General features: G+C 41.2%; 1 protein-coding gene across 8 annotated transcripts; it reads left to right on the top strand.

The window, feature by feature from the left end:
* The first annotated feature begins 22,365 nt into the window (after positions 1 to 22,365).
* BCLAF1 (BCL2 associated transcription factor 1) lies at positions 22,366 to 71,701 on the top strand. 8 transcript variants are annotated; one of them, XM_089676210.1, is made up of 13 exons: positions 22,368 to 22,518; positions 29,554 to 29,598; positions 32,320 to 32,443; positions 34,027 to 34,950; positions 35,918 to 36,547; positions 36,639 to 36,808; positions 51,372 to 51,477; positions 52,830 to 52,920; positions 54,288 to 54,460; positions 59,083 to 59,233; positions 66,058 to 66,204; positions 67,216 to 67,410; positions 71,295 to 71,701. In XM_089676210.1, the coding sequence occupies exons 3-13, from the start codon at positions 32,346 to 32,348 to the stop codon at positions 71,298 to 71,300; spliced, it is 2,691 nt and encodes an 896-aa protein (XP_089532336.1). In that variant the 5' UTR covers positions 22,368 to 22,518; positions 29,554 to 29,598; positions 32,320 to 32,345; the 3' UTR covers positions 71,301 to 71,701. The 8 variants fall into 8 exon arrangements, 6 of the variants coding, with proteins under 6 accessions (XP_089532337.1, XP_089532339.1, XP_089532336.1 ...); XM_089676208.1 differs by having other exon boundaries at positions 66,055 to 66,204; XM_089676211.1 differs by lacking the exon at positions 66,058 to 66,204 and having other exon boundaries at positions 22,367 to 22,518.
* Positions 71,702 to 72,089: the final 388 nt, after the last annotated feature.

Here is a 72,089-nt window from a genome sequence, read left to right as displayed (position 1 = left end):
TTTCTCTTAACTCAGGGAAATAAACTAAAAAACTTTCTCTCTTTTATCTTGGGGGAAAGTGACAGCTGAATTTCTGAGCTATAGTGGAGAAAAAAAAAAGCGGTAATTACATTTAAAAACCGGCAACATAATAAATAAAAAAACGGCGTGGGGTCCCCCTCCCATCCATACCAAGTCCTTCGGGTCTGGTATAGATTTTGAGGGGAACTCCCATGCCAAAATTTAAAAAAAAACGAGCGAGCACCCCCCCCTCCTGGACCATACCAGGCCACATGCCCTCAACATGGGGGGGTGCTTTGGGGCAGGGGGATCCCCCCCAAAGCACCTTGTCCCCATGTTGATGGGGACAAGGGCCTCTTCCCCACAACCCTGGCCGGTGGTTGTGGGGGGGTCTGCGGGCAGGGGGCTTATCGGAATCTGGAAGCCCCCCTTAACAATGGGGCCCCCAGACCCCGGCCCCACCCTACGTGAATGGGTACAGGGTACATGGTGTGACGATCGCGGCGTCAGACCCCAGCCCTTCTCAGCAAACTCGTGACTGAAGGACTAGCCAATCTATAACCGCCCTGTCACGTGCGTAACATTGCCACGCCCAGCTACACCCTGCACAAAGATTTTCCAGCTAATGGACCACAACCTGTGTGCCGGCAGCCTGGGATCCATTGTTATTGGGTCAGGTTATTTACGCAATTAACCCTTCACACTGCCACCACCTCTTTTTTGTACAGAGAGAAGAAACTCGGCAATATCAGCAAAAACACTATGATGTTTGAATAATCACCTGTATACCACTGTTGAGCAAGCACCCCCCCCTCCTGGACCATACCAGGCCACATGCCCTCAACATGGGGGGGTGCTTTGGGGCAGGGGGATCCCCCCAAAGCACCTTGTCCCCATGTTGATGGGGACAAGGGCCTCTTCCCCACAACCCTGGCCGGTGATTGTGGGGGTCTGCGGGCTTTGGAAGCCGCCTTTAACAAGGGGGCCCCCCATGTGAATGAATATGGGGTATGGTACCCCTATTCATTCACAAAAAACAAAAAGTGTAGTGTGAAGAAAGAGAGGACATGATTTTTGACAAGTCCTTTATTAAAAGAAAAAACTAAAAGAATGACCCCGTAGTAGATCCAACATCAATCATAATGCCCGCCGCCACCGACCCAAAAAAAGAATTAAAAAAAAAGGCTCCACTCCCGATGATGGCATCCAGCCGTCTGCCTGATTCGGTGGTTTGACAGTTCTTAAATATGTAAGGGGTGGGGCCACCCAGGGACATCACACATGTGACCCCACCCCATGTGGGTCGGCAGCGGTGACGGCAGGCATTGTGATTGACGTTGTATCTACTGCAGGGGACATTCTTTTCGTTTTTTCATTTAATAAAGGACTTGTCAAAGACCGTGTCCTGTCTTTTTTCAAACTACACTTTTTGTTTTTTGTGAATGTGTAGAGGTACCGTGTAGCAATCATGCACACAGAGATGGACGCGGTCATCCATTTTGCTCCAAACCCCACCATATTGTATCTCTCTCTTACAAATCAGATTCCTCCGACATCCTCCCTCTCTGTTGAGTGATAAGTGGTCTGTTTGTTGCAGAGATCACAGGCAGCAAACTCATTGGGAGGGCGTCATGGCTATAAAACCCCCAGCCGAGCTGGTGCCTAGATGCCTGTTAGCTCGCAATCTGGGATATCGTAAAACCGTAAACCAAGCCCTCACAGAGCTTCAAAAGACATTCCAGGGAGTCGTAAAACAGACTTACATTTTAAAACCCAGCTTTCCATATAATTTTATATCTCCAAATAGGAAATAATTACACAAACATGGAGCACATATTCGGATGGCTCACTTTAAGACAAGTCACCTGGTATATTACTCCCCCTAGCTGGCATATACAGGAGAGCAGAAAATTATATCTCTTTAGCCATCCAAGTTGGTATCTCATATTTCATATGTAGACGTTCCGCAGAAGATTCTGGGTATTAATCTACTCGTGGATAGAATGTTATATGTACCTAGGAAAAGTTATTGGCCATAGTATAATTTGTGAAGGCTTTGGTCATAGCCTGAGCTCCCTGCCTACACAACCCCCTCCCCAAATGAGGCGATTGATTCTCTGCTTCAGGGAGACACCCTGCGGAGTTCCTAGATAAAGGCTGTGGTGCTTGAAGTAAAGCTGAGCTGAGTTGAGAAAAGTTGAAGAATCTCCCTTTTTAACATCAGAACTAACTTTGGGAGATAAGATCCTATTGGCTCTGAAACCTGATCTGCTTAACCCAAGGCTGAGGCAAGTACTTTATCCCTCTAAACTTCTTTCTGTTATCTCTTTGCTGTACTATTGTTTTCTGTGTGTATATATATATATATATATATATATATATATATTTATTGGCTACATCTTTTTCTGTAAATATTTTTATTGCACCCTTTTGACCTTTTAGTAATAAATCTTACTTCCTGAAAGTGTTGAACTGTTTCTAAAGCTCTTTAATGCAAACTAAGCACCCCTGCCTCTGAAGAGCGCTACTGTGTGTGTGTTTTAAACCTCTGTATAACCTGTCTGCGGTGACAGTGGTATACAGGTGATTATTCAAACATCATAGTGTTATTGCAGATATTGCCGAGTTTCTTCTTTCTCTGTACAAAAAAGAGGTGGTGGCAGTGTGAAGGGTTAATTGCGTAAATAACCTGACCCAATAACAATGGATCCCAGGCTGCCGGCACACAGGTTGTGGTCCATTAGCTGGAAAATCTTTGTGCAGGGTGTAGCTGGGCGTGGCAATGTTACGCACGTGACAGGGCGGTTATAGATTGGCTAGTCCTTCAGTCACGAGTTTGCTGAGAAGGGCTGGGGTCTGACGCCACGATCGTCACACCATGTACCCTGTACCCATTCACGTAGGGTGGGGCCGGGATCTGGGGACCCCATTGTTAAGGAGGGTTTCCAGATTCCGATAAGCCCCCTGCCCGCAGACCCCCCCACAACCACCGGCCAGGGTTGTGGGGAAGAGGCCCTTGTCCCCATCAACATGGGAACAAGGTGCTGTGGGGGGGGGGAGCCCCCCTGCCCCAAAGCACCCCCCCCATGTTGAGGGCATGTGGCCTGGTATGGTTCAGGAGAGGGGGGGCGCTCGCTCATTTCCCCTCCCTATCCTGACCTGCATGCTCAGATAAGGGTCTGGTATGGATTTTGGGGGAGACCCCCACGCCATTTTTTTGCACTTTGGTGTGGGAGTTTCTCTCAAAATCCATACCAGACCGCACTGTTTTTTAATTTTTTTTTTCTATTGCCAGCAATTCTTTTACATTCAGCTGTCAGCGGGCAACACTACTGACAGCTGAAACATTAACCCATGGTTATCGCTACTAAAATACTGCATTGCTTGATAAAATAACTCATGCAGTATTTTAGTAGCGTTTACTTTTTTCTGACCTCAGGAAAGCATTAATTGGTTTTCAATGCATTCCTATGGGAAACAGCGTTTCGGTTTACAAATTTTTTGCTATATGAAAAGTCCTGCAGAACGAATTAAATTTGTAAACCAAGGTATTACTGTACTTGGAACTAAGGGCAGATAAGTGATGTATTGTGGAAATGGTGTCATCATGAATTGTTGGCTAGATAGAAAGTATGTTTGGGGAACATTTGTAATGAGTAATAAACTGTAAGTGATATCATATGGAACCTGCATATCGTTATGTGTACTGTACCACCAAGGAACTGTAAAGACCAGGGCAGGCATAATTAACACTCTCAGCAAGTGCCTATGACTACACTGGTCTAGCCGTAATCTTCCAGTGCTGCAGAGGGTAACAGGACTTTGGATTTCAACAGACAGAAACCAGCAGCACAGAGGACATTTCACACTGAATGTAAGTACCGTTCCGTGTGCTGATTTTGAAAAAAAAAAAAATCAAAATAAGCTTAGACTTTAATTACAGCAAACAACTTCCCTGCCCCTCATAAACAAGAGTAAAATTACCAGATTTTTAAAATTAAATCCGGAAACACCCTACTGACAATGCCTACTTTGAACCACACTCATAAAATCAAATCCTCATTTGACACCACACCCACAACATTACGCCTCCATTTTTAACATGCCCAGAAACAACTAGTCATAGACTTTTGTAACAAGATAAAATACCTTGGGTACCACGAGAAGAGAAATGATGTGGCACGTGTAGCACACTGCAGCAAATTGTTGGTATGACAAAATTGCAGTAACAGTGGACAAGGCGTATGGTTAAATAAAACCTGAGCCTATGCTGCTAGGGATCCAGGTCGTGAAAGGCTTAGAGTGCAAGAATCAGGAAAAAGTAACACATAGAGTGTAGGGGTCAGGAGCAAGTAACACCCAAAGTGCAGGAGTCAGGATTAAGTAAGGCACAGGATACAGGAGTCAGGAATATAAAACAGAGTGTTCATTGGTCAGGATTAGGGAACTCACAAAGTTCAGGGATCAGAATTAAGTGATGCTCAGAGTGCAGGGGTCAGGATTCAATAATGCAAAGAGGTCAGGGGCCAAGGTTAAAAAGCACAGGGAAGTCAGTGTCAGGATTAAGTAGTGGACAGAGCTCTGGATTAAGTAATGCACAGAGTTCAGGGGTCAGGATTAAGTAGTGCCCAGAGTCCAGGAGTCAGGTCAGGAGCAAATAATTCACAGATAGCAGAGTTGAAGTATATGTAAAATAGATTATAACTGGTCCTTTGGCTTGGTTGTTGTGCCTGATTTATCCCACATCCAGCTAAAATGCCCACCTAGTTCTCTTTCCAAATCATCCCTAGCCCAGCAGTGTCCCTGGAGCCGGCCAGAAGAAGTTTTTTTCCCCTTTTGGATATATTGGGACTTTTCGGGCAACATACACAAAACTGTATAAACACATTAATTTTATTATATTTTATTATAAAATATTAAAACATCATTAAATTAGCATGTTGTACAAACAGCTAAAACATATAAGGGTGGTGACATGAGAACATGCTGACTTGCTGTGAAGTTATGCTCTTCCTCTTAAAATTGACCAAGGGAGAAGGGAAAGGCGAGTAGACTTCAGCTGGAAAACCCAACATCTTTCAGAACTCAGTCTTTCCTCAGGTGTAATCTGAAGAAAAGGGATGGTCAAAAAGCATTCTATAGAACAGGGCTTAAAATTTCAAGTCCTGAGCTACTAGCCAGGCCTTAAGAGTTACTCACCACCAACAAACACATACAAACAGAGACACCTGTACACACACAGACATGTACATACACACACACACACACACAGAAACATGTACACACATGCACAGAGACACATGTACACACACACATACAGACACATGTATACACACATAGGCACGCACAGACACGCATACATACAGATACATGTACATACACAGAAATACAGATGCACAGACACATGTACATATACACAGACACACACATGTACATACACGCAGACACATGTACAGATACACACATGTGCATACACACAGACACATGTACATGCATACACAGACACACACAAACACACACACATGCACACACACACACATACTCACACGCACACACCCCCTATAAAAAATTACAGCACTTCGTTGTTCACGCACAGAGCCGGGTACTGCACTCTAGGGGGAGGCAAAGAGCACAGCACACACTCCTTCCTTGCTTTCTCTGCACTCAGCTATTGAGCAGTCTGACGGCTCCCAGTGCCAATGACAGATCCAGCCTGAGCTCTGAGCCTGCTCAGCAAGATGGCCCTGGGGGACACACTTGCCCTCACCATAATTTCCACTCGCCATTGGCGAGCAGGCGAGTGGAAATTTCAAGGCCTGCAAGAATATAATGAACAGTAATAAGATTTTGCAATTGTATACTTGGAAACAATAAAGACATATGTCCATATTACATACCATCCATATCCTTTTAATTAATTTACTTGCCACAATTACAAAAGACAGAGAGATCTCCTGTTAATGTGTCCACCACCAGCATCTCAAGGCATCCCAAGCTGGATGTAAGCATAGCGTGGGGAGAGCAGGGAACTCCCCCAAAAAATTCTCACACTGGGGTTACCCAAGAAGACAATGGAACCAAGTCAGGGGCTATGATGCCAAGGGAACATCTATAGGGAGAAAGAATATTTACTAAACCATATACATTTCTCGTTAGAGAAAGGTATATATTAAAATAGCATAGTCTAGTACCGGTTCATGAGAGTCCATATACAGAAAAAAAAGAAAGAAATGGGTGTGATACAAGAAGTGCTATCATCCCTAGAAGATACAAAGGAGAAGCCCTCTTGTTAGTGGGATTTTTAAGGCACACGTTAGACCAGGGGTGGGCAAACTTTTTGACTTGAGGGCCGCAATGGGTTCATATATTGGACCCGGGGGCCGGACCAAGAGTAGATGAATGATGTGTATGTGTCATCCATAGTAAGTATAGTAATATTCCCCCATAGTAAGCATAGTAATTAATCCCCCATATAGTAATTCATCCCCCATAGTAATTCATCCCCCCTATAGTAATTCATCCCTCATAAAGTAATTCATCCCCCATATAGTAATTCATCCCCCATAGTAATTCATCCCCCATAGTAATTCATCCCCCATATAGTAATTCATCCCCCATAGTAATTAATCCCCATATAGTAATTCATCCCCCATAGTAATTAATCCCTCATATAGTAATTCATCCCCCATAGTAATTCATCCCCCATATAGTAATTCATCCCCCATATAGTAATTCATCCCCCATAGTAATTCATCCCCCATATAGTAATTCATCCCCCATATAGTAATTCATCCCCCATATAGTAATTCATCCCCCATAGTAATTCATCCCCCATATAGTAATTCATCCCCCATATTAATTCATCCCCCATAGTAATTCATCCCCCATATTAATTCATCCCCCATATTAAGCCCCCAAGTCCCCCCTGTGTCAATTCACTTACCTTTGCTCCGCGTGTTCCTCTCGCCGTCTTCCCGCGCCGTTCCGGTGTAGCATGAAAATCTGTCTCCTATGAGGATCTGTCCCCCTCGACGTATCTGCGCATGTGCCAGTTTCAGGCATTAGCAGCCGATCGGCGATCTCCGGCACATGCGCAGATACGTCGAGGGGGACAGATCCTCATAGGAGACAGATTTTCATGCTACACCAGTCTTCAGGGCGGACTGTGAGAGGAGCCTAGCGGGAGCCTAGCTCCGCGGGCCGGATTAAAAGGTCCGCCGGGCCGTATACGGCCCGCGGGCCGTAGTTTGCCCATTGCTGCGTTAGACCAAAGAGTATTCTAACAAATAATGATTTAAAAGAGAACCATTTTTTATTTGTACAATCTTGTAAAAGACATATAATTACAATTACAAAATATGGTGGTATCACCAGACGTGATTTTACAATAAATATGTGAAGATGAGTCATGCGTGTATTTGCACTTGATGCGTTTCGAGACCAATCACAATCTCCTCTTCAGAAGTGCTCAAAGGACATGTTGGCTACAGTAAACATATCAATATATATTGCAGGTCTTACATAAATACAAACAATACAATTACATTCTAATAGGACACAATTATGCACTTACATGGCCCCATGCAGGGGCAGAGAGCATAGGAAGGACCGACAATGGGTTCAAATCATTAATTGCGTGAATGCAGTCAATAATTCCATAATCCTTATCCATAATGACAAAAGTGGAAAAGGGGGGAGAAACAGGAAAAAACAACTGCCGCTCCGTCGTCTCCTGGAGGGGCCCCGCCACAACCACCCAGGAGCGGATGAAAAGTCTGTCTGGTCACCAATATTATTACAGATGGTACTGTATAAACAAAGTATGCATAAATTGTAATAGTACGTATGCACCACAAAATCAATAAAGAGCCAAAGGGATTGGAACTAGGAGCACTTACAGGGGTGCAAAATTGATACATAGTGTGGTGGTGGGACAGGAGTGTGAAGCAGGAAATGTGAGGCTGGAGGAGGAAGGCTGCCAGGAGGCCTAGGGGGATGGGGCCTGCCTGCAAGCCTGGAGATGGAAAGGAGGAACACTCAGGACTCACTGGGCCCCTGATGGAGGACTACCTTATGGCAGGAAAGGAGCAGCCCATCTGATAGGCCTGGTAGCAGCAGCCATTCAGGAGAGGATCTAAGTGAGTACACCCGCACCCACTGTGCGAATAAGGGAAGGAGCACTCCGGTGGGAAACCAGATTAGCCCTCTGCTGGTGACTGTGCACCTTATTTAAGGGAACAGGAGCCAGATCCCCTGCTCAGTCTTCAGATTGCTGGGTGAAAAAGAGTCTAGAGTGTGGGGTAATACAACTGGAGCTTCTGGCTAGCACTCCAACAGAGGCTGTGCGTCAGGGAGAAGAAGCTGTGAACAGTTCAGGAAGTTGTCCTCAGACTTTGGGCATCCTATACACCCCTATACTCTATCCAAGTTTAATCCCCTCAAGTAACAAAACGAACACTCAAGGCCTGATTTCTCTCTGTGGATAAAAGCGATGTGGAAAATGCTAACTGACTGGCTGTGCAGGGCTTTGGGGGGACTCAAATCTCTTAACAACCCCCAAGGGGGTAGTGCTACAGTGGTATATATTTTTATCAATAGTGGCTATTGATTTAGCATTTTTTAAGGGTATGAACCTGCATATGATCATGAAAATTGTTTCACTGATTGTCTATTTTTAATAATGTTGTGTATTCATTTGCATTTTTCCAAATAAAGGTATTGAGTTGTAAATATTTTTCACTTAAAGGGACAGTGCACTTTTTAACTTTAGAACTGTATTAGGTCCAGTATTCAGGAATATTAAGTTGCAGCAGCCCTGTAGTTATAATTAATCAAGTGTGAGGTTTCATTACATATAAGTAATTTAAAAAGGTATGCAGTAATTTTCAAATGCGAAGTTATACTATGTGAATGGGAATGTGTAACAAATATAAAGTAGGAGTTATCCCAATTTAGCTGCAAAAGCAAAAATACACTTTAAAACCAAATTCTGGGAACTTTAAAATGATCCATTGCAGTGGGGCTACACTTGCAATTCAAGAGTTATTTGCTTTCTTGGGAGATGAGAATAACTTTTACATATTTACCTGATCCTCTGCTTCCCCGGCAGATGACGCTTTCCCATGCTTTGGTAGTGGACTGTCCCGTACCATCATGTCGTCTAATGCAAAGCTATAGACCCTGCTTTGGCCATGGTGATGTTAGGACCCCAGACTGCTAAAGATCATGTACACTGGAGGAGTTTACAGGCAGCTGAGTTTACTGGCATTTCTCCGAAAGCATAAAAACTGCATTAAGGACAAGAGTTTATGTCACTGGTCACACCGCTGCGATTTAAAATCCTGAGATTTGTGTGCAATTTCTGAAGACTTTTTTGCTACTTGTGAACATTTTCAACGATTTCTTGCATTTTGCAGTGCGATTTCCATTATATTTTAAGTACAGGTGAAACTCAAAAAATTAGAATATCGTGCAAAAGTTCATTTATTTCTGTAATGCAACTTAAAAGGTGAAACTAATATGTGAGATAGACTCATTACATGCAAAGCAAAATAGTTCAAGCCATGATTTGTCATAATTGTGATGATTATGGCTTACAGCTCATGAAAACCCCAAATCCACAATCTCAGAAAATTAGAATATTGTGAAAAGGTGCAATATTCTAGGCTCAAAGTGTCCCACTCTAATCAGCTAATTAAGCCATAAACACCTGCAAAGGGTTCCTGAGCCTTTAAATGGTCTCTCAGTCTGGTTCAGTAGGAATCACAATCATGGTAAAGACTGCTGACCTGACAGTTGTGCAGAAAACCATCATTGACACCCTCCATAAGGAGGGAAAGCCTCAAAATGTAATTGCAAAAGAAGTTGGATGTTCCCAAAGTGCTGTATCAAAGCACATTAATAGAAAGTTATGTGGAAGGGAAAAGTGTGGAAGAAATAGGTGCACAAGCAGCAGGGATGACCGCAGCCTGGAGAGGATTGCCAGGAAAAGGCCATTCAAAAGTGTTGGGGACTTTCACAAGGAATGGACTGAGGCTGGAGTCAGTGTATCAAGAGCCACCACACACAGACGGATCCTGGACATGGGCTTTAAATGTCGTATTCCTCTTGTCAAGCCGCTCCTGAACAACAAACGTCAGAAGCGTCTTACCTGGGCTAAAGAAAAACAGACCTGGTCTGTTGCTCAGTGGTCCAAAGTCCTCTTTTCTGATCAGAGCAAATTTTGCATCTCATTTGGAAAACAAGGACCCAGAGTATGGAGGAAGAATGGAGAGGCACACACTGCAAGATGCTTGAAGTCCAGTGTGAAGTTTCCACAGTCTGTGTTGATTTGGGGAGCCATGTCATCTGCTGGTGTTGGTTCACTGTGCTTCATTAAGTCCAGGGTCAATGCAGCCATCTACCAGGAGATTTTGGAGCACTTCATGCTTCTTTTCCAGCAGGACTTGACACCTGCTCACCCTGTCAAAAGCGCCAAAACCTGGTTCAATGACCGTGGAATTACTGTGCTTGATTGGCCAGCAAACTCGCCTGACCTAAACCCCATAGAGAATCTATGGGGCATTGCCAAGAGAAAGATGAGAGACATGAGACCGAACAATGCAGAAGAGCTGTAGGCCGCTATTGAAGCATCCTGGTCTTCCATAACACCTCAGCAGTGCCACAGGCTGATAGCTTCCATGCCACGCCGCATTGAGGCAGTAATTGCTGCAAAAAGGGACTCAAACCAAGTACTGAGTACATATCCATGCTTATACTTTTCAGAGGTCCGATATTGTTCTATGTACAATCCTTGTTTTATTGATTGCATGTAATATTCTAATTTTCTGAGATTGTGGATTTGGGGTTTTCATGAGCTGTAAGCCATAATCATCACAATTATGACAAATCACGGCTTGATCCATCTTGCTTTGCATGTAATGAGTCTATTTCATATATTAGTTTCACCTTTTAAGTTGCATTACTGAAATAAATGAACTTTTGCACGATATTCTAATTTTTCGAGTTTCACCTGTTTATGAAATCGCAACAAAACTGCAGAAAAAGTAATGCAAGAACTGCTTTAGAAATTAAGCTGCTGCAAATCGCACATTAAGACACTGAGATTCACATTCATTAGATGCGATTTCAGGTACAATTTCAATTTGCACATCGCACCTGAAATTGCAGCAGTATAACTACTGCTAAACGCGCCTAAACGCAAATAAACGCACGGCGTGTTTACCACTTCTGCATTTGTTCATTTCAATGTCCAGAATAAAATACAATTCTGGCCAATGAAATAAATAAATTCACAAACACCAAATGCTGCTGAACTTTGCTAAACTCCTAAACTGGTTTGATAAAATAATGCAGCTTATGTGAGTTTTTAACACTGATTTCCTCCTGTCAGGAGAAACAGCTAGTTTTGAATTGATTTGAGCTGTTGCCATTGTTGCTTTGCTACTTGTGGTCAGAAGAACACTGGGGGTTTTGTGCTGCCATTGACTTTCAGGCTTCTGGTGTGCTGTGGTACCCGAGAAGGAAAGGACTTTTTTCTGGAAACTTGCTCTGGATTTGTGCATTGCTATACGAGTCCCAAAGTTAAGCTTTATGAGTATTTGAAAACTGTTTCATCAAAAACCTCTGATTTTATCTGAGTAGTTAAAAAAGTTTATTTAATTTTGCTGGCTAATTGGAAAGTGTGTTAGGGAACCTTTGTATTGCTCTGTATATAGGCCTGTGCACTTTTCCCAATTTGTGCTAGTTTGTGATTGATCTGAGCAGTTTTCATTGTCGCTGTTGGCGTTGCTGCAGAAACATGTTTAGTGAATGAATTTGATTGCTGGAGTATTCAGGCAATGAAAAAAACTGGAAATGCTATATGATGTGTTGTCTTTTATTGTTATTTCATCACCTAGGAATCGGGCATAAAAAATAATGGTAGAACAAAGGTGTCATTTGTCCAAATAGAATCTGCATACTAATAACCTATCAACATTGTAGGGCAAAGGATCTGCAATTAGAAAACTCAAAGGAATTAAATGAAATGGTATTCAAGTATGAACCTTGTGGCCACACTAATAGAACATCTAATTCATAAAGGCACATTAAATCCTCATGCACACTCGATGTTTTTACAGCAGCTGTTTTTGGCTTTTGACGGGTTTTTTTTCTAGCCAGTAAACCCCCCAGCATGTTATCCTATGTGTCCATGCACACATAGACTGTAATCAACGTTTTTTGGCTAGTGGGTCTCTAGAGGAGATTTTTAGCTGTAAAAACGTGCTAACTCTGAAAAATGTAGCAAACTGGCATTTTTGGCATTTTTTTTTACCCCAAAAATTTTTTGGTTTGGTAAAAAAATGCTAAAAAACGCAAACACAGAAAAATGTGGGAAACGCAGCTAAATGCTGCAAAACGCTGCTAAACACTAACGCAAAAACGCTAAAAAAGCTGAAAAACTCACGTTTTTAACGTGACTTTACACAACTAACATTACCAACATTATCAAAACGTCCAGTGTGCATGAAGACTAATGCCCCGTACACACGATGAGAATATCGGACGAACAATCGGCCGTTTTTTTTTTTCGTCTGCTAGTCTCACATCGAAAGTGAAGAGGTTACTAAAGATATGAAAATTCTCCTATGAAAGAAAAGAATTTCGAAAGTGATGTCATGTATTGTATCGTATTTGTATTGTATTTTCAGACGTCTACTGTACTGATTAAACAAAAATTGTACGATCTGGTATCGTACGAGAAAAATGTTTGCCCTTGTCCCTTCGGATATTGTCATACGAATTGTCGTGATCGGCTCTCAAAAGCTGTGTACTAACGATCCGATTATCGGACGATCGGTGCTTGTATGAAAATGTTCGTACAATTTTCTTATAGTGTGTACGAGGCATTAGGAAAATATGGCTGGTTTATGCCTATACAGGGGGCTTTGTGTACAGTTTGTTTGGACTGTCAGCGAGATTATACATTGTTGCAGTTTCAGGGCTAACTCACATCAGCCACTGTGGTACAATGCAGTGGCTGGTGTGTGGTGCGGTCCGGCGGGATCACCGCAGTACCAATGTGGTGATCCCGGCACATCACACTGTTCACTTTTTTTATTAAACTAATTTTATTAAAATGTCACACGGACATTTCGTTAAGTTTAATTGGCTGTCATGCAGTGTGAGGTAGTGGACTGCATGCAGTACATTTATTCACTGCACACCACCACAAAACATTGGTGTGAACCAGGCACACAGGAGACAAGGCATTTTGCCTTGTCATGCAGTAGGACTGCGCTGAAATAGCCTCCCACCGCAGTCCCACTGTATCTGATGTGAATGTACCCATAAAGATTCAAATCATATACTGTATGTATGTGAAACTTTGTGAAAAGGGAACGTATAATGTTTGTATTTCTTTTTCTTTTTTTATTACAGCCATGACTAAAGAATACATTTTTTTTCTTATATTAAAACAGGCAAATATGGACAATTACAGAGAGACATTTTGCATTCTCAGTTACATCTGGGCTTCTGTTTTTCATGATATCTACAGTAGGCAGTGCTTGTTTGTTTAGCTGAAAGAATCCAGTTGGTTTCAGAGCTCAAAGGTTGGAGCTGAAATTTACACACATATAGTAAGCTAATATCAGATCAGTGACTCCTTCCCTTCCCTGTTCTGTTCAGCTGGGCCGTATAGATTTTCAGTGAGAGAGAATCTAAAATTGGCCATATATGGTTAGTAATTCAGCTGATTCAGCAGGGGGCGGCCGAATCTGGATCCATGTACAGGCAGTCAAGTTGTATAGAAGAAGATCGATTTACCAATCGACTTCTGTATAACCGCCCTGTCGGATTTTCCCCACTCGATCAGCATTGCAGGCTATAGCCTTCAATGGCGATCAGTGCATTCTGATGGTTGGGAAGTCTTCCCACTTTTAGAATAAAATAGCTCATCGAGGAGGATTCCCCCATCCACGTCAAGTGTTCGGATGGGGATAATCTGGTTATTTTTTTTTTCATTCAACCCACAGAGTGCCCTAAATATAAGTAAGTACAAGCATCTTCCTTCTACAGCAAGGGTGTTAAACTGGCGGCCCTCCAGCTGTTGCCAAACTACAAGTCCCATGAGGCATTGCAAGATTGACAGTTACAAGCATGACTCCCAAAGGCAGAGGCATGATGGGACTTGTAGTTTCGCAACAGCTGGAGGGCCGCCAGTTTGACACCCCTGGTCTACAGGGTAGTTAGGATAGGAGTTAAAAGAGGATGGGAGCAGTTTAAAGCTCAGTTACTATATGTCTAAGGTTGAATTCCACTTTAAATATGGGTATGACATGAAACATGGTCTGAAAAGTGGACTTAACTTTTAAAGAGGAATTTTCCCCTTGTCATAAAAGATCTTTAGATAATTACAGGCTTTTAAGTCTTTGCATACCTTATTTTTCCATCCTCGAATGCTTCTTATGGTGGCCATTTCACTAAGGGCATATGAATCTATCTCTCTTTACTATCTGGAGCTCTGTCTCTGCCTCCTGGAACATGTTACAGTGCATAGCATCTGAAGGGGACTGGTGATTTGACTTTCCGAGGATGCATCTGTGAGGCTGGGATTACATCACAAGTGCCTCCCGTGATCAGGAAGTGGAAAAACAGTAATTGTAAGTTAAAGCAAAAAATGTTTGTTGAACAATTGAATGTAAAATGATTTCATATCATCATACAGAGCTGTATGTGGCAGTGATTTTTAGTCAAAGGTCCACTTTAATGAATATGCTACCACAGACTTCAGATATAAACAGCTGCAGCTTCTCAAGCAATTTTTGGTCCATGGCCATAGTTACCAACATTTCAAAAAAAGTTCCTGGGACACCTTTTTTGCTGTGTGTCTAACAAACCATTGTGGGTGGAGAATGTAGATTAATTAGGGGTGGGGGATGTCAGTGGCAGTTAGTCAATGTCAGAATGCCAAGCGTACTATCACAGTCCTACTATAAGTCACTGATCACCGCCATTACTAAAAAATAAATAAATAAAATAAATGAATAAATTACAGTATACAGTATATAATGTAGACGCTATAATTTTCATGCAAACCAATTAAAATACACTTATTGGGATTTTTTTAACCAAAGACCTGTAGTAGAATACGTTTTGGCCTACATGTATGAAGAAATTTTATTTATTTTTTTTATAGGATATGCTTTCTAGCAAAAAAAAAAAGATATTGTTTTTCAGAATTTTCGGTCTTTTTTTCGTTGAATGCATCAAAAATTAAAAACCCAGTGGTGATCAAACATGGCCAAAAGAAAGCTCTATTTGTGTGAATTTTTATTTATAAATTTCATTTGTGTACAGTGTTGTATGACCGCGCAATTATCAGTTAAAGAAGAGCAGCACCGCATAGCAAAAAATGGCCTGGTCATGAAGGGGGGTACATTTTTCAGGGGGCAAGTGGTTAAATAATAAACCTGTCATACATACCTGCTGTGTACAGTGGTTTTTACACAGAGCAGCCCCCTCTTCTCTGGTCCCCTGCCGACATTCCTGGCCCCTCCCTCCTACCAAGTGTCTTAATAGCAAGCATCTTGCTCTGGGGGCACCCAAGAAGGCTCACTTCCGAGCTGCTGCTCTGTGTGTCCATTCACACACGGAGCTCGGCTCCACCCCATCTCTCTCCTCATTGGCTCACTGGCTGTGATTGACAGAGTGGGAGCCAATGCCTCCTGATGCTGTCCCAGCCAATAAGGAGGGAGAGTCCCTGCAGAGACGCTACTCTCGTGAACATCGCAGGATTGAGAGGGGCTCAGCTAATAGGGGGGGGCTGCTGCACACAGAAAGGTTTTTCTATTATTCTATGCATGAAGGTAAAAAAACCTTGATGCTTTACAAACACTTTAATTACTCATTTTGTCAAGCGGACAGAAGAAACAGTTTTACCTAACAGATCCTCCTCTCCCCTTGAAAGTGGTCCTCCCCCATGATTCGGTGGTGGACTGTCTCTTGGCATGCTCACATGCAGTGCAGAGCTATGGACCATAAGCTTGTCTTAGTGATGCTGGGACCCTAGACTGGTGGAACATGGGGGTGCAGAAGCTGCATGGAATGGTCTAGCTGTGGGGACGAGGAGGATTGGGTAAGTATATCTTATTTTATTTTTCCCCTTGGCATAAACAAGCAATTAACCCTTGCAGTATGTGCACAGCCCAAGTAGCCCAGATTTGAAGGGCCAAATGGCTAAAAAAGTGGACTGTCTTGGCAAATCAGGGACTGTTGGGAAGTATGCATGGCCTCTCAAGCCACAGCGTGGTCAGTTCTCTAGCTGTGCTGAGAACTTAGCCTGTTCTCTTCCAATGATCAGACTTGTTCTGACATGTTTCCCCCCCTTGCACAACCATTCAGTGGGAACATTAGTATGCTGCTGTTTCCCTAGCTCTTATGTAGCTGAGAACAGAGGAAATGTGATCACTTATAAAAAAAAGGGGGAAAATGTATTTATGTTTTTTAAATCTATACACAAATGTTTTACCTTTCATTTCTATTTTAAAGGGAATGTGAAGGTTTGTGTATATTTTAACCACTTTAATACCGCGCTATAGTTGAAAGACAGCTACAGCACGGTTCTCTTGTTTTGGGAGCGCGTCTATATACATGCTCCCAGAACACATCTCACGTGCACCCCCTATGGCATGCATTGGGCATACTCTGTGACTGCTGTGTCCATTAGACACAGCTGAACACAGATCGTGGCAAAGGGCCAATCATAGCAGGACATTACCATATGATCAGCTGTGTCTGATCACATGTAAACAGACTTTCTGGTTATCAGCAGTCTTTTCCTCATGCTATGTCTGTGAGAGGAAGAGATAGGAAGGCTGTTAGTGCTTTTTTTTACACTGATCATCAGTGCCCATCAGTGCAGCCTCATCAATTCTCATAAGTGCAGCTTATTAGTGCACATATGTGCAGCCTCATTAGCCCACATCAGTGAAGAAGAAAAACTTGCCAAGCTTTTTAACAAAATATAAAGATTTTTTTCAAAATGTTTGGTCTTTTTTCCTTTGTTTAGCAAAAAATTAAAAACCCAGAGGTGATTAACCACTTGCCCTCTAGAGGATTTAGCCCCTCTCTTGACCAGGCCATTTTTTGCGATACAGCGCTATGTCACTTTAACTGACAATTGCGCGGTCATGCAATGCTGCACCCAAATGAAATTTGTGTCCTTTTTCCCACAAATGGAGCTTTCTTTTGGTGATATTCGATCTCCTCTGCGTTTTTATTTTTTGCACTATAAACAACAAAAGACCGACAATTTTGAGAAAAAAATTAAAAATTTTTACTTTTTGCTATTAACCACTTGCCCTCCTGAGGATTTTCCCCCCTTCTTGACCAGGCAATTTTTTGTGTTACAGAGCTGCGTTACTTTAACTGACAATTGCATGGTCATGCAACGCTGCACCCAAATTAAATTTATGTCCTTTTTTTACCGCGAATTGAGCTTTCTTTTGGTGGTATTTGATCGCCTATGCGCTTTTTATTTTTGCGCTTTAAAAAAAAAAGACCGACAATTTTGACAATGTCTTTGCTAAAAAAAATCCCAATACGTGTAAATTCATTGGTTTACATGAAAGTTATAGGGTTTACAAAAGGCGCTATAGATACTGGAATTATTTTTTTTTTATAACAGTAATGTCGGTGACTTATAGCAGGACTGTGGCGGGCATTCTGACACTGGGGGGGGGGGGGGGGGGACTGACTAACTGTCACTGACATCCCCAGTGACACTAATATAGTGATCAGTGCTAATAAAAAGCACTGACACTGTATTAATGACACTGGGCAGGAAGGGGTTAACATCTGGGGAGATCAAAGGGTTAACTGTGTGCTGTTTTACTGTGTGCTGTGTGTATGTTTAACAATGTAAGCATGCTGCTTTGTATTGCTCTACTATGCAGAGCAATACAAAGCAGCATGCTGGAGCTGACAGGTGAGAGATCTGTATTGTTCCTCAGCGATGTCCAGGTGCCAGCGGGGAAATACCATCTTGGCCCCGGTGATCGACAGCTGAAGCCGCACCCCCTACCTGGAAATACAAAATCACGCATATATACGTGATTTTGCACAGCTCTATGTAGCAGTATTTCTATTATAGGGCAGCGGGCAAGCGATTAAACACCACCAAAAGAAAGCTCTACACATCTCAAAAAATGTCATATGGGTAGTGTTGCATGACTGTGCAATTGTCATTCAAAGTGAGACAGAGCTGAAAGCTGAAAATTGGCCTGGGCAGGAAGATGGGGGGAAAGCTGAAAGTGTCCAGTATTGAAGTGGCTAATCTCTTAGATCAGGGGTTGCCAAACTTTCTAAGCAAAGGGCCGGTTTACTGTCCTTAAGACTTTAGGGGGGCCGGACCAGAAAATGTCCCAGCATCAGTGGGAATAAACAATGCCCCATCTTTGGTGTTAGTGAGAGTAATTGTACCCCATCGATGGTGTCATTGGGAGAAATTGTGCCCCATCATTGGGCACCAATCTTGCATAGTTGCCAACAATCACACATTGGCCAGGACAGTCACAGAAATGTGACAGCTGTCTCAGCCTGACCTTGTCCTGGGCTGAGTCCTGAAAATCTGTGCAGATCACGGAGCCCGGTGCAGACTGTCACTCAGGGCTGGCACCAGGATGAAAGGGAGGTAAAATTCGGCATGCCTTGGACGTCCCTCTGAACATCAGAAAAGAGCAGTGTCTCTGTCCGGCATTCCTTCCCTGGGGATCTACAGATCTCCCCCCACAGAGCTGCTTATACAGGGAGACCAACTGTACACACCAATGTCTGACAATACTGCTTTGCTGCACCCAGCCATGATAAAATCTTCTAGAGAGGAGGGGGAGCAGAGCAGCCGGCAGATCCAGGATGGTGGAGCGGCACTGGCTCAGAGAGTCACCAAGCAGAGAAACACGGCTTCTAACCAGAGCAAGTTTGCTAATTCTGGTGAAACTCACTCCCAGCCCTCTCTTGCTGCACTGGGATCTTCTCCCCCCTGCAGAGTCTTCATGATCTCCAGAGCACACATAGGCTGCACGTCAGGCTGCATACCTCAGCATCCCCCTCAAACACTGTAAGACTGCTCAGCTACTACACCTGCTACTGCTTTCTCTGTTAACTAATGATGCACCACAACCTTCTTTTAAAAAAATCCTGGCTGCAGCTCACACCTTTGACACTTCTCTAACTCATCTCACAGATGATATTAAAGGAGAAGTATGGCCAAAGCTATTTTGGCTATAATTCTCCTATGGATCACAAGAGTGCACTCAGTTCTGCACTCCTGTGACACATTTTCAGCCAACAGTGGGATAAAACCCACTGTTGGCTGACGTCACTTTAAAGTCGGGATCCACCAAGATCCCTGGACCAGCAGCTGGCTCAGATACTTCTTCAGTCTCTAACCCTCTCCTGTAGTACATCTGCAGTCTCTGACCATCTCCTGTACTATGCCTGCAGTCTCTGACCCTCTCCTGTACTATGCCTGCAGTCTCTAACCATCTCTTGTACTACACCTGCAATCTCTGACCCTCTCCTGTACTATGCCTGCAGTCTCTGACCCTCTCCTGTGGAACACCTGCAGTCTCTGACCCTCTCCTGTGGAACACCTGCAGTCTCTGACCCTCTCCTGTGGTACACCTGTAGTCTCTTACCCTCTCCTGTGGTACTCCTGCAGGCCCTAACCTCCTCCTGTAGTAAGCCTGCAGTCTCTGACCCTCTCCTCTGGTACACATGCAATCTCTGACCCTCTCCTGTAGTACACCTGCAGTCTCTGACCCTCTCCTGTACTACAAATGCAGTCTCTGACCCTCTCCTGTACTACACATGCAGTCTCTGACCCTCTCCTGTACTATGATTGCAGTCTCTGACCCTCTCCTTTACTAACTGCAGTAACCATTAGCAATCAGTGAGCGGTAATGATGTGCAATAACATCTAGCAACCAATCAGTGAGCAGTAATAATGTGCTGTAACCTCTAGCAACCAATCAGTGAATGTAGACCAGTTATTTATGTTTAGGACTATGTGTGTTTGCTTTTTGGGATGTTGTGGTGAAGAACAAAATTGCATGGTGGAAGCCCAAGAAAATCTCACTTTATTTAACCACATCGGCTGTAAGCCACGCCCAAGATTTAGCATTATTTATTCCAAGCCCATTTTTCGGCAAGGTGTGCTTCATATGCCACCACCTTTCTCTTCCAGGGTAAACCACACCCATAAACAAATGTCCCACCCCTAATTAACATACTGCTCCTCCTACACTGGCTTCTGGACATACATACAGAAAAAAAAGTGTCCCTAAAATTTTTTTTTGAAATGTTGGCAACTATGTTCTTTATCAATGGGATGAACTGTGCCCCATCATTGGTGTTGTTGGTTGGAATTGTGCCCCATCGTTGGTTTCACTGGGAGGAATTCGTTGGTGTCAATGGATTAAATGGTGCCCCAAGGGTCAGATAAAAGCAAGCAAAGGGCTGCAGTTTAGAGACCACTGTCTTAACCACTTCAAGTCCGGACACTTTCACCCCCTTCCTGTCCAGGCCAATTTTCAGCACTATCACACTTTGAATGACAATTGCGCGATCATGCAACACTGTACCCATATGAATTTTTTAGCATTTTTTTGAAACATAAAGCTTTATTTTGGTGATTTTTATTCACTGCTGGGATTTTTTTTTTTGCTATATAAATGAAAAAGTCCAAACATTTTTAAAAAGTGTTTTTCTAATACAATTTTGCAAATAAATAATCTTTCTTTGTAAATCTTGGCCACAATTTATTCAGTTATCTTTTTAGTAAAAAAAATAACCCAAATTAGTTTGAAACCAAAAATTATAATTAAAAAAAAAAATTTTACATTTTAATTTAATTTTTTTTATATTATTTATGGGTTTTTTTACATACTGTCACCCTAGCAGTGCCACCATGGTGACACTGTACTACTTGTGGGGGTTATGAAGATTTTTTTTTACACTGATTGCTTTTACACCCATAGGCTGTAAAAGCAATCATTTCTCCTCTGCGGCTGCATTCTTGCAGCCATTGAGAAATACTGTGTGAGCTGTGATTGGTCACAGCTTGTCACATGGTACAAGGCTGTTGCGAATTGCCTTGTACCATGTGACCTCTGTGATCATTCACAGATTTCACACGTAGTAAGCAATGATGTCAGAAGTGACATCTTGCTTGCTACTCTTCATGTGATCACTGATTGGCCAATCAGTGATCACATGATCAGGACCTCGCACAGAGATCCCGTACGAGAGGTCCGGAGGACACAGTGGGCACCGGATCGCGGTGCTGCGCGCTCCCAAGCCACTCACCCCTGCATTGCCACCATCAGGCCATTGTATATAAACGGCCGGACGAGAAGTGGCTAAGGTGGGAATACACGATTAGAAAATCAACCAATCGGTCATCCGACAACCGAGAGGCGTTTGTTTGTTGGTCGAAATTATGGCCCACATTAACCAATCTAAAAAAAACGTTAGTTGGGCAATACGTAGTGTTGATGTCTTCCGTACAAGTGGAAGTGATGCAGTGTGTGTGTGACCTTGTAGCCACGCCCTTCCGGCCAGAACGAGCGATATATACAATTACCAGCAATGAGTATAATATAGTTTATTACATTACCTATATACATAATAATGATACATAAAATATAATATGCAGAATTCTGGTTTCATTATCTCATTAGGCCAATCTACTTTTAACATTTGGATTTTTCATTCGTGTTTACGAAGATTCCGTGGACATAAACATCCGAGTCATCTTCTGTTTCTGCTCATGCGTGATAGCGCTTGATAGACTTTTATCGTACGACCGTCATACCACTGCATAGAATATCGGTCGTTCATATGCAAAACGGCAACATTTTTCACTGTTGTTCACCTGGATTTTTTCATTCACAATATCATTATCAGTTAAAACATCCTGCTCATCAGCGAAGAGAAAATCGTTCAATCAGTGGTTCCGCTACATTTTTTTGTATGATTTTCTTATCGTGTGTACAGGGCATTAGATTTCAGGCTCTAACAAGCAGATCTCTCCTGTATTCATTTATTTTGTAATTGTACTGCCTGCCTTTATGTTGTAAAGCGCTGCGTAAGTTGTTGGAGCTATAAAAATCTAATATGTTGAATTTCTGCAGAAATATTTGCAGCTATCCAGCAGCCTGTGACCTGTACACCCTGTGGCCCGTGAGCTGAAAGCTCTAACAGGTAGCAGAATCCGTTCCGGATCCTCAGAATCCAGTCAGTAATAGTGTTTCTATGTCACGTGACAGCACGTTCCGCGCCGCCAGCAATAGAATCGAGAAGGCGGCTCCTTCCTGTTCGAGTCATGAGGTGCCCTCCCCCTCCCCAGTCGACCGTTCTACTTCCGGTTCTCTGACTTCCTCTCACATTCGCCTCCTGTCGGGCCTGAGCTGGGAAGAGGAATGGCGGTGGACTGGCTGCTGGAGCGGGTGTGAGGTTGCGCACGTCTGTCAGGTGTGTAGCCCCTCTTTTGGTCATGACGAGCGCTGTGCATGGGGTTTCGTGTACACCACTCTGCAGCCATCTTTAGTAGGTTGGCCTATGAGCAGCTTCCACGATTGTTTGGTGTGCCTAGACTCTCCCATGCAGCCCAAGTGATACTAAATGGGTGGGAGAAGGGAAAGCAGTGCTGGTTGTCCCTCATGGCTTGGGTGGCATTCCCATGCACTCTGCACACGGTCCATGTCACTGCAGTGTCTCCTCAGGTGGGCTTTGGTGTTATTCAGTTGTCCCTACAAGTGCACCACGTGACATTGACCCAGCCTGTGTCTGATGATGGTGTATACATTCCCTGCAGTCATGTTCTTAAAACTCTGCAGTGGTGCAGACCTACAGTCACAGCTGTCATCTGACACTTCTACATATATAGTATACATGGTCCCCTCCTGCAAATGCTTTTCCCTCTGCCAGCGCCTACATCGTGCTGGAGAAGTCAGAGCTGCGAGGGAGCATGTGTAACACACCTCTGGAAGTGTCAGATGACAGCAGTGACTGTAGATCTGCAAAACAGCAGATTTTTAGGATCAGTTCACACCACATGCAGAAGGAAACAAAAACACACACTGGACCGTATCAAAAATGTATGGACAGTAGGTTACATAGATCCCAGTGGCTTAGTTCCCATCATTTGCAGTGCAGTCAACAAAAGTAGAACATGTTGCATTTTTTTCAGCATTTAACATATCTGGAGATGGCAAACACATGAAAAACGCACTGGAATGCATTATGGCAAAAAAGAAAAAAAAAAATCAGGAAACTGTCAAAGGAGAAAAAACACACTGGGACACAGAAAACACACATACACACCAGAGTGTATCAAAAATGTGCATGCAGAAATGCATCTGGATCGCAAAAGTGTGTGAAACAGCCTTGTGTTCACATTAGGTTGCACTGTTAAATGCAGGTTTGTGCAGTACCATGTGTATTTCAGTGCAATATACTGATTGTTTTACCTCCCCCCCAACTGAAGCCAACAGGGACTGACAGAATTTTGATCCATCTATGGGTGGGCTGGTTGTACTATCGCTCATCGTCGGTCGTGGTTTTTTTTTTTTTTGTACAGTCGTCTGCAGTGATCATTATATTCTGATGGCTGCTAAACCTGCTGTCAGAATACAACGGTGCAGCAAGAGGGATTCCCCTATCAACACTGTTGATGGGGGAATCAAGCAATTTTCTTTCCTTTAGTACGTGGTTGAAGGAATGAAAATTGCATAAAGTATGGCCTGCCTTAAGACATACTGTGTTATTCTGCACTGCAGATCACACCAGCATTACGGTGTGAACAGGGCACCTAGAAAACAATTGTTTTCTGTGAGACAGTTGTTTATCCAGTGCAGGAAAACACAAGTCCCCACAAATATGTGATCGGGCTGTAAAAAGTCTAGCAGAAGCCAGTTTTGGTCAAGGTATGGAGAGGTTTAACCCTGTCAGGTTATTATTTTTGCAGTGAGAGAGAATCTCTTCAAAGTCCAGTCGCATGATCTCTCCATTGGCCGATAACCGGCAAGTTTGAAAGGGGACATCTGCACTAATTGGGGCACTGATTATCAGTGCTGCCTACTAGTGCCCATCAGTTCCACATATCAGTGCAGTCTCATCAGCGCACATCAGTGAAGAAGAAAAAATTCCTGTTTACAGAATTTTAGTCTTTTCATTTGTTTAGAAAAAAAAAATGCCCAGTTAATGTCACCAAAAGAAAGCTCTATTTCTGAAAAAAATTATAAAAATTTCATATGGGTACAATGTTTCATCACCGTGCAGTTGTCATACAAAGTGCGACAGCACTGAAAGCTGAAAATTGGCTTGGGCAGGAAGTGGGTAAAAGTGCCCAGTTGGCAAGTGGTTAAAGATGTAAACTACGAGGTGACAAGCACCTTGTTTGCCCTAACACCTACTAAACCACCACATTGTACAAGGTGTCTGAATATCTGGAGTTCAACTTTGAGTAAAAAATATATTTTGTGCATATACAGGGGTTAGACAAAAAAATTCAAACACTACATGATTTGTAGGTGTGAAAATGATATGTTTTATGTTGAAAGTGGAAGTGATGTAACATTCTTTTGCTTCTGCTGTGTGATGAGACACCTAGCAAACAGGTGGGAATATTCACCTTCATCATTCACTGTGCGTTGCTAGTAATACGGTGTCATGTCAGAGCATACTTAGCTTCAAAGATGGCAAATTGTTGGTGCCCGCTTAGCTGGTGCCTCTGTGACTGAAGTTGTCAATTTATTTGCCATGTTGTGAGGTACAGTATCAAAGGTCAAGTGGTTAACTAGTTTGTTTGGGCTAAACTGGCCCAAAAGAACAGTTTTCCGCACTAACAGGTACACCCGCTGGGTGTAGGGATGCTCCGAAATTTTGGCCGCTGAAACATACCTGCTGAAAATAGCCCTATCAGCATTTTGCCTAGAGGAAAAATTTAGCCAATAGAGGTGCCGATACAGGAGACTGTGTGTACTGCAGATGTGAGGGAGAGGCTGCGAAAGGCAGGAGAGGAGCAGTGTATTCAGTGACTGGTTCTCACTATATGTCAGTGCCGGTTTTTAAATGTAATTACTGGCTTTTTTTTTTTTTCTTCAATATAGCTCACAGAATTAGCAAAGTTTCTATTAGTTTATTTCCCTGAGTTAACTGAAACAATTTCCTTTTTTAGTTTTTTTCCAGAGATAAAAGAAACAGTTTCCTTTAGCTCTGGGTAAAGTGACCGCTAATTCTGTGAGCTATAGTGAAGAAAAAAAAAAAAAAAAGCCGGTAATTGCGTTTAAAAACTGGCACTGACATATAGTGACAGCCAGCAAGGGAACCTCTCTGTATACACTTCTCCTCTCCTGCCCCCTCCTTGCACACACTGCCCCCCACCCCCTCCCCCCTACAAAGAGGTCCTGTCAGTCATATGCCATCACATGGACTATTGGTCCCCTATGTGATAGCAATAAAATCATAAGTTGAAAAAATATATATAAATATATATATTACACACACATGGAAGTAGAAAGAAAATACATTAAAAAAATGGAGCCTCCCCTCCCCCACATATGCAGACATTTTGGGTTCAGTTTTCGGCCACATGCATTCTGCATTTTCGGTATCGGTTTCGGCACCAGAATTTTCATTTCAGTGCACCGCTAAGCTGCGTGTGCTATATAAACTGTATGTAGCATCCGCTTTGTGTTCCGGCAGTGAGACTAGAACTTCTTGTCTCATACCCAGAACAAATTAGAGTTGGGCTGAGCGGTTCTCTGCCATACATGGGCAGCTTTGTATTCTTTGAATACAAAGCTGCCTATGATTGGCTGAGTTGTAGATTGTGACGTCATCCACCCGCCTCAGTCAATTAGAAGAAGCTTGTATTTATTCAGGGAGTACAGAGCTGCCTCTGAATGGGTGAGTGCCTCTCAGCCCGATTCTATTTTGTGCGAGATGTAATACAAGACGTTCTTGTTTTACAGCCAGAACACAAAGCTTTATGTAGCTAAGGCTACATACAATTTATACAGCATACCCAGTGGGCACAGCTGTTGGTATAGAAAATAGTTGGTTTGTGCCAGCTTGGTCCAAACAAACTAGTTATGGGGCAATAAATCTGGAATTCAGCTTTAAATCCTTTGTCACTAGAGCAACATCTCAATGCAAGATTTTTCCTCTATTCCTGTTCCAGTGGCAGCTTGAAAGTCTAGATTTGTTCTCATTTTCAGTGGTCTTTTGGATAAATGGAGGGGGTGAATCTCCCCAGCTGGGGCACAGTCAGCAATAAAGTCATCACCTTAAAGAAGTAGAGTCAAAGCTCTTGGCCATACTTTTGTAGGTCACAGGAGTGCACTTCGTTCTGCTTTGCTGTGACCTGTATTCAGCTGACAGCAGGTTAGAGTTTGCTTACATCACTGACAGTCACCAGCTCTCTCCTCACTGAAGACCAGGAACCAAGCAATCAGCGGTCATAGAGGTGGCGGGGGGACAGATGCTGCATCCACCTAAGTTTTGTGCATGTTTTTTTTTTATTTTTTTAAATTCCCAAACTTCTCTTTTAAAAAAATATGTAAAGGCAAAATGTAGTTCTTTTAATATAGATAGTGTAGGGGAGGGTTAAAGTAGAATTCCAGGTTTCAGTGCACTTTAAATAGTTTTGGCCAAGCTAGCCCAGACAAACCACTTCTATTACATACTGACTCAGCCATGGTGCGCTATCTGATATTCTGTAATAGAATCAGCTACATACACAGTAAGTTGTCCTGTGTTCCAGCAGCAGCACAGGCAACATTCCATTTGATGTCCTAACTAAATTGACCGACTTTGCCATTTAGCCTTGTATTTTTATAATCAAATACAAAGCTTCCTCTGGCTGAGGTGGGGAGGCTGCCAGATGAAATCACATTTCCCACCTTGGCCAGTCAGAAGAAGCCTTGCATTCATTAAATACGTTTTTCCTGAATGGCGAAGAAGCACTCAGCCAGATTATTATTTATTTATAAATCCGGCAGCAGACAAGAAGCTGCCCATACTGCTGCCAGAACACAGCATAGCATACTATGTAGCTAATGCTACTACAGTTCACACTGCGGACCCATTGTTTAGTAATGGAAATAGTTAATTTGGGCCTCCTTGTCCAAAACAAACTAAAGTGCATCGAAACCTAGAAATCCACTTTAAAATTGCTGTCCATTTCTTTTTGTCATTATGGAGATTTCCCTATTGCAAGAGTTTCTATTCCTGTTCTGGTGGCAACTTACATTTTTTAACTTACCCTCACTTGCATTCATGAGAACATTGTTATTTTTTGTTAAATACAGCTCCCTAGTAGAAATATAGTAACAACCTGACAGGGGTTTTAACCCCTCGGCTTTCTATCCAGATCTCCAAAAAAGCTTCACCTGGAGTTATACTTTAAAATAGTTTCCAGACATTTTCTTCATCTGTGCTCCTACCTTTTGTACACATTTTCTCTTGGTGGATGCTTGATGCCTTTGTATCTTTATGTGAAGAAAAATACTATTTAATAAAAGTCTCGACTGGAGTTCAAATTTAACATTCATTCCTCCAAAAAAGAACAAATAAAATTAGTGATGCTATCCACAGGATCTTTTACAGATGTAAGAATTGTTTGTGATTTGTGTAAGGGTGACTGTAAAAGGCTCATTAAAGGCCAGTGTTATGACAGGAGTAGGAGTTACATGGAAATATGCAGGCTGCTATTGCTGAAGTTTGCTTCTTAAAATGCTATTTGCCTGGCTGTCATGCTGAACCATTGGCTTTAGAACTTTCTAAAATACTGACCCTGAACATTTTTTTTTAATATAGTACGAGTTTCTTCTTCGCTTTGACCAACACTGCTGCATATTTTCCGGTTCAGTGTAACTAAGTATTGAAGCCAGGTAACTAGAATTTTTCAGAAGTCCGCAATGAAAGCTTACGTGTTCCATGCAGCACAGATTTCCTTTTTACCTAATATATATATATTTTATATAATATATATATAATTTTTTTTTTTGGAAAGTTTTTGTATGGGTGGGGTCTTGGTTTTTTTTCTTTTTTTTTTTTTTTTCTCCTGGTCTCACTATTTTGACTGTTGTAGTCTTGGGGTTTCCCAATCTATTATTGTACCTTTTTTAGGTCTGTGTCTAACTTTGTGCGCCTTGTTTCCATCTTTGTACAAAAGAGAAATTTATAACAACAACAAAAGAAAAGATTGCTGTTTCATGTGCAGATTTTCATAAAGGTAAAATCTCTGCATGGCTCATCATTTGTTTCTTCTTTTTGTGAGGCAGAAAAGAATATTTCTTTACCTACAAGTGTGCTCCTTCTGTTAGCTTGCAGTGTATATGGAAGGAAGGGTAGTAGTTCTCCCACTACTCAGTGCTCTCAGTGAGCGATCTGTACATGTACCTCATAACTAGCCGCACACTTCTCTCTGTGTAGTCTGCATTAGTTTTCAAGTTGAATTCAGCAACTTTATAAAGTGAGCAGGCAGTACTGTGAGTTAAGACTAATAAGGTGTATGTCAACGCCTGTACTTATTTCTATTATTTGCATCTGACAGGTTTATAACACTTAGGAGGAGACACTTGGGTCTCTGAGGGGAGAGAAACACACACGTCAGCTCTGCCCGCCTCTCCCCTTTGCTGCCCATTCACAGAAGCCTTTGTATTTTGTGACTGAGTTCACTTAATACAAAACCTGCTGTGATTGGGAAGGAAGAGAGGAGGGGTGGGTCACATCGACTCTGCAGCTGAAGGAGCTGGGACCAGAAGGTCCAGCATGGGAGCACACACAACTATAGCGATTAGCTGTCTTCCAAGAGCTCCATAAATGTGTCCAATGTAAATAATGGAGAGAAGTCCAGGAGGTGGCAAGCACATCGTTGAACATAACTCATAGCCTGCCCTTTTTACAAACTAGCTGAATGACTAGAGTTCAGCTTTAAAGCCTAAGTTTAGCTTAAAAATCAGCACAGGGGACATAATTTACCTTCAGTAGGATGTGAGCCGTTGTGTTCTCTTTTAGGTGAAAGGAGGATACAAGCTGGATATTGCTGTGTAACTTCTTATTTCCTTGTTTTGTTTAGTTTTTTTCTCAAACCATTTCTTGAAATCCAGTTATATTTTTCTGGAAATTGTGAACCCGGAAGTGTGCTTGCTGTACCAGGAAGGAGGATGGATTAATACGCTTGGCTCTCCCTGCTTGCTCTAAGGAATTGCCAGCTTGTTATGGCGTTTGACAGATAATACCTTGCATATCCATGAAAGCAGTCTTCATTTTACAGCAGATTTTCTTCACTTGGAGTTGGATTGTTGAATATTTGTGTATGACCCTTGAACCTTGTTATACAACATGCATGCCGAAGTTGAAAGCATTATTTGTTTTGTTTCCCAGCTTGTTTTCTGTGGTAAGTGAAGAAGACTGCAAATGAAGCAACATTTTGCAATGCAGAATGAACAAAAAGTATTGTTTTGGAGATTGGTCATATTACTGTATTTATTTTTACAGATGATTGTCAATATATAAATATACATACAAGTCAAGCTCTAACAGGTGAGTTCAATCAAAGTATTTTGAAATGTGTGTTTTTTGTGGAAAAGCTTCTTTTTTTAATTTTGTAATCTTTGTGCATTTGTACAAAAAGTGTATTGGCACGGGAAGACATTAAAGTGGTTGTAAACTGTTACATATACCCAGTGAAGTGACCAGCCTCGGGATGCACAGAGATGAAACAAATACTTCTACATAAGTTGTACCTGTTTATCTGTAGTCTTTTCTCTTCTACATCTGTCCAACATGCAGCATTTATACAGCTTGTCTGAGCTTCCAGCAATCAGGGGCTTGGGAGATGAAATTACATTTTTTCAGATCTCATTGAGAAGAGTTCTGATAGCTGATTGACGGTAAGGGCCACGCTGAGGTTGTCTGTCACAGGATGTGTGCTGGTGCCTTCTTCCCCTGTCAACTGTAAACTGTGTGCTTTTGATTCAGACAGGTACACACTAGAGAGAGGTATGATTTGTTCATATTTCATGTCTGAGGTTTACAATCACTTAGAAGTGTGGGAATGTTAAAAAAACAACAACAAAGAAACACATACTTACCTGCCGCAGCTGTTCCTGGTACTAAGCCTGAGAGCTGAGTGATCACATGACCGCTGGTTGCTCAGTTCTTGGGTCCGCTCTGTGCTCTGCCTCTCCAGCATTCACTGGAGCACCAGGCTAGGGAGGGGTGGAAGTGGCTGGTTCAGGCTCTCAGTGGACCTCCGAGGGGCTGAGCCAGCTGCCTGTAAGGCATCTGTTTGGATACCAACCAGGGTGGATTTGATTTAAATCACTAGTCAGGCTTGATTTAAATCCTAGTTTTCTACATAAAGACTAATTCTTGCTGGTATAACTTTAATATGCAAGTAGATGAAGATTTTTAGAATGACAACTTTTCATATTAGTTTTTTTATCCCCAGTTTAATAGGTTAATCATTCATATAACTTTTCTGTTGCACTTAGGAAGGAGAAAAATAATCATTACCTTAATAACAATTTAAATAGATTTATTCATCTGAAACAATAACATTACAGCATATGTTATTTGCTTAAACATCCATGTTTGTTAACTAATTTGGCTAAACAAAATATATATATTTTAAGAAACTTAGACTGTCAGCCCCTTCCTCCTCACACTTAGTTTCACTTTCTTCTTGTGCAGATCTATTCCACTCCAAACAATCAGAAAAATATTGTTTCTATTCTATTCACTGAACTTCTTGAAACTTAGCACTGAAGGGGTTGATTCTGTATTCATAGGTTTGTAGAAGTTAGGATTAAGGTCTTTTTCTTAACTCTGTTCATGTTATAACATTTTTGCTGTGAAGAAGAGGCATGTGATCTCCGCTGAGTCAAATTCAGTTTTGAGAACTGCAAAAGTAAACCAAGCATCTGTGATAATATCTTGTAGGCAGAGAAACTGCCCAATAATCTTACAATAACCTCTGGAAGAGCATGACATTGTGAATGGATTCATGGAATTTATTTACCAAAAAAATTAAACACATACAGCTTTATTCTACATAAATAAAAAACAAATCTTTATTTCATGATGGAATAACCTTTGGATGGTAATATATCTTCCTCCAAAAGCACTTTATTTAAAAAAAAATCCGATTTTTTTTTTTTTTTTTTTTTTTAAATCATTGATTTTTATCCACCCTGATACCAACATTGCTAGAATTCCTGGAATGGCTTTGTGATGTCAAAAAGAGTTTTGGCCAAACTTCTCTTTTAATGCTCTTAACAACGCTACTGTTGAAGTGGAAGAATACCCTAAGTCCAACTATGCTTAAAATGTCCCCCCCCTACATATCCCACCTAACCTTTATAAACAAAAAGATGTGTGTATTTACCTATCTGTAATCCAGCTCAGGGAGTGCTTGATAAGAGCTGCAAATCCTAGGAGCTGTGATGTCACCCGTAGACTCCTGTAGCCTAACCGTTATCAGTGCTCCCTCCTCTCCCCTGCAGCAGCCACTTACTAACACAGGGATGCTGGCGCTAGTGTTTAGGCTTTTGTTCCACTTTAAAGTGGAAGTAAAACTACTTAGTTAATTTTTACCCACAGGTAAGTTTATAATAAAGCTAACCTGTAGGTAAAATGAAGATCTCCAAACGTGCACAGTTTCTGTTTTTTTGCATGTGCTCTGAAGGAACGGCATACCCGTGCCATTCATTCAAAGCACTGTGCCATGTCCCGAGACTTCCATGCGGGAGTGATGTTATCGTGGCTCAGCCAGTCAGATGGCTGGAGCTCCCAAACCCGGAAGGAAGACCTACAGCAGTAACAGCGTGCTGCTGAGTGGCTTTGTTTTAAGGTAAGTTTTACATAATGTGCTAGTCTGCAATACACACTAGCACATTATGCCTTTACCTTGCAGGGGATTATTTTTTTTTAGATGCAGTTTACTGCCACTTTAAGTGTTTTGTTTTATACATGTACACGTCTTTTGTTGGTGTTGTGATTGGAACTTTTAATTTTGTAAAGAAGGATAGTGACTGTTGTAGGAAAAATTTCCCCACAGTGGTCAGATGTAGTGTACTCTACATCCATAGCTATTTTAGTCTGGAGGAGAGCATTATGTCACATATGGGAGCTAAAACAAAGGCATTTTCTAGTTATTATTGTGTCTGTTATATTGTATTTGCAAAGCAATGTGTAAAGTTTAGTTGCATCCACTATTATAATGCTACAAATTTGTGAACTCCTGATCCCTGTTGTTTGCAGGGTCAGCCTGTGTGAATCTTTGAAAAATGGTTAGATCAAATTCAAGGTCCCACTCTTCAAGATCAAAATCTCGGTCACCATCATCTTCTCGATCAAGGTCACATTCCAGAAAGAAAAGATACAGGTAATTAAATCTGGGCTTCAGTAGCTGCATTTCTAGAAAACACATCTTCCAACTGGCTTATCTTTATGATATTAAAGTGTTTGTAAAGTCTATTCTTTACTTAATGCATTCTCTGCATTACATAAAAAAAAACAAACACCTTCTTTCTTTCTTACCCCCATCCTTAAACACTTATCTGACTCCTCACTGCTCCAGTGCTGTCCCGGTAGCAGCATCACTCTCTTCACAGGGCACATCGAAGGCAGCAGGAGCTATAAGCTTCTGCTTCTGTCAGACAGAAATCCATAACAGATTTTAAGAGAACAAACCTTTTCAGGTACCATGTGTAAAGTGCATTTGAAAATATGTGACATAGTTTTCATAGCAATATATCACTTCCTCACTGCCTGTTTTAGCCTATTAAAATGTTGCATTACCACACCACAACCGCATGCATTACACATCATTGCAGCACAGTTTCAGTTGCCTTTGACTGTATGTCCCCCCTGCTGCTGCCTTTGTAGTTTGAGGAGTGGTTGGTGGGTGGTTAAAGTATGGAGTCACACGGCAGCAATAGGGTTCTGCAAGGAATATGTTCAGAGACATTGAGCAGTAGGGACACAGCAAGGCCTAATCCAGAGGGGTTTACAAATTGATGCAGGTTCCACCCTCCATGCAGTGGTCCTTTTAAATCAACAGACAGAGCCTTGCCTCAGCTTGGGTTTCAAAGCAAACCTTTATCTTTGTGAAAATTTGTAAAACAGCCACTGGATGTAAGCAAAGGCATTTCCAGGTGCATGCATACATACAGTACATGCCTATTTAATTTACATAGGACCCAGAACCCAAGAAACACAAGAGCTCTTGTGCAAACAGCAGGCAATGCGTTGATTCCAGCTCATTCCTTCATACCTACTCCCTAGACCAGGGGTCTCCAAACTTTCTAAACAAAGGGCCAGTTTACTGTCCTTTAGACTTTTAGGTTTGTGGCTATTGGGAGTTGAAATTGTCCTGGTGTTAGTGGGAGTAAACAATGCATCTTTGGTACTAGCGGGAGGAATAGTGCGCCATTTCTGGTGTCAGTGGGAGGAATAGTGCCCTGTCATTGGTGCCAGTTTTGAGTGCCTCATCATTGGTGTCAGTGGGAGGAATAGTGCTCTGTTGTTAGTGTCAGTGGGAGAAATAGGGCCTCATTGTTGGTGTCAGTGGACCCCATTGCTGATTTCATTAGCAGGAATTATGCCCCATTGTTGTTGTCAGTGGGAGGAAAAGTGCCTCAAGGGCCAGATAAATACAAGCAAGGGGCTGCATCTGGCTCCCGGGCCGCAGTTTGGAGACCACTGCCCTAGACTATTGGGAGCCCAGGGTAGCAGGAATGGTGGGCTTCATCACAACCTTCAGTGCTCTGGTCCCTGCAAAGTAAAGCTTTCCTGGGTTGTTTAGAGTTCTGAGGCACTTTGCCAACTGTATGAAGTGTGAATTCAGGCACCTGATATCATCTAGACATCACTGCATCATTACTTCACTTGACAATATTTTTCCAAATATCCTTATTAGCTTTGTTACCTTTTTAAACTGAGCAATAAACTTTTATTAAACTTAAGTTCCAGATCTCGGTCAAGAACATACTCCCGATCACGGAGCAGAGAAAGGGTTTACAACAGAGATTACAACAGAGATTACAACAGAGATTTTCGTAGAGATTACAGAAATAATAGAGGAATGAGACGCCCTTATGGCTTCAGGGGAAGGGTGAGAGGTTATTACCAAGGAGGTGGTGGCAGATATCATCGTGGTGGTTACAGGCCAACATGGAACCGTAGGTACTCTCGGAGTCCTAGGCGTGGCCGATCCCGTTCCAGAAGTCCAAAGAGAAGATCTGCATCATCCCAAAGATCTAGAAGCCGATCTCAAAGATCTTACAAATCCTCGCCATCACCAAGGTCATCAACTTCCCGTTCTTCTTCCCGTTATAGCAAGTCGCCAGTGACGAAATCTCGTACTTCTCAAGAGAAAACAAGACAAAAAAGTGAAGGGGCTGATAAATCGGAAAGTCCTCCAAATGACAAATCGGGTGATGAGCATAAAGATGCATTTGACCCCTCCGAACCAATAGATGAACTTGGCAAAATTGATTTGCATGGGGAGAGCTGGGCAGGCCTGTCTGCATATGATAACAGTCCAAGGTCTCCTAGCAGTCCATCCCAAGTTGCCTCACCACCCAGTCAGAGCTCTTCCCAGTCTGATTGTCCAATCTTAAGTGTGGTCCACTCGGGTAAGGATACCTTGTCTCAGAATTCACATTCCATTGCCCACAGCCCTGAAAGATCAGTCTCAGGATCTGCTGGCAATAGTTCAACACGCTACAGCCCTTCCCAGAACAGCCCACTTAACATCCCTTCTGAAAAGAGTCCTGCAAAGACTGTTCTACCACAGCAGCCTTTACGGGATGAGGGTCAATCTCACTACTCTGTGTATACTGATGAAGGAGAACCAGAGAATTTTAAAGGCACAAAGATTCCTAAAAGGTGAGGAATAATTGACATCCAGGTATAAACCCTTAAATTATTTTGTCATAATTGTAACAAGTTGAAATGCACATTTGTTATCCTACCACAGGATTTCTGTCTAGCTGCTTTTGTATTTTTATTTCTGGCAGACTGCAGCTTGGAGACTGACACCACTTTCTTTATTGGTTATGAAATACATTGGTGTCCTCTCCTTGCCTACATGCAATCATCTGTATGTACAGAGGCTGCAATGCACTGGCAAGTCTTAACTCTGATTCTGTTGGCATATGTGCATGCAGTAGAGCCTGATTATCTTAGTGCTGGCTCTACCAGTCTCATTTAGTCTTGAATGCTGCCGTGCAGGAAAAATCAGGAGACTGCTATCAAAGATTTAAATACTTGTCAGATCTATGTAAAAATGTTTTTAACGTGACACACAGCTACATTAAGTAGTTTATTTGGGGGGGGGGCATTTGGCTTCATATTGTATTAAAATATGCTTGCATATTCTTAAATGTGTGTTCCTAAAGTGGATCTTTGGCCACAACCAACCCCCCCCCCCTTCCTTTTCCCTGCACATAAACTAAACACGGCTCACTCCTGCTTGAAAAGCAGCTAACACCCAGCAATACTCGCTGTATTCCATGGTACTGTGATCCTCCACTCTGCAGTGCTAAAATGTGAGCAAGCATGCCTACCAGTAGCCAGATCCCCTCCTGATCTGTGCGGACATAATGCTGTTGACGAGAGGGCCTGCAGCAATAACCGTATGAAGAATGGGGAGTAACATTGTGAAACTATGCATTAAGGTGAGTATCATTGTGTACTAGCCCAACCCCTTGCAAAAATGAACAGTGGCATCTTCATGGGAAAGGGGGAGGGGGTGGTGTGAGTTGAAGGCAAGTATGTATTTTTTAATGTAGTTTTAATTGTTTAAGTTCCCAATAAACAGGATACTATATATTTTTATTTTTTACATTTCTAGGTATACTGATGAAGAACAAAGGCTATTTCCTATTGAGCGAGTTAATGTTAGAGAGAGAGACAGCCAAAAGGAAAGGGTATTGGATAAGTCTAAAACAGAAACAACCAGAAGTTGGGGCAGTTCTGATGCTTTAGACTATATCTTTGAAAAGGAGCCTGTTAAAACACAATTCTTAACTTCTGAAAATGAAGAGGAAGTGGAGGATTATAGACAGTTTAGGAAGGCTGTTCTGGCCGATCAAGGGAAGGGTATTTCCTCTGCATCCCATTGGATTTCTGAGGAGGAAGGGACAAAGTTTAAGTCCAAGACTCAGACAAAAGTGGCTAAAGAAGGGGAAAAGAGTAGGGAAAGTAAGGGGCACAAAGTGTCCTCTAAAGACAGACATAAAGATGATGATCGAGATAATGATAAGCCTTTGGGTAAAAAAGATTCCAAGTCACCTGATCCAGTCATATCTGAAAAGGTAAAAGATCCATTTAGTTACAATCTTCCATTAAAGCAAAGTGATGAAGTGAAAGAAAATATATTATTTAGGGAGGAAAGCCCGCTTAGGCTTAAGATGGTAACCTCCGAGTCTCACCGCCCAGAGGTCAAGCTTCGGATAACAGCTGTACCACTTGATGATGCCAGGTAATTAGACTTGTTTTTTTTTTTTAGGTGGACTGAATTTTAACTTTGTTTTTAAGCTAAGTACTATTTCCTGTTTTGCCTTATGATAAAGGCCATCAACACTGGCTAATGATCGCCTGCTAGCCAGTACTCTTGTGCATTCAGTCAAGAGACAGAAAGATTTCAGATCCATCTTTGACCATATGAAGGTGCCCTTCTCCAGCAAAACATCTCCTGAATCATTTATCTACCATGTTGTGGCTTTAGTTCAGTTCGTCAAAGGTAAGAAAATGTATATATTTTCAAAATCACTATGTCTGTTAAAATATTTTCAGTGATCATGGTAGCAGCTAATGGTACAGTTATGAATCCTCTCCTAAAGAGACACTGCCACGTAGCTCACTCAGGATAGCCCAGCCCTGCCCCAAGAAAATAAATGTATCTGTTAGCACCTTCTTGCTGCGTTCCCACCTTGTCAGAGCCTTTTCTATGTTGCTTTAAGGCAGTGTTTCTCAACTCCAGTCCTCATGGACCCCCAACAGGTCATGTTTTCAGGATTTCCCTCAGATGAAACAGCTGTGGTAATTACTAAGGCAGTGAAACTGATCAAATCACCTGTGCAAAATAATGGAAATCCTGAAAACATGACCTGTTGGGGGTCCATGAGGACTGGAATTGAGAAACACTGCTTTAAGGGAGTGCAGCTTCTGTCTATGAGGGAGCTTGTGACCTCCCCCATGTAACAGAGCTCAGGCTTGGGTGGTGAAACACCCAGAACAGGCCAGAACACTGTCAAGTGAGAGGCAGTGGCATTTTCAACCCAGGTAAACTTTGACACTGGAGTTTGTTTAGGGTGGACTCCTGCAGAAGGAAGTCAACATATTATCATGTATAGGTGAGTATACTGTTTGGCAAGATGGGCTATCTGTAGGCACTGTCATCCTGCCATAATTGTGATAAATCTTACCTTTTTTTTGATTCTCTCCCCCCCCCCCCCAATATAGTTTTGTCAGGGGTTATGCAATAAGGGCAACTGAGTACTGATTTTTATCGGTAACTGCTCCCACTTCTGTAATACTTATCTAGGCAAGGTTGGTGCTCCTTGCCCTGCCCTCTCTTGGCCTGCAGCATCCTGAGAGGCTGCAGGGCCATTCACAGTGCAGCACGGGGAGCCTGCTCCTATATCCAAGATGGTTGTGCTGGGAACTGGCTGCAGGAAGACAGCACTAAACTCCACGCACTGGCAATACCTGTTTTTTAAAAGTCAGCAACTGCAGTATTTGTGAAGTGCTGTTTCTGCAAAACTTTTGTCCTTTTTTAAGGTAATACTAAAGTCCGTTTTTTTTTTTTTTTCTTAAAAATAAGAAACGTTCTATTTCCCTGCACTGTGCAGTAGTTTTGCACAGAACAGTCTGGATCCTCCTTTTCATTTTAGTTCTATATTTTTGGTCAGTTTAGAATATTCATCATTATGTGTGCCATGTTTAGGAACTGGCATTCCCACAGACAGAGGGTAGACAAGTTGCTTCATACATGTGCTCCAGTTTTACTAATCAACAAAGCCATGTATATGCTGCAAAACAAATTACCTATTGATACTTATATAGTAGCTATAAAAAGTTTTTGCTTCATATAAATTGATATGATTAGAACTAATTTTATCTTTATATGTTCTAACTTAATGTGCAGTTTGGTGATGTACAGTTGTTAAAGTATGTTAACGAGCCGAATGTATTAAATGTTTCCCATCAGTCTGGTAGAAGAGAATGCTAGGTCCTATAATGCCGTTTTATTTAACATTTTGGAGGATATTACTTAGAGAACAATGTAGACTTTCTTGATCTAGAATAAGCTGGTTTCCTGAGTGCAACAGCTGTGGAAAATCAGTAGTTTAAGCTTTTAATTTCTAATAAATCAAAATGTTCAGATATATATTCAGACCTATAGTAAAATGTTACATGCTGTACCCCTTTACCATGGAAAAACACAAGAGGAAATGGACTAAAACTGACAAATGTATTGGTTTCCTTTGGATTGTTTTAGATTGGCAAACTAAACATGCCAACCTTTCTGACACTCCTTGTTTAAAACACAAGATATCGTCCAGGACACAGAGTTCTGTCACAGACTGAATTATACTGTTTCCACTTAAAGTAAACCTGTGTTTACTAAAGCATCTTTAAATTGTTTAGAACTATATGGAGGCTTATATATTATGGACCTCCTAGCCTCTTGCTGCCCTCCTGAATTGGAAGTGCTAGTTGCTTTGTTGTCATTTTATTCCAATGGCTTCAATAATTTGTCATTAGCCTGCAACAAGCATACATCAGGAAAGTCAGAGCTCCTAATCTGCATACTTGGTCAGTGACTCTGAAAGTACTGAATCTATGGCAGCATCTGTACAGGTTTCCTTTTAATAGTAGTCACTTAGAGATTCCACATCACACTGTTTTTAAACTGCAGTTATTCCTTGGGGCGCAAAGTTATAGAATTGACAGCTTCAGAGTCAGTGTTCTGGCTTGCTCCTGTACTTTGCTGTTTAAAAGCAGAACTCCATGAAACATTTTTTTTCCCAGTGCAGTGGGGCTGTGCCTGCACTGCATGGGTTAACTGCTCATTTTGTCAAGGGGCGCACAGAATGGCTATGCTTACCCAATCTGTTGATCCTCTGGAAAACGGCACTCCCTCATGGCCGACAGTGAACTGTTCCTGCCATCCTTATGAACAGAGCCGTTCTATGGGTGTGATGATGTCAGGAACTGTCCATGCGCAAGACCGCTAGCTTGCAAGGGTGCAGAAGCGGTGGGGACCGGTCTTGCACTCAGAGGATCAGCAGATTAGGCGAGTACATCTGTGCTCTGCAAACCCCTAAACAAAAACGAGCAGTTAACACATGCAGTGTGGATTTGAAAATTTGCATTTGATAAACATGCAGTAATATCATGTGACATTTTATTCCCTAGGGTCTTTGCAGAATCACAGACACACACACTGTTTAGGGGATTTGACTAATCATCAAGCCAAAAATGTGCATTTTAATGTAAGCAAAAAAGGTTCTGGTAGCTAAACTCTGCATTCAGGCAAAGCTTATTCCTGCTGGTTTAAAGAACTCTTACCTCTACAGAGAGATCACTACTTCCATGCAGAGAGCAAGGGTTCTTCTTCTGTCAGGGGGCAGACTTTTAAACTCGGGCTGTGGCCTCTTTTTGAAGAAAAGAAACAATAGGACTTTGAGCACCTTATTTTTGATGCACCAGGAATGTTTTTAGAAGATTTAAACTGAAAGTTCAGTTGGGGTTCCGCCTCATTCATATGGGTGCTGAGGCCTGTAGAGGATGAATGGGCCGTGTTTGTATGCGGCGTGAGTCACCCGGTGTTGTGTAAAGGCAGCCTGTGTAATTGTATAGGGATGCAGGAACTGCATGGACACAACCACTCATCCTAATTTGACAGACATTCGGATGAGGGACCCTGAAAACACTGTGTGCGTCCATGTTAATGGGTAAGAATGTGCAGTTTACCAAATGCTCTCAAATGTTTTTATTTTTAGTAAGTGTGTGCAGAACCCATAGCAAACGGTGATAATCCAGTTTGACCTAAGTAAAGTGATTGCTTGTTAGTTTAGATTACTGCACTAAAACACGTGCAGGAAATTTATTAATACTGGAGAAGATCTGGAACAGAGATGCACAGTAACCAATCAGCTTCTATCTTGAGCTTGATCACTTAAGCTTTGAAAATGCAAGACAGAAGCTGATTGGTTGCCATGCACATTTGCACCAGTTTTAATAAACTCCCTTCATGGTGTGGTCCAGAGAAGTAGTTTGCTTCCTTAATTAATCTTGGGTAGTCACAGCTGTTGTTCACTGTTAATTTGTGTGTGAATTTAATCCATTTTGTTGACCATGACCTAGAAGTGCCCAGTGTTGATTTCTTTTTCATTATGACTAGGTCCTGGAAAATGTTTTGAAATGGCACAATATAACCAAATAAAGTATACTGTTGCTGATGCAAAAAAAATGCACAATGGCCAAACATTCTGAATTGCTAGCTCCAAAAATTTCCTGAGTATACTGGAATTAAGCTTGAAGCCCTAGCCTTTTAGTGGCTTTTTCCAGGTGTATTACTTGATATTGAGACTTTTGCTGGATGCTGGGCGGTAAGTGGAAAAAGCTGTTTGTATTATCTGAACGAGGAAAGCTTGCTTCACGTTTTTGTATTTCATAGTTCATGATATGTGTCTTCTACATTGAACCAAGTTTTTCATTTGTTCTTACTATTAGATTTCTAGTAATGTGATCATTGACTGTACAATATATGTACAAAAAGTGTGGATAAAAAATTAGATATTTGTTAGGTAAATTATAATACACTGTAACCTAAACCTATGTCTGGCATCTTTTTCAAGAAAAAAAACAAACAATGGTATTAAACCCAAAAGAAAACATTAATATATTGCAGCTTTCAACTATAAATAAGCATTCTTAGATGTAATGGCTGAATTCGCTTTCTTTTTTAGGCTTTCTTTTTATTTTTGAAAAACTTTTTTATTAACCACTTGCCCTCCTGAGGATTTAACCCCCTTCCCGACCAGGCCATTTTTTGCGTTACGGCGCTTCGTTATTTTACCTGACAATTGCGTGGTCATGCAACACTGCACCCAAATGAAATTTACATCCTTTGTTTCCCACAAATTGAGCTTTCTTTCGGTGGTATTTGATCGCCTATGCATTTTTTTTTTGCACTATAAGCAAAAAAAACCTGACAATTTTGCTTAAAAAAAAAACAATATTTTGGACTTTTTGCTATTTAACATCTCCAGTAAAAAAAAAAATCAATAAATTTAGACCAAAATGTATTCTGCTACATGTGTTTGCTAAAAAAAAAAATCCCAATACGTGTAAATTAATTGGTTCCCGTGAAAATTATAGCGTTTACAAATGGCGGTATAGATACTGTGTTTTTTTTTTTTCTTTCGATTAGTAATGGTGGTGACCAGTGACTTTTAACGGGACTGCGGCGGACATTCTGACACTTGGGGGGAACTAACTTTGTGTCACTGACATCCCCAGTGGCACCAATACAGTGATCGATGCTAAAGAGAAAAAGGAAAAAAAAAAAGCAGACACTGTACTACTGGCGCTGGGCAGGAAAGTGTTAATGTGGGGGGTGATCAAAGGGTTAACTATGTGCAGGAAGTGTTTTACTAGGGGGCGGTGGGTGTGTTTTTTACTGTAAGCACACTGATCGGGTTGGTGGTGTTGTGCACAGCCATCCTGAGCAGTGTGCCCAAGATGACAGGGAGGAAGACTGTTTGTAAACAAAACGGCGTTCCTCCCTGTCGGTGATTGTCGGTAATTACCGGCTGGGACCCGGTGATTGACATCTGCGGCCGCGAATGGCGACGCGGGTAGAGCGCGCTTGCACGGCTCACGAATGCCCCCTACCCTGAACTGCAAAATCGTGTGTGTATATGTGTGTATGTATGTATATGTATGTATGTGTATATGTATATGTGTGTGTGTGTGTGTGTGTGTATATATATATATATATATATATATATATATATATATATATGGCAGTCTTTCAGCGGTTAATTCATGTAAAACCTTTATCCCAAAAGAGGAAGAACTGTAGCTGCTTATGTAATTGCAGTGTGGGGCTGGAGTTCAGCTTCAACATGTTGGTGTGCCTAAATCTGCTGGTCCATCTAACACTCCCCTCCCCAAGTTTAACAATGCTCCTCTCTGCTGTGCTCCTTCATCCAGAGTGGGGACAATCCATTACAGGCGTGTTACTGGCCAGAACACCAAGTGAAAACAGGGAAAAGGCCTAAGCCCAGGTTCTCACTATTGCAGTGCGGGAAACTCTGCAAATCCTGTGCGTTTCCAATACTGCATTGCAGTTGCATCACATTCATGCAATCTGGTGCGGGTGTCCATGATAAATTAATGGCTAGTGATGAGTGAGAATACCCATGCGATGTGATTCAGGTGCAGATTTAAAAAAAAGTGTCCTGTACCTTTTTTGGTGCAGATGCAATGTGATTTGAGCCAAACAATATGTATGGCTCAATTCGAACCGCACAGGAATGCGGTGTGATTTTTGTGCGAATTAAATGTGGTACTCCGCACTGTATATTATGTACTTGGACTGAAAAAGAAAACTAATACAGCCACCACATCTAATGACTGGTAAGCTGCTATACATTACGTTTTTGGTTTTGGGTTTATTACTGTTTTAAGCTGAAAGGCATACCACTCAGATGGAGGGGAAATTGGGACACTTAGGGAGCTAATCACAAATACTTCTCATTGTGGCCTTCATTCTATGTTTCATTCGTAAAAAGTAGACTGCATGGTGCTTGCAGAGTGCCAAAGAGTTATTTCTGCTAAACACTACAGATATTAGTAATCTTCTAGCTTCATTATTTTTGAGTCACAGTCTCAGATCAAGTATGCCAACAAGGGCTTCTGACTTTTCTCCTAGTTTCCTAATCTGTATATTTTGTCTTAGTCAATTAAACGTGTCCAAGCCAGTGGGTCAGGAAGACAGTCAGGCAGGTAGCAGTAGCATCCTCCATATTAAGGTTGCGTTTTAAGCTACAATCATTTCTTGCATGGTTGTTGTAATAAATGTAGGTTAGCCCCCATATTTTCCTTTAAAAAAAGCTTTACATTAAAGTGAATATTTTGATACATTTTTTTTCTGGTTTTGAAAGTTCTTTGACTGTCATCCTTGATATGCTACTTAGTCACTAACCTAGAGCAAGTAGGCAGGATGCAAAATCAGACTTCACATCAGGCAGATGTAAACTGAAAACTGATGTAAAGTGAATCTGTTTTTCTTTGAACAAAATATGACTGAACAGATGATGCCCATATAAAAGAAGCCTAAAACTGACATGGTAAGCCACTGCCTTGTAATTGGCAGCAACTTTGTTGGCCTGCCTTCAGTTGGCAATTGTGCTGCCTTTCAGTTCTGCAGGAGTCATGCACAGACCTAATAACAAGCCTACTTACCTTGATCTCCAGATAAAAAAATTAAAAAAAATTTGCAACAGATTCACGAAAAAATTACTTCAACTCTACACCATGTGGAAAATTTATTTGCCTACAGATTTGATTATTTGTATGCTGTAAACAGTGAAGCATGATGCCAAACAAATTTTCAAGGTATAACCTATTTCTTTTTTTACTTTCCCTGTGCTTTTAAAGTGGTCATTACAGACCAAGCCAGTGTAAGGATTGGTTTGCGTACATTCAGCCTGTGTCTATAGAGTGGACTAATCTGTAGTCTGGATCATTTTTAGTATTGAGATGTCCACAGACCAGGACCGAGAAACAATTCTACGTATACAGTATGTCTGACTCAATATGTTCATTGACAGGAAGCATATTGTAAATTATAGTTCTTTACTGCTTTTCACCTGCATAGGAACTGGGGATAACCACTGGAAGGCAACTCTTGTAAAAACTTGGCTAAACCCTTTAAAAAATCCAAGACAAGCAGTTATGGAGAACAAAATTAGGGATTCCCGATGCCTTTCCTGCTCAGTTTTGGTCTGCAGACATAGTTACCTAGTTAATCTGGCTGAAAAAAGACAAAAGTCCATCCAGTTCAACTGTTAAAGAAAAAAAAAAAGTTATCCTATACCCACAGTTGATCCAGAGGAAGGCAAAAAAAAAACCCAGCAAAGAATGATCCAATTTGCTCCTGCAGGGAAAATAATTCCTTTCTGATCCCCTGAGAGGCAATTGGATATTCCTCAATCAACATTACCTATAAATGTTAGTATCCAGTTATATTCTGTGTATCTAAGAATCCAGGCCTTTTTTAAAGCAATCCACTGAGCTGGCCAGAACCAACTCTTGATGGAGTCTATTCCACATTTTCAAAGCTCTCACTGTGAAGAAACCTTTCCGTGTTTGGAATTAAATTTCTTTTCCTCCCAGATGTAAAGCGTGCCCCTTGTCCTCTGTGATGACCTCAGGGTGAATAGCTCTACACCGAGTTCACTATATGAACCACTGATGTATTTATACATGTTGATCATATCCCCCCCCTTAATCTCCTCTTCTCAAGAGAATAAATTCAGTTCCTCTAATCTTTCCTCATAGCTGATCTCCTCCATGCCTCTTATCAGTTGGTTGCCCTTCTCTGTACTTTCTCCAGTTCCCCAATGTTCTTTTTGTGAATTGGTTGCCCAAAACTGAACTGCATATTCCAGATGAGGTCTTACTAATTATTTGTACAGGGGTAAAATGATATCTCTCTCTCTGGAGTTTATACCTCTTTTAATACAAGAGAGGATTTTGCACGCTTTACAAACCGCAGCTTGGCATTGCATGCCATTATTAAGCTTGTGATCTACCAGAACTCCAAGATCCTTCTCCACCATTGATTGCACCATTTGTACTCCCCCCTAGTATGTATGATGCATGCGTATTCTTAGCCCCCAAGTGCATAACCTTACATTTATCAACATTAAACCTCATTTACCACATAGTTGCCCAATTAAACAGAGCATTGAGGTCGGCTGGTAAGTTGGAGACATCCTGTAAGGACGTTATTCCACTGCAAAGCTTGGTGTCATCTGCAAAGACTGAAATGGGATTTTTAATCCCAGACCCCAAATCGTTTATAAATATATTAAAAAGTAAGGGTCCCAACATTGAACCTTGAGGTACATCAGTGATGACCCTAGAGCATTCAGAGTGCCAACCACAACCACTACTCTTTGAATACGATCTTTTTGCCAGTATTCTTTTCATTTACATACAGATTTTTCCAAGCTTGTAGACTTTATCTTACACAGTAGCCGTGTGTGGGGAACTGTGCCAAACCCTTTTGCAAAATGCAAGTATACCATGTCCACCGCCACCCCTCTGTCCAAGGTTTTGCTCACCCCCTCATAAAAAGAAATCAGATTTGTTTGACAACGTCTGTCTTTCATGAATCCATGCTGTCTGTTGCGTAAAATATGTTTTTCCAACAAGAACTGATCTATGTGGTCTTTTATTAAACTCTCCAGTATCTTCCCAACTATAGAAGTTAAACTAACAGGTCTATAATTACTTGGTAAAGATTTTGACCCCTTTTTAAGTATTGGCACCACATTGGCCTTACACCAATCCAGTGGTACTATGCCAGTCATTAAAGAGTCCCTAAAAATGAGAAACAATGGCTTTGAAATGACAGAGCTCAATTCTTTAAGGACCCGTGGGTGTATGTCATCTGGTCCAGGTGCTTTATTCACCTTTTATTCTGTCTAAATATTTTTGGATCATATCAATTGTGAGCCAATGTGGATCATCTGGAGCTGTGTCAATACCATGCCCATTATGGACAAGAGCTCCCCCATGCTGCTTTGTATACACAGAGCTGAAGAAAGTATTTTAATAAATTTGCCTTCTCTTTGTCCCCAGTCACCCACTCTAGATTATTTTGTAAAGGGCCTACATGCTCGGACTGGACCTTTTTACTTTTAATATATTTGAAGAATTTTTGGGGGTTGGTCCTGCTATCCTTTGCAATCTGTCGTTCATTTTCAATTTTTGTTGCCTTTATTTCCTTTTTTGCATATTTTGTTATATTCTTTGTAATGTCTAAATGATGATAGCATTCCTTCATTTTTATATTTAATAAAAGCTCTTTTCTTATCTGTAGCTTTTTTAACTTTGGCCATAAGCCACATAGGTTTTATTTTTAGCCTTTTAAACTTGTTGCCCATGGGAATATATTTTGCAGTGTGTTCACATACAATCTTTTTGTCCCAGAAGTCCCATTTCTGTGTTGTGTTCATTGATGCCAATATTCCCTCCCAGTCTAAGTTTTGGAGAGCAGCTCTCCGCCTTGGAAAATTAGCTCTCTTAAAATTGAGCGTTTTTCATTTTTCCTGTATGTGCTCGCTTTTTACAGCTAATAATAAATGAAATCATGTTATGGTCACTGCTACCCGGATGTTCTTTTATATGGACATTCGTAATAAGCTCTGCATGGTATGAGATTACCAGGACCAGCAGAGCATCATTCCTAGTTGGGGCCTCTATGAAGTGTACCATACAATTGTCCTGTAGTAGGTTTAAAAATGTTTGCCCTTTAACTGTTCCTGCAATACCATTACTGCAGTCAATTTCCAGGTAGTTAATATTCCCCATTATTATCACTGTCCCAGCTATTTTGATCTCTGCAAGGACCTGAGTCGCCACCTCCTGATTAACACTGGAAGGCTTATAGCAAACTCCAATGGTTACCTTTTGTAGTACGCACCCCCATGTGCATTTCCATAATTCTTCAGCCTCATCACACTATCCATCAACTAGTTCCTCTTTCACACTTGCTCTGAGATCACATAGAGACAGGCACCACCACCTTTCCTATTTACCCTGTCTCTCCGAAACAGGACATAGCCAGGAATATTATTGGCCCAGTCATGTGAAGAATGAAGCCAAGATTCAACAATACCAATTAAATCCTAGTCCTCTTCATGCACCAAAGCTTCCAACTCTCCTATTTTGCTTGGCAGACTTCTGGTTTTGGTGAACAAACACTTTAATGCATTGACACCTTGTTCACACGTATTTTGCATATATTTTATTTTCATACAAATGGTACCAATTCCACTGGTTGTTTGTAACATGGGAACCTTATCTGCCATAGCCCCCCCCCCCCCTTACAATCTTACCCCATTCCACCCACCAGTAAGTACTGACCCCTGTCTGATCTGACTACCCTGTTATAATCTAATTCCCCTCCCCCCCCACTCGATCCTAGTTTACAAACTCCTCCAGCCTTCCCATAAACCTCTCCCCTAGCACAGCAGACCTTCTTTCATTTATGTGCAAACCATCTCTAGCATATAGGTTGCACCCCAATGAAAAGTCAGCCCTGTGCTCTCCTTCCCTCTTACACCAGGTCTTCAGCCATGTGCTCTAGAAACGCAGGTCCTTCCCTCTTACACCACGTCTTCAGCCATGCATTGAGTTCTGTAATCTCCCCGTCTTTCCTGAGTTGCGCATGGCACAGGTAATATTTAAGAGAATATCACCTTGGAGGTCCTTCCCTTCAACTTGCAGCCTAGTTCCTTAAATTGATTCTTAAGGAGCCTCCACCTTCCATGTATTCTGTCATTGTTTTCAACATGAACCAAGACAGCTGGGTCATGCCAAGCCCCTCCCAGTAATTTATCAACATGGTCCACCACATGTCGAACCCTGGCACCAGGGAGACCGCAAACCATTTGGTTGAGGTGATCCTGGTGACAAATTATTCTATCAGTCCTTCCGATCATAGACTCCCCTACTACCACCAGTTGTCTAGGCCTTCCTGCACCTGCCCTCCTGGCTGTTAGGGATAGCAGTGACATCCAGGGCTGCCACCCCTGAGCTTGAACAAAATGTTGTGTACCCTGTAGTAGAGTGTAGCTGGCCATAGATGGAGCGATGTTCTTTCCTGCAACCAGGGTTGCGGGAAAGAAAATCGTTTGCTATCCCCATCAACACAGTGTTGATGGAGGAATCCCTCCCATGAAGCTATTGGTGTTCTCCTGGCAGGGAGAGCCGTCCCCACCAGGGGAAGAGTGACTACTGATAACTGCCACTAGCAATAATCGCATGCAAAATTCAACAGTCTAGTTGTACCCAAGTTGACCAGTCGATCAGCTTGGGTACATTCAGCCTGTTCAGTTCAGCATGGATCGGCCGAGAGTCGAACCGTCTATGGCCAGCTTAAGATTTCTACTGGCCTGGCCTGTGATGACCGCTTTCAGACACCGTGAAAGAAAAGGGATAGGTAAGAGGTTATATTTGCAAAGGTACTGATGTCCCTAGAAACTAAGAACTTAAAAGTTTTTTGAAAGTGCGGTTGTCCTTTCAAACAGATGCATTTCCAGCCAATGTTTTATTTATTTTTTAATAGCGGGCAGAAGGGTTAAAACATCTGTTAGGTAGTTTCTTCTGTGTCCACAAAGGGAAGATAAGCGCATCGCCACCAAATAACATGTTGAGTGACCTATTAATAAAAAGTGACTATTTGGCTTCACAAAGCTCCATCAGGCAGTAGTGACCGATCCATTCCAAAGTGCCAAAAAGTCACCACCCTGCTAATATAGATTACAACTCTGTATGGAGTGCACCTGACCGTGGTTAGATAAGAAATATCTAAAAAAAATAAACACAGGCATTATTGCTAAAGGCAATACTTTTTTTTTTTTTTAGTTGCGGAGATGGATTAAAACACCGGTCTGCCCCTGTTAGGGAGATTCACATTATTTGTCTTGTTTACCATTATTATTAAAAGTGAAAGTAAAAGAAAATCCTAAATTTTGGGTTGTCCCCAGAACAGTAATTGAGGGGAACTTGCAGGGATTTCCTCTTGCTTCCTGTTTTGGCTATGGGACAGGAAGCGAAGAGAAATCTCCCCAATGGAGTACAGCTGGCAAAAAAAAAAAGTCAGGAGTTGACCCCCCCTCCCCTTACTGTATCCAAAATGGGGGTAAAAAACATTTTGTCTGTAGTTCTACTTTAACCTTAAATAATTGAAGCATTGTCAAGTTTCCTTAACTTCAGCATTGGTATGTGTTCTACAAAATCTTTGGTCAAATTCAAAATAACCTTGTGGTCAATTTCACTAGGAACAAACATAGAAAGCAGCCACCTAATAGATGTCTGAATGTATCTTTGTCTAATTTAGAGGAACCCGGGGAATGCAAATTTTAACCAGCACCTGTGTATGACAACTCTGGCCCGCACCCTCCTGTGCCTTGCTTTGATTCTAGATTGCCTCCTTAACTGATGGGTGGGAAGGGACAGAGCTCCTGACTGCAGGAACTAGCAGAGATTTGTATAACAAAGTGTCTTGGAATTTGGGGCTCCTGGGATGCTTTGCAAGTTATATATGTGTACATGCAGAGACTGCTAGGTGCTTGCTTTCAATATATGCTGTCCATGTTTCACTTTAAAGTGACCCTTGAAATGTGTGTATTAGTCTTGTGGATTTGAGGCTTCTGTCTGCTTGTCATAATCTTCTGCCTCTCTTTAACTTTCAAAATGACCACAGAGTTGCGTTAAAGTAACACTGTTACAGATCTAACATCTCAAATTAAACTGTTGTAAAGAAGAGGTAAAATGCATAACTTTCCTGCTCCCTGCAGCACTGGATGAGAATCGCTCTAATCAGTAGAAATGGGCAACCAAAGTCTATCGGGATAGCAACACTTCTAGGAGTGTTGATCTCCTTGTTCTCTGGCTGCTCTCGTTGGGCCCTCCTGCGATTTTCCACTGCACTTCAGTGCAGGCAATAGGAAAGGTATGTGTTCAATCTCTTCTTTACAGATAACACCTTAATTTGGGATGTTAGATTGATGACCAGGTTACTTTATGCAGCTTCTGTCTAATATTTTCCATCACTATTCAGAAATAAAGGAGACTGAGTAACAGTAAAAGAAACAGTTTGTGTTACTTTCAATTTAAATATTGAACAATTGCTAACCTATTTCTGAAATTGCTGGTTGCCTAGCTTTAATGCTAATCCTCTGGCTTCAGTATTTTTAATTTTTGCCCCAGGATCCATATCAAGAATATTGACTGAAACAATTGAGTACTGTCCGTGATACTTTTTTTTATTTGCACTAACAAACAATTTTGAGGACAAGCTTTCCCGAAAGCTTGTCCTCAAAATTGTTTGTTTGTGCAAATAAAAAAAAGTATCACGGACAGTACTCAATTGTTTCTGTCGCAAATGCACTAATACGGCTACAATCGCCTCAAGCAAGAATATTGACTGAAATAGTTGATTTGTTTATTTTGAATCAGTGAATCAAAACGTGGAAACTGTGAAAGCATGATAGGCACCTGCCATTTTCAAAAAGAGGTCAACAGTTCCAGGCAATGTATTTATCCCATGAGAGACACATGGGGCTGCCATTGTCAATCCCCTCCTTAAGATGCTAGTACATTGATCAACTGGGTTCATTAAGATTTGAGTCACTTACCTGCATGCTTGTCCCAGGTAAGCCACATTGATGCAAGAGGGTAAATAGAACATCCGGGAAACTGGCATTAGCAGAAGGAGAGTTAACAGTGACGTCCGTCACCACTTTTCCAGTAAAGGTTTCCTTTAAGTTAATGCTTGTGACAGTATAGAATGATGGACAATGTTTGTTTAGCCAAGAGAGAGGAAAAAGATAAGAATAGCCTACTCACCTTAGATTCCATAAAAAAAACAGGAAACGACCAGCGGTCACTACTGAAGATTGTTGCCAATATGTTTCCTAAAAAATACATTAGGTCCCTCTCTACTGTAGGTAGTACTTGAAATTTATCTTACTGGACATGATCAAAACCATCTGTCAAGTTGAATCTATTGGTATTATTGCACTTAGGTGATAGAATGTGCACTTTGCCTTGCTTTACTGAATAAGTATTATGAACTGGCGCATACACTGTATAATGCGTATAGGTTTTGTTTGTGTACTAACAATTTATTTCTTTTGGCGAGGGGGGGGTGGCAGGGGGTAAACCTCTTTACTGCAATGTAGCCTTTAAACATGGAACCTGGCCAGTTGTTTAGTAGCTCTGTAAACATGGTGCTTGTTAAAAAAGCATGAACCATTAAGTAAGCCCTATTTACTCTGGTATGCCAAACATTTAAAACTGTGATAAATAGGATGTGCATTTTTTTATATAATGATCTCCCCCTTTGTATGTGTGTGGTATGGTGTGTTTTTTTTTTTTAACTAAGGTACAGTATTTTATGACTTTCACATTCTGCAAGTGACACTGTAAGGCTTTGTGTTTGAGTGTAGGTTACTAATCAAGTAGTATTTCTTCTCTACACCCAACAGAGCATTATTTCAAAGGTGAAGGAAAGACCCTCAATGAGAGATTTGCAGAGTATCAGACAGGCACAGAGGAGCGCGTAGGCCGTCCAAAAAGTCCCGAGATACATAGGTATGTCTTGTACCTCTTCTTGTTAAAATGGAACTGAACAAAACATGATTTGCTATGTTATAGGAAACCTATAGAAGTGGTAATTGTGCCTAAACCATACCACAAGAACTGTACATTTTGACTTGAATTTCTCTTGAAAGATAGCAGTGCATTTCCTCATATGTGAGGATGCCTAGGCACTCCTGTGCCTACAGCCACATAGCTTTTATATCTGCAGTTTCATTTCTAAAGCACAGCTTCTTGTGGCTGCTAGTTTTAAAAGATTTGGTGATGTCATTGCTGTGCTGCCCACTAGTCTCAATGCTGGAGACTGACATTAGACAGTAAAACCTTGCCTCTACCAAGATAGTTGTCTCCGTATAGAGACAGTGCAGAAAAAGGCATGGTAAGTCCGTAATGGGAAAAAGGTCAGCTGCAGGGAGACCACAGACCATAATGGTGCCTAATCTTTTGCCCTAATTTTGCTTCCAGAATTCACTTCCTATTTAAGAAACAAAACGGGGCAATGCTCTCACATGCATTTTATACGATGACTTCATATTACACTAGTACATTATACTTTTGTCTTTCCCTGTTCATTCCACAATCATACCTACTTAATAGTGAGGTTTGGGCTGAACCCCGTTAACCATTGGCAACTAATGAAAGCCCACAAAAATGCAAGGAGAATATACAAACTCCAGACAAGTGTCCAGCAGTACAGTGCTTCAAGACAGGAGCCCTAGTCACAAAGGGCTGTGTGCAACTTTGTACATGATGTTGATAGTAAACTTGAAATATGTCTTCACAAATACAAATGTACCCCCTTTGGTTTTTGAAGGATCCGTCCACAAAGAGTGTGATTCTGTTGTGGTCTGGTGGGACTGAGTCAGCTGTTGACTGCTGATATTCTCTTGGGGTCCCCATCTCTTTGCCATAGTTGCTATCTTGGGATATGTCTGCTACAGCTGAGTTGTTTCCACACTTCCTGTTGCATTCTACACATCAAGATGAGAGATGCATCCAGTAACTGTGCAGAATTGGGAAATCAAGCATAGAGTCTTGCCACTGCAGTTTCCAAGAGATGTATGAAACTATAATTTTAACCCTTCAGATTCTCTCAAAAATAGCTTTGAATGGTAACAAGAAAATGCTAATTTATGGCATCCTATTTACATTGCTTGCTTAGCATCTCTGAAGGTAGATTTCCCTGATTTGGACCATGAACAGATGTAAAGTCAAATCCTGACTCGCTCTGCCCAAAACTTAAAAATATTCTCTTGAATGCCAATCTGATAGAGGAGACCAGGGTATATTATGAATAAATGTTGTTTATGTGAGTTTCCTTTTTATGTATCGGTTTGTTGCTGCAGGAAGATAGCTTTGTCTCCTAAGGTCCAGAGAAGACAGATTTGTGTTCAGAATGAAGATCAAACCTTGGTTGTAAAGGAAGAGCATGTAAAGGTATACATTTGTGCATTTTTCAATAAGTATGAGTCTGTTCATTTGACAGAGAAATAGCTTTGTATAGACCAGAATGCCTATTTCAAATTCATTGTATGGCCTTACTGGAAATTGTGCTGGAGGGCTAAAGACTATGGTCAGACTAGCAGTGTGATTAAAAAAAATATGTATTAAGCGTATTGATTAAAATGTATGGTTTTTATGTGGCAAATTTAAATAAACTGATATTTATGTGATCATCATCCTGAAGTTCTAAGAATTCTGTCCTTTCTCAAGGACTGCAGCTTATCTCTGATGTTCTCATCTCAAACGTTAGGCAAGACAAGCCATAGGCTCCTTTCACACAAGTGGTTCGGTCAGGTCCGCCTGTCTGTTTTTCAGGCAGATACGATGGGTCCCTTTATTCTTCTCTAGGGGTAGCCAGATGTAAATGGACTTGTGTTTGTTTACACCCAGCTACCTCCGATCTGGCAAAAACGAACAGAAGGGGGATCTGTTCCCCTCCACCTGTTTGGATCGGGGGCAATCGGGTGTAAATGGACAGCTGGTCTGTTTACATCTGATCTGACTGCCCACAGAGGAGAGTGGGCTGTGTCCGCTCCACATAAGCAAAGTGGACACGGACCTGCCATCTGGCAGCTCCGCTCGGCCAGGGGATTTGCGGGTATGAAAGGGGCCATAAGGTAGCCAGGAGGGTCTTTTGCTTACCTGCAGATTGCTGCTTCTTGGCCTTGGTGGTTAGGATCTTTGTGAGGTAGGACCCTGATTGACTGCTCCGTTCTTGATCCTTGCTGTTTTTCAGACCCCAAGGCAGCAATCTACTGAAGAGCAAAAGACCACGAAGCCCAATATATATTTGTGCAGCTTCCAGCAGTCTTATGAGTAGTTTATGGTTAGTTTAGAGAAGGAGAATATTTAGGTCTGTAGGTACTATATTTTACATAATTTATATTACTATAGTGTGTACACCAGAAGTGTTGCATAAGTATTTTAATGGAAGTGCCAATTGGTAAAGTTTAAAATTGTGGTAAGACAGTTATTGCCTAAATGGATGTTTTATTTGACCCACATGCCAGTCACCGTTTTAGATGCTGTGGCTATACAAGATAGTTTTAAAATTCAAACGCTGTTAAAAAACATCTGTCACAAATATGAGAGAAAACATAAACACTAGCCATAGAAATATTATAGTAGTGCCTGATATACTGTATCCTTCAAGCACTGCATTCCATAGTGACATGTTTACTACATTTTGATTTGTATATCATTTTGATTTGTTAAATACTCTAATTATGCTGAAAGAACAAGTAAAAGGAAAAATTTCCAGCAATTTTTTTTTTTTTTTTAAATCCTCACAATATTTACAGGTAGAAAAAAAGCTAAAGAGACATGACAACTCAGCTGATGTAAGGAGTGACCGCAGGAAGGAGCACAGTAAAGATCGAGGGGAATCGAAATGCTCCAGGGAATCAAGTGATTCTCGCAAGCGAGAAAAGGTGCAGAAAGACCTAAAAGAATCTAAGATCTTCAAGGAAGAGAGGTAGGCTGACTGTCTTTCATACCAAAAACTGTAATGCTTTACTTTCTTATTCTAAAAGATTTTTTTAACGCCAACAACTACAATTGTTTGTTTTACAGCAAAATTGTATTTGTCTTTTACACGACTAATGGTGGATGAGGACAAAAACTTTGGAATAGCAAGCTAACTGAAAAAAAAATGACAAATTATTGTGTCCTATTATCCAGGCTACATCAGGAAGTTGGACTTCAATGCTGTGCATTTCTAGAACTCGTTTGTGTAAGAACTCTGGTTCGTTATGCTTGATTCCGCACTTTTTCCACTCATGACACCACAGTGCAAATACCCGATTGCTGATGTTTCTAAAATGCAATATATTCCAAAGAAGAAAGAAATGTTGGTGATGACTGCCTTGAAGAATAGCGATTGTGTATTCTGCACCTTATTTAAAGAAGTATTGCCAGAAGTTTAAAACCCTTTTTGAATCCTCAGTGGACTCAGTGTGCTTAACACTTGCCCCTGTTTGAATCTGTGTAGTGGCTTTGAAGTAAAATCTCCTTTATTTTCTGTCTGACAGTAGCTCCTCTCTGGGCTGAAACCCAGAGCTTTCTGACCATACTGCTCCGAAACCACAGCACAGATTTGAATGGGATTGTGCTGTGTGCACCTGTTCTCCCTATGAGGGTTTAGCAAGGATTTTAACTTAGGGACTTTCATAGACCATAAAAACCAGTTCGTATTTATTTTTGTGGTATTCCCTTTTTTATGATTTTCATTTAAAGATATACCGTATTTGAATGGGAACATTGTCTTAAATTTACAGAATTATGGGGTAAAGGTGGTTCATCATAAGGTTAGACATATATTTTATACTGTGTACAGTTAGTATGATAGACTTCAGGATCCATAGATGCTGGGAAATACGGTGTACAGAAAATCAAGAATTTAAGGGGAACAGTAAGGAAATTATTATATCAGCTGACTTATTTATAAAGGTGCAAGCTTTGGGGCTCTCATCCTTATCCATTAACTACTCAAGAATATTAAACAAGCTTGTGCATATCAGTTGTTGGGATAATTTATAAACATATGCATGTTACAGAATAGTAAATAAGTAGTAAAGGAAGGATTAGGTTGGCGGCCCTAGAACCTGTACCTTTTTAAAACGTCAGTCTTTGATTCCTGACTGGATCAATTTTAAATTACACAGCTCTGAACTTAGAGCATTTTTTGCAGTAGGTAGTAATGAGCTAATGGTCAAACAGTATTTTAAGATGGGTTCTACAAATTTTTGTAAAATCTAGTGTTGGTGCCAGTGGCCATTATGAAATGGGCATCAGTTACCTGCCTCCCAGGATTTGTCTAACCCTATAAACTGCACTTCCCCTGTCCAATGAGTGTACTCATATAGGCAACTGATTACATTATGCCTTGGAACGGTCCCTATTTTGGAATGAAATCACTTTTTTCCTTCTTTCCTCCTCAGTTGACCCTCATCTCAGTCTGATGTAAAGACATATATAAATATTTACTAATTAACTCCCTAATGTGTTAAAATACACTAAGTATGACATTCAGCCTCTAAATTATTGCATTTATTTTTGACAACCCAGTATAAAGCATAGAAGTGATCAAAATATTCTTTGGGTTCTGCATAACTGGGGTCACGGCAGAGGTGGTCTTTTTGTCTACATACTTTGAGATGAAAAAGATGAACTCCTTTTAGTACAAAGTAAGGAAGTATGTGATGTGAATAGGAAAAAGCGCTCTCATTACTCATATTTGGAGCTAGATTCACCTGTGCATTTAAAGTAAGGGCTAGTCTACACCACAATCCCTTTGTTCAATGTGTAGTTCCACGTGTGTATTTGTATGCACTTGAAATGTGCATACAGTGTGTTTTCAGTGCATATTAGGGGGGGGGGGTTTACTTTGCATTTTGTGGTGTGGTTGATGTGATTTTACATGCAAAAAAATGCAGCATTCTGTACTTTTTTTTTTTTTTTTGTAACATCTGTGTGGAGGCAAAAGGGTTTGTTACAGGGTGGCCAATGTTTGTGTTGAGAGCATGCTCTCAGCACAAAGACCAAGCTGTCAAAGTTAGCTATTGGTCCAGACAAAAGATTGGAAGGCAGTGGGACCGGATTCTGATCATTTGACCACTGTAACATGATCACCAATCCCCCCCCTTCATTCAGCAATATTTAAAGGGACCCCCTGAGTGGGAAAGGGTCAAACGTGCATGAAATTACCACAATGCCACAACTAGCCTCATTAAAATATATAAAAACATTTTTTTGCATATGCATTCATACTAAGTCTATCAAATATGACATGTTCTTGACTGTAAGTTGGTTTTATTGTGTAAAAAATTAAAAATCCAGTTTGAAGAAAAACCTCCTCCATCAGGGTTAATTGGGAGCACAAGAATAACAAAATAATGGTAATGAAATAGAGATTTGAACCCAGCCTCTCAACCTTTTCAAAATGTAACCCTTGAAATAATTTTCTGGTCTCAGAAACTCCTGCTAATTGCTATATCTGTAGCTCATGGTGCGTTAGTGTGATTGTCACTAGGGGAATACTCCCTTATAAACAGCTGAAAAGATAAATGGTGCCAGTGGTTACTTGTCTGGTAGGCAGGAATTGTTCAGTGCTCAAGGAACCCTTAATAACTGCAACCCAACAAGAATTAGCAGAAGTAAATTTAAATGTCAATCACAAGAAAAACATCCTCATTTTCAAAGTATTTCATGAATCTGCTTAATTGGCTGCCAAGGTTAACCGGTTCCCCACCACTCTGTAGCAGAACTACTGCTACAGGGTGGCAGGGCTGCGCAAAATCACGTGTGTGTATATACGTGATTTTGCATTTCCGGGTAGGGGGCGCATACGTGCACCGTGCTACCCACGCAGCCATTGGCGGCTACAGCTGTCGATCACTGGGTCCTGGCTGGAGATTCCCCCACAGCACCCAGCAATTGCCGAGGAACAGTGAAAGGGGAGAGTTCTGTGTGTAAACAACACAATCTCTCCCCTGTCAGCACTGACATGCTGCTTTGTATTACTCTGCATAGCATGTCTGCTTAGTAAAGCACATACAGTAAAACAGCACACAGTTAACCGGTTGATTGCCCCAGATATTAACCCCTCCCTGCCCAGTGTCATTCGTATAGTGTCAGCCCTTTTTTTTTTTTTTTTTTTAGCACTGATCACTGTATTAGTACCATTGGGATGTCAGTGACAGTCGTGGCCCCCCCCACTGTCATAATGCCCACTGCAGTCCTGCTATAAGTCACTGATTGCTGCTATATATTCCGCCATTTTGTAGGCGCTATAACTTTCACGTAAGCCAATTAATTTACATGTATTGCGATTTTTTTTTTTTTTTTTTTTTTTTTGAAAAAAGACATGTAACAACAAATTTTGACCTAAATTTATGGTGAAAACACACACACACACACACACTTTTTTTGTTTTATAGCGCAAAAAGTAAAAACCGCAGAGGTGATCAAAGCAAGCTCCATTTGTGGGGGAAAAAAGGATATAAATTTCATTTGGGTGCAGTGTTGCATGACTGCGCCAGTTAAAATAACGCAGCGCCATATCACAGAAAATGGCCTGGTCAGGAAGGGGGGGTAAATCCTTTGGAGAGCAAGTGGTTAATGTAAAGGTCCAATAATGACATAGAGTGCAAAGGTTAGCAAATGGAATCTGAGGTACTGCTTAGCCCTTCTATAGAATCTTGCAAAGTCAGCTTGCAATACTTGATACAGCATGCAGGATAAACTGTACAAAAATATCTGCACACTTCTTGTCACCAACAATGTTGCAATTTCTGGAGCCGCTTTCAAATTGCACAGGAAGATATATGCTGAATACTGAATAATAATAATAATAATATGCTAACCAGTTTAATTCAGAGTGACACAGCTTGCAGCTTTAAAATTGATATTTGCTCTAGGGAACACCATTTGCATAGCATGCCTCTGACAGCCAGGGAAGCACAGTTTTGGTATCATTAAATCTAAATGATGATTTAGGAAGCAGGTTGTGAAATTATTTCACTGGCTTGTCATTGGAAAGCAGAACTCCAGGAAAACTGCTAAATAGAGTAGAACTTTTCAGATGAGTGACCTGACTTTTCTCTGCTACATTGAAGTAATACAGCTTGATCACCTTCTGGCCTTCTAATTAAATGCTGAAGGAGCAGCACAATAAGTCACTGTGCTCACTCTGCTCTCTTCTGTCAGTATTGTCTTTATCATCACATGTGCGTGCAATACAGTTGTGATGCAGCAATGCATATGTTGAACTTTTTACTGTGGTCTTGCACCCCATTTATTTGAACTGCCTACCACATCAAAGAACATTCATAAATAGGCAGGTAAATATATATTGTAGCACCAGTACTGGAAAACAATAAAGGCTGTGCTCTAACCTGTTATATAACTTGTTCATTTATTTGTGTATTTATGCAAACTATTTTATTTACTCAGGGCACAAATTAGGTTTAGTTACTGGAGTTCAATTAATGGTTTTGTGAATTTATATTTGCATAAATCTACCTTTTTTTGTTTTATGTAGTTTTTTTTCCACTTTTAAGATTTGCTTTTGTACGTATGTTTCCTTTTCTATTGCAGCAAAAAGAGAAAAGAGAATGAGCCCTCTCTTTCTCTATCAGATGATGAGAAGGACAGTAAGAAGGAAAGCAGGGATGAAGAGTTTAAAGGTCCCTTGGAGCCCAAAGAATATGCAGGTTTTCAAGGAATCAGCAGGCCCAGAGGAACATTTGTAAGTTGACAAAAAACCTGTTATATTGCTATAAAGGCTTAATATACAAATGAATGCAGTATTGTGAATTCATAGATATTTTGCGATCTGTAAACTCAGTGGTAAGGTAGATGTGGGCATTTCAGACGATTATCTGCACATGCTTGTTTCCGTTTTCTGTAGTGAGTGGGTAGAACACTAGTATATGTATCAATCAGGTTATATATTTAACTAAATTAGTAGTGCAGATCATTAACGTCAAGGTTTGTGAAAACAAAACCTAAAATAGGGACCAGTGAGTTCGGGACACTTCAGCTGCACCCTCCTTGGTTAGCTTGCTGTCATGCAGAGAATCTATTTCTGACATTGCTTGGAAGACAAACCATTCATACTAATACACAGACTGTGTGCTTTGTTGCAGCCGTAGCCTGTAGTGATGGATAAAACTGATTCCTGTTAAGATTTTAGGGGTTTTGTAAATGTGTTCATGTCACACAAATAACGCAGACAGGTGTTTTTTTTTTTTTTTCCCCCTTTTTGTGGAAATAAACCATCCAAAGTGTGCTCTAAAAGCCAGGGCACACGCATGTGCAGTTCATAAAAGGGAAGGAGACAAAACGTTCTAAACCCAATCAACCCAAATTAAAGTGCCATTGAACCCAAAAACCGAAATGTATCAGATTGCAACTTACCATTTCTTAGATGTGGTTGAATGTTCTTTTTTTTGGAATTTTTCATTTGGTAATCCTGAAAATAGCACACTTCCTGTCCCTAGATAGTTTTGCTTTCTCCTCCACTGTTGACTTGAGGGGATCCTTCTGTGCTTTTTAATAAGCTCTTCAGGAAGTGACAAGTGTATTTCTGGCAAGATCCACAGGAAATGTCTGTATTTGCTGAAAATGTTTTTGACCTTAAAAATACTAATGCTGCCACCATGTCGAAGGACTGATAAGTGGCAATATATACATTTTTCTTTGGCTCCCACCTCTGCTGGCGTGAAGTAGTGTGACACAAACAGGGGCACATGGAAAACAAGTAAAACAAGATAAGTAGCTGGAAGGCACTGAACTACTGTGTGGAGACATGAATGAAGTATTTTTGTGCACTTCATGTTAAAGCGTAAACAATGTAATGTGCTAAAACACAAATTCTACTGCACTCTCAGCTAGGCTCAATGTAGCAAAAAAACAAAAAAAACCTGACAGCTGCCTGCGCATTAATATAAAGTGTTTAGCATGTGGGCAGTGTGATTGAGCCCCCCATACATCTGGTACAGATATATTCATGTTTCGTATGCAGATTCTCTGTTTTTTGCAGTGTGGCTGCAGGTGTTGGGGAGAAAAAAAGTTTGCCAGCACCTGAGCTCAATTTAAACCAGCTGGCAGGAGTTTAAAGTGATAATAAGCCTAAAAACATTTTTACCTAATGCATTGCCTGCATTAAGGTAAAACACATTTTTAAGTTCCTTGTGTGATGCGGAAAAGAAGAGAGAAGAGATCAGCGCTGTGCATGGCTGCATCTCTTCTCCCCTCTTCACACAGGGACTCTTGACAGCAGTAAGAGCTAATGGCTCCTGCTGCTGTTCATCAAGTGTGATAGAGGAAATTGGGGGGCTGCTGTTTGTGTCTATGGAGCACGGCTCCATAGACGCACAGCTTGGGAGTGAGCACGCAGCATTTGTCCCCGTAGCAAGCTGCTTGCTATGTGGACAGACAAAGAGGAGGAGCCAAGATCGCTGGCGGGGGACCCGAGAAGAGGAGGATTGGGGCCACTAGAGCAGGCGAGTATAACATGTTTGTTATTTTAATTAAAAAAAAATCGGCCTTTAGTAACACTTTATTTCCTTCTGAGCCCTGTTTAGTATGCTCACCACACACCCCTTACCATCTGCCACCCCTCTACATACACTGTATAAACATTTTAACTTTTTTATTCAGCATTTTTTTTTTTTTAAATTAAAAAAGGAGAACTTCTGAATATTCATACACAGTAATCTAGAATTGTTCCTATCTAGTTGAAGAGGTATTTCAAACATGAGTTAGACATGTGTAAAATCCTAGATAAATAATTTAACAATCTATGATTAAGGGAAAGTTCACACTACTTGCGTTTTCAGTGTGCTTTTTTTTTCTGCATCCAAAACGCACAAAGTAGGTCATATGGTTGTCAATGTCCTAGTTCACATCAGTGCTTGCAGTTCCAATGCGTTCCGGATGCAGAAAAAAAACAGGCTGCATTCTTCCTGTACAGAACTGTACTGGAACGTGGTAAAATGCACTGGAACACACGTCCCAATTTAAATTCAATACAGGGAGAAAAAATGAACTGGAACGCATCAAAAACGCACATGCAGAAACACATCCGGAACACATCTGGACTTTGTTTCTATAGTGTGAACCGGCCTGAAGGGTCAGTTCACACTATAGAAACGCAGTCCATATGCATTATTGTGTTTTTTTTTTTTTGTTTTGTTTTGTTTTTTTTTTTCTGTATCCGGAATGCACTGGAATGTCAAGCACTGATGTAAACTATGACATTGACAACAATATAACCTACTTTCTGTGCATTTTGGATGCAGAAAAAAGGCACACTGAAACGGATAAAGTGTGAACTGGCCCTAAAAGTATGAATGTAAACAGTGGCTGCTTTAACCTGTGTGTATAATGATAGCTTCCAACGCACTGACTCCAGCAAAAAAGTTAAAGTACCATACTGTTTATTTTCATATCCTTTTCTCTTAGATTACTTTTTATGTAAACCTATATTAGAAATGTCTGCTTTGAGGGCTGGTTCACACTAGAATGGCACAGGAACACGGTCCGCATTCGTGCGCGATTTTCAGCCCATTCACTTGAATAGACTGCAATCACTCTGGATTGCACCAAAAAAAGTGTATGCTGTACTTTAAACAACACACTGCAACCAAGTCGCATGGTACTGCGGTACCATGTGATCCGGTACAGGCAAACACACTATGTTTGCAATATGCATTTGGGGGGTTTATAGGAAAACATTGACACCCACACAGATTGCACACCCAGTGTGTTTTGAATGCGGTGTGAGAAATTCGCATTCCGTGGGTTCTGGTGTGAATGGGCACTAAACAAAAAATAGCCTTTTTAAAAATTTCCCATCTTTGCTTGTGAATGTTGGTAATGGTAGGTGGCCTTGAAAGCAAAGCTGCAGGTTCACTAGAGTACTTCCCTCCAGCAGCATAAACTGTCCTTTCTTCACTCCCTGATTGCTCCATTTAGCCAGTGGGAGCAAAGAAAATACTCAATACTTCCAAGAAGCAATTGAATCACTCCTGTTCCTCTTTTTGTTGAGGCGCTGTCTCATGCGGTTAGGGAGAGAGTCCTCTGCTCTGTGAATGCTCAGAATATAGTGATTTGGAGCTTAAAGCGGAGCTCCAGTCAAAATGTAAAAAAAAGTCAAGTCAGCAGCTACAATAGCTGAAGTTGCTGACTTTGAAAAAATAAACACTCCACCTGTCTTTTGATCCAGCAGGGTAATTGCCACAGCCGGACTCACTGGCCATCCTCTCGTACCGGCATCGTAAGTGTGGCACCCGGCTATGACAGCTTACGGCGGCGCTACACCTTGTGAACTGTCCCGTAGTCTCCTGGGACCTGTCGCATGTCCCAGAAGACTACAGGGTGGGGGACAACAATAACCTCTGCTGTAATCGTTTGGAAGCGGAAGTGGGAGCAAGTACCTGTCAAATTCGGGTACCCACTGCTCAAAGTTGCTAATTCTTCACAGGGAGTGAGGGATGAGGCCTTAAAGCTGGGCTTCCCCTTTTGGGTGGAGCTCTGCCTTAAATACTTCAGGACACCAAATATGAAATGTTCTAAAAAAAGTCAACAAAGTTTCTAGGATGTATCTTCTACAACTTGCTCCTCTCCCCCAGCTAATAATTGCCATATATTACAAAGCAGGAGACTGTCAAAATGTTCCTGTGTAAGTTGACACTTGTAAATGGTCTGAAAGTATTTACGGTTTTATTCATATGTAAATCAAATGTGTAACCATTTTTTTTTCTCTATAGATGCCTTGAAAATAATTTTTTTTCAATAAGAAAAATGTAATTGATATCTTAAAGCCAAGCACCATAAAAAAAACTTAAAAAAAAAAACAAAAAACCTGCCTACACTGCAAGGGTTCACAGGTTGTTTATGTCTAGGGCGGGTGTCGGCAACCCGCGGCTCCAGAGCCGCATGCGGCTCTTTTTCATCTTTGCTGCGGCTCCGGAGCACACTGCCCACCAGGTGACAGGCAATAGGGTTTCAGTGGTCGGCAAGCCGCGGATCGCAAGCCACATGCGGCTCTTCTGTGTGCCGGGCGCCCGCTCCCCTCCCTCCTCTCGGGCGGCCGCCTCAAAAGTCAGGACTCTTTTAATCCGGCCCGCAGAGCGTGGAACATTGGCTGTCAGGATGTAGGTGGGGCAGCCAGGATGTAGGCGGGGCAGCGTGACGAACTCCTCTCCTCTCCTCTCACAGTCTGCCCTGAAGACCGGAACACAGCGCGGGAACACAGCGAGAGGAACGCGCGGAGCAAAGGTAAGTGAATTGAGACAATATGGGGGATGAATTACTATAGGGGGGATGAATTACTATAGGGGGGATGAATTACTATAGGGGGGATGAATTACTATGGGGGATGAATTACTATAGGGGGGATGAATTACTATAGGGGGGATGAATTACTATAGGGGGGATGAATTACTATATGGGGGATGAATTACTATGGGGGATGAATTACTATGGGGGATGAATTACTATATGAGGGATGAATTACTATAGGGGGGATGAATTACTATAGGGGGGATGAATTACTATAGGGGGGATGAATTACTATATGGGGGATGAATTACTATATGGGGGATGAATTACTATGGGGGATGAATTACTATGGGGGATGAATTACTATATGGGGGATGAATTACTATATGGGGGATGAATTACTATAGGGGGGATGAATTACTATGGGGGATGAATTACTATATGGGGGATGAATTACTATAGGGGGGATGAATTACTATAGGGGGGATGAATTACTATGTGGGGGGTGAATTACTATGTGGGGGATGAATTACTATATGGAGGATGAATTACTATATGGGGGATGAATTACTATATGGGGGATGAAGCTAACTGCACGATCCTGTATATAGCATTAAGGTAAGAAACAATATATGCAGTGTCGGATTTGTTTTAAATGTTGCAATGGTTTTGCGGCTCCCAGTCTTTTTTTTCCCTTCGGAAACGGGTCCAAGTGGCTCTTTATGTCTTAAAAGTTGCAGACCCCTGGTCTAGGGGATGGGGTAAAGCCTTTTTACTCACGCTTTTACTCACCCTGTCTTCCGCAGGCTCTTTCGTGCTGCTAGAGCAGTTCCATCAGCCTCTTTCCTCTGCACTCTAGCAGTCTTGGGTCCTCTGACGTTATAAACATCAATGCAGGGACCATAGACCTGCACTGGATGTGAGGGCAGAGGGAGCCAGTGCACTGCTGGAGCGGAGGGGAGCACTGTCTGCTGAGGAAGCAGAGGTCGCCTAAGCTAAACATGCAGTTAATTGTTGCAGTGTGGGGGCAGCACCACTGCAATGGAGGACTTTTAGGTTCTCGTGGTTTAGCTTTAAACAATAGCAAAGTTATCGCCAAATAAAAAGACCCATAGTGCAAATGTAAAAATTGCTTAAGGTGTGAAAAGGTACAAGAGGTGAAGTGGTTTAACAGGACTGACTGACCTGTCTCCAAGTGGCTCCATGGAGCCTAAGTACCACTACCACTCAGTACAGTGCTCAGCCAGAGCCTTAGACTTTGACAGGCTGCCTGTGGTGGGGCTGAATGCTGCGATCTGTTCCCTCCAGGCGCACTAAAATGCTGGAAGAGACGCAATGCAGCTGGGCAGCCCTGTGTTTAAAGGACCCAAGTCTGTTGACCAGGGTACAGGTTAGCGCCATGGTAACTTTACACTGGTTTTGTTTGCTAAAAATTCAAATGGCGTTTCTTTTCCTTACATTAACTTTTGATTCTTGCACAGTAAATGCAAATGTCCTCCAGATTATCCAACATCATCATTTCAACCTGGGGATCTATCCAGAGTAGGAATATTTTTCTATACAATCTATGGCTGTAGTGAAAGGCAGGATAGAGTTATAACAGTTCTGTTCAAGCTTCTGTACTCATGATTTCAATACTCCTGAAGTGTTTACGTTTTGCTTCTATGCTACACTCCTATGGAGAATTGGAACTCCAGGAGCTCCTGGACCTAACAGTGCACCTTGGCTGTCACTGACAGCTGGATGGAGGTTTCAGCACTGGTGCTGGCAGGGTCCCGCAGGCTTCCTTGAGACTGTCTTTTTAAAAATCTGCTGGGACAAAAAGCCACTATTCCAACGAAGGTTTAAAATGATAGCTGAGACTCGAGTGGTTAAGCTATCTTCCAATTAAGCTGAATCATGCAAAGTGCATTTGGAAGTTGCAGAGCTGACCTAAGCAGGAGAAACGCAATAGAATTATGTAGTACAAGGATTACTTGCAGTGTGCAGAGACGTATCCAGCTATACAAAATTGTTTTCTATACACAGAAGTTACTAGTGTTTCTATTTGAAAATTGTTATTAAAAAACAAAATGTATCTTCTTTATTTTTTTTTATTTTTTTTGCTTCAAGCAAAAAAATGCATATTTTTAAATTCATCATATTAGTGCATTGATTTTGTTTAGTTTTTTATTTTAATATTTTTTTTGTCCTTTTGTCAACAATTAGTATTTTGTTTTAAATCAACCAAACTTGCCTATGCCCATTTTGAACACTCCGCCAATTAAACCAATTGTTTAGCAGTTTCGAATTAGAGGCAGAGGTCGTGCACGTGGGGTGTTTGCTGGGACAACTGCTGCTCCTGTGAATACAACGCCAAATTTCCAAAAGCGTCCTAAAGAGGAGGAGTGGGATCCAGAATATACCCCTAAAAGCAAGAAGTACTTCCTGGTGGGTGTTTGAGGCTTTACCTTTGCATGAACAGACTAGCCACAATGCAGTGCGTTAATATCAGATGAGCAGCTGTCTTGGCTCAGGCTTTAATAAAACTAGAGGGCAATAACTTTGATATGTATTTATGAAAAGTATTGGATTGTCCAGCTTCAAGCTAGTACTCATTGAAAGGATATGATCAAACATTTTGGGGGAGAAAAACCTTGGTTTCAAATGGTGTCCATATCAATTTTGTGTAAGGAACCTTTTTTTTTCTTTTAGCATTTGTTACTAGTAAAAATTTAATATAAAATGCATTGTTTTGATTTCCTATTGCTGACACCAAAAATGTTAGATATTCTGTTCTTGGCAGTGCAAAATTTTAATAAACACTCCTAATCTTAAAGCCCAAATTCATTTTAAATCGGCTAAATACATTCCATGTGCATCAAAAGTGTTCAGTCATTGTTTTCTTCAGAAACGGTCTGCCCCTTGCCAGCATGCTGCGGACAATGACCCTTGATCTCTGTGCAGAAGCAGTGACCTATCTACAGAGGTGTGACATTCCATATGTTAGAGCTCTCCAGTCAGCAAGGAGCATGAGCCTTTTCTCATTGCAAAGCTATTATGACTCAACGGGCATTGTGTCAAGCCTCTACAGTGAGACCAGAGCTTCCAGACAGAAAATAAAGGTTGTTCTTTGCCCCATTCCAGTAGGGGGCAGGCTTTTCTGTGCAACTGTGGCTGCTTTCTATTGAAAAAAAATGACTGAACATCTTTTGTTTTGATTCACCTGGTATATATTTGATACTGAAAGTTCAGCTGGGCTTGAAATGATAGCTTAATCTTGTAGATGAAGTGGTTTTTTTTTTCTGCTACAAATGCTTAAAAACAATTAGTGCTTCTGTTGTGTAAAATATACAGAAATCTACGTTAGTGAACTTGACTGTGTGCTTCACAAGATTTGGATGCATGTTGTAGGCCTTATATTAGTCTGCATATTAATCTGGGTTTGGCTTGTTCATCTAGCATGATGACAGAGATGATGGAGTGGATTACTGGGCAAGGAGAGCAAGGGGTCGTGGCAACTTCCAACGTGGAAGGGGACGATTTCCCTTCAAAAAGTCTGGAAGCAGTCCAAAATGGACCCATGACAAATACCAAGGGGATGGTCTTATAGAAGATGAAGATGAAGTGTTGGAAGACAGGCGTAAGGAGGAGAAGGTGGGTTATCGTGTGTTCCTTTTTTTTTTTTTAAATTAAGATTATTAGGGATTTTACAGTTTTACCATACAGAACAGTGCGATTTGTACAAATTACAGCACAAGCATCTCCCATAATCAAGGTCCAGAAATGTATGTTGGTCCACCGACTGCTTACATTTGTATGTCCTAAGTCAACAAAGGACAATTGTAAAAGGTGCACTGGTACGCTGTAACGGGGATCCGTACTGAAGGCAACATTTACTTTTCTGTGATAAGAGATCTAAAAAGCAGGGACAGATATAGATCAAAGAGTAGAGAGGATGTAGGAATACAAGGTTTAGGAAGGGAACTAAGGGTGGGGAGGGAGTGGTGCCCAGACCAATGAGGAAAACGGGCTACTATCATGAGCAAGGCATCAAGGAGTAGATTCCACCACTAAGTTTGTGGGGAAAACATTTCTTGGCACTAAAGCCCTAGTACAGTAATATATTAAGGGTCTCCAAATCTAAAATTGGTCTTGATGATCATATAGGTTTGCTGTTAGTTCCTTCATGCATTTCAGATATGTTATGAATGTGTGCTGAGATTTTGTTGGATTCCTGCAGCTGCTTGTAAGAATGAATTGCTGTTTTTCTTAAAGCTGAACTCAAGGAAACTGGGAAAAAAAAAACCCTTTGTACTGGGGCTCCCCTCGCACTGCAAGTATTACATTTTCGTTTTTGCCTGTGGTACAAGGAAAAAGGACATCTTACCTTATCCCTCGCTCCCACAGAGTTGTCCCCCAAAACATCTTTGGTTTGGCAGACCAGCTGGTGATGGCATCAGTGACATCGTGTACATTGCAGGGCTCACAGTCGTCCATTGCAAGTGAGGATGCCGAGGATGCCTCTCCAACCACATGGAGAGAAATGACCGCCAACTGCCTGAGGAACTGGGGATAAGGTAAGTAAGAGTCTCTTCTTTATCATACAGTACAAGGCACAGGCTGTCAATCATATCGGATTGGTTATAAGCTGCACCTGCAGATGATTGGACACTGGCAAAGCTACTCAAAACGTTAACTCTTCCTCATATAGCCCCTCCCACCATATGATCCTCACGGTTTTACTATTTCTCTTTATTTGATGGAATCATCTTTCTGTGGGAGAAAAGGTAGCTTTTAGTAAGAGCAGTGCCAGGCCACTGTGACAGAAGATGTTAGTTTTCTGGATCAGTATCCCCAGCTTCATGCCACGTGGACTGCATCCAGACAGCTCACAAAGATAGCAGCGGGGCTGGCCTGTAAAACTGCGACTGCACTGGACCCAGCACACAGGAGATACATCTGGGTACCTGGTACAGGCGCATCTCCCCTGATTTTACGCTACAGGTCCAAGGCCAATGTTACAGACCAGGAATTTGCAATCTCTACCCCAATCATTCTTGGGCCTTCAAAAGCCACCCTTTACCACCAATGGATTTCCCAGATTGGTACATTTTGTCATGGTGGTACCTGCCACCAGAAAAGCAACGTGGTTTTGTGTCCAAATGCTTTTATTTTACCTAGAGAGGTGTCTGGCTTCCACTTAAAGGATTTTGTTTTTGCCCTTTTTCCTAAGTGTGAGCTTTAAGTGTTTACTTGCCTCCATCAGAAAATCTGATCCTCTTTGTTTCGTCAAAGCCAAATAAAGTCTTCTGTATTACGTTCCACCATTTGCAAGGTGGATTAGCAAGATCACTTATGATGCCTGATCTCTGAAGGGTAAGGAGCTTCCCTTCTGATTAAGGCTTATTCTAATAGATGTTTCTTTTGTTGTGCGTGAGTGAGAGACAGCGACCTGGTTTTCTCTACATGTATATTTTCTAAGCTTTACGAATTGATGTTCAGGCTTCATTTGATGCCAGCTTCGGCCATTACGTTTTGCAGGCTGTCATTTGAACTTGGCGTGGGCTTGTTTATTTGTGTCTCAAATGTTTGAGTTTTTCTTGCCTATGCTCACCTCCATTACTGCTTTGGGATGTCCCATCTTTTATAATTGAAAGACTGTATCTTTTACTGTATAATAAAGAAAACTGGATTTTTTTTTTATGTACCTGCAAAATCCTTTTCTTGGAAAACCGTTCAGGACAGCTTTGCCCGTTTTTTTTGTTTTTTTTGTCTTTGCTTTCTTAGGAGTGTTAAAATAAACTATAGGCAAAACTGTAATTTTTGTTTGTTTTTTTTTTTTTGTTAGGGAGGTTAACCTTTAGCGCTACACTGTGTGTTATTTTGTTTATTTACTTATTGGGTATAAGGTTAGTGTTAGCAGCTTTTAAGGTCAGGGCTACATTTAAGTGCAGGAGGATCCTCTTTTATATTTAACCTCCCTGGCGTTATTTCCTAGTGTAGCTCGTGGTAAAGTTTCAGCACCACAAGGTAAAGTTTCAACACCACAAGCGGTAACCCCGAGCTACACTCGGGAATACCCTGCAGCGTTGCTCCGGGATCTCTTCTACACTTACCTTGTCCTGCGCTCCCACGATGTCCCCCCTGCAGTGTCCCTGGCAATGTCCTCCGGCCGATGTCGGCATCTGTCTTCCAGGTTCCGTTCCTTGCGACGTCGGGACGTACGGGGATGGAACTGGCGGGAAATTTGAAAATTTTAAAAGTGACATTCACTAAAATCTCATAGTAAAACATTGCTGTATCAAACCATTTCACACACATTTTATCCCGAGTGCTTTGTCCTGTGCCCTGCCTGCATTTTTACTGTTCTTTCTGCCTGGAAACTTAGAAATGTCCATGGCGTCTAAAAAGCGTCCCTTTAGGTCAAAAGCTGTTTTAGACCAGCTAGAGAACAGCGATAGTAAATTAGAATCGGTTGCAGAATTGAGTGATAATGATTTGTGGGGAAATTCATCATCAGACACTGAAAATGATTTTGCGACTTTGCTCAGTGATGTGCGAACTTGGCGCTCTATTTCAAATTTCAGTGTTTTTGGTTTGATTATATTATTGAATTAAATTTATTATTACATTATTATTTTTTATGATTATTTATTAAATTATAATAATTATGATACCCGGAATGTTTACTAGACTCTTGTTTGGACAGATTTCAGTGAGTTATTCCTAAAAATTACAGGCCTACAATAAAAAAAACTACATATTTCCATGCCAAAAATGTACCGCTTTGAGCACAGAAATACTGACATAATCAGACCACTAGGGAGGTTAAGTCCTATCAGTTTGTTTCCATTTGTGTCCCATAGGGGAGATTTCCCTTTTTTCAACTTTTTTCTGTCACATAGCCAAAACAGGAAGTGAGAGGAAATCCCTTTTAATTCCATTCGGCCCTCCAGGTCACCAGAACTAGTGTCCCCATTGGAAGAGTTCCCTTCTGTTACCTTTCTGGGGACAACCCAAAATTTGTCCTGTTTATTGTCATCATTGAAAGTGAAAGTAAAAATAAAATCCCAAATAGAACAGGTGAATCTCGCTAACTGGAGCAAAGACGGCAGTAAAAACCTACTGGGTGTTCTAATCCATCTCCACTCTTTCCAATACTTAAAGCTGTAAAGTATAACACCTTTTTTTGTTTGGCTTTGCCAGTGTACAGTAACCTGATGTTATGATTGACAGCCTCTGTTCTGTAATGTACTCCAAGGTAAGGATTTTAAATGTATGTAAAAAATCTAATATTTTTCTCATGCAGTAGGCATCAAGCATTTAACCTTTGCAGTGTGCAGGGAGCCCCACTACAAAGGACGTTTTTTCTCCAGTCCCTTGAGTTCAGCTTAAATTTGAACACTGTGAACTGCCACATACAGTTTTTGTCAAACGTGCCTTTTTTTTTTTTTTCAAAGAAAGTAATTGTAATATATATTATTCTATAGGATGTAAGCTTACAAAATAATGAATGGTATATTTTTTCTTTGTTACAGGAGTGATGTATTTGGAAAAAGAGTTGGTACCACACCAAGATGTTTTTATTTTGCAGTTTGTCAGTGTGATCAACAGAAAAAAAAATCATTTTCGTTTTTGTTGCCACGTGACAAATCACCACAATTTTAAAAAGACATAATTTTTCCGTAGTGTAATTGTACAGCAAGACTCCAGAAGAAAGCTGATCAGTCTAATTGTTTAAATTGTGTTCACTTTTAAGAATCTGCTTTTAAGTGTCTGTTGATTGATTGTTTCTGCCATGGATTATGATGCACATTGTGCAGTTTTTTTCTCTTCTATGTTAGTTAATACTTTTAGAGTAAAGATTTTGTTTTGCAAACAATTACAAAGTTTGTAATTGAAAAAGATTGTTAAAAATATATGAACTAGACGTATGGATGATCAATTGAGTCCCTTTTTATTGTGATTTGAATTTTCATGTATTAACAAAAAAAAAAATCAAAATTAGATGTATGACAATTACATTACAACAAGCATGAAATAGTTCAGTAGGGATGGTGATATATAGAATAGTGAAAGCGGAGCTTTGGTCTGGGGGAAAAAAAAATTAAAAGTTAGAACCTACAAATACTGTAGCTGATGACTTTTAATAAAAGGACAGTTAACTATCAAGGGATCCAGTGCTGTTCTGAACAGGGATGGTTCTTTGCTGGTCTTCGGGTCCCCAGGTCGACCATCTTGAGCACGAGAAGTCGGCTGTGACTTCCTATGACTTCACAGCCAGATCCCCACTGTGCATGTGCAAGTCGCACTGCGCTTTCTGAATGGACCTG

The sequence above is a fragment of the Staurois parvus genome, unplaced genomic scaffold, assembly GCF_062004578.1.
Source record: "Staurois parvus isolate SC_StPar_1 unplaced genomic scaffold, SC_StPar_1.0 ptg000165l, whole genome shotgun sequence".
Lineage (NCBI taxonomy): Eukaryota > Metazoa > Chordata > Amphibia > Anura > Ranidae > Staurois > Staurois parvus.
The sequence above is the reverse complement of the archived record's forward strand: the minus strand, read 5'-3'. Positions and strand labels throughout refer to the sequence as shown.

Bases quoted from the DNA above. Each gene is read 5' to 3' on its own strand.
- BCLAF1 (XM_089676208.1), top strand. From the start codon at position 32,346: ATGGTTAGATCAAATTCAAGGTCCCACTCTTCAAGATCAAAATCTCGG. The intron at 32,444-34,026 runs GTAATTAAATCT...ATTAAACTTAAG, and splicing joins TCCAGAAAGAAAAGATACAG to TTCCAGATCTCGGTCAAGAA. The intron at 34,951-35,917 runs GTGAGGAATAAT...TTACATTTCTAG, and splicing joins GGCACAAAGATTCCTAAAAG to GTATACTGATGAAGAACAAA.